The sequence below is a fragment of the Medicago truncatula genome, chromosome 6 (genome assembly GCF_003473485.1).
Source record: "Medicago truncatula cultivar Jemalong A17 chromosome 6, MtrunA17r5.0-ANR, whole genome shotgun sequence".
NCBI lineage: Eukaryota > Viridiplantae > Streptophyta > Magnoliopsida > Fabales > Fabaceae > Medicago > Medicago truncatula.
The window spans coordinates 7,035,106-7,107,194 of NC_053047.1; the positions used below are offsets into that span (position 1 = coordinate 7,035,106).

The 72,089-nt window shown below is 32.9% G+C and overlaps 5 protein-coding genes across 6 annotated transcripts in view; 3 read left to right on the top strand and 2 right to left on the bottom strand.

The window, feature by feature from the left end:
* Nucleotides 1-6,117: 6,117 nt before the first annotated feature.
* Nucleotides 6,118-9,499, bottom strand: LOC25479743 (60S ribosomal protein L30). Its single transcript, XM_013587834.3, has 5 exons — nt 9,357-9,499; nt 9,154-9,259; nt 7,336-7,437; nt 6,432-6,500; nt 6,118-6,341 (listed from the first exon to the last, which is right to left on the bottom strand). Exons 1-5 carry the CDS (start codon nt 9,375-9,377, stop codon nt 6,301-6,303), a joined length of 339 nt encoding a protein of 112 aa, XP_013443288.1. The 5' UTR covers nt 9,378-9,499; the 3' UTR covers nt 6,118-6,300.
* A 14,763-nt stretch (nt 9,500-24,262) lies between these two features.
* On the top strand, nt 24,263-29,232 carry LOC25479742 (O-acyltransferase WSD1). The gene is made up of 5 exons (XM_039835024.1): nt 24,263-24,561; nt 25,934-26,515; nt 27,029-27,385; nt 28,258-28,395; nt 28,927-29,232. Exons 1-5 carry the CDS (start codon nt 24,376-24,378, stop codon nt 29,074-29,076), a joined length of 1,413 nt encoding a protein of 470 aa, XP_039690958.1. The 5' UTR covers nt 24,263-24,375; the 3' UTR covers nt 29,077-29,232.
* A 2,886-nt stretch (nt 29,233-32,118) lies between these two features.
* LOC25479740 (O-acyltransferase WSD1) lies at nt 32,119-37,241 on the top strand. 2 transcript variants are annotated; one of them, XM_013587831.3, is made up of 5 exons: nt 32,119-32,345; nt 33,007-33,582; nt 33,970-34,332; nt 35,775-35,912; nt 36,992-37,241. In XM_013587831.3, the coding sequence occupies exons 1-5, from the start codon at nt 32,154-32,156 to the stop codon at nt 37,169-37,171; spliced, it is 1,449 nt and encodes a 482-aa protein (XP_013443285.1). In that variant the 5' UTR covers nt 32,119-32,153; the 3' UTR covers nt 37,172-37,241. The 2 variants fall into 2 exon arrangements, with proteins under 2 accessions (XP_013443285.1, XP_024630514.1); XM_024774746.2 differs by having other exon boundaries at nt 32,211-32,345; nt 32,853-33,582; nt 36,992-37,238.
* Nucleotides 37,242-47,688: 10,447 nt separating this feature from the next.
* On the bottom strand, nt 47,689-50,238 carry LOC120575874 (cytochrome c biogenesis CcmF C-terminal-like mitochondrial protein). Its single transcript, XM_039826663.1, has 2 exons — nt 49,329-50,238; nt 47,689-48,373 (listed from the first exon to the last, which is right to left on the bottom strand). Exons 1-2 carry the CDS (start codon nt 50,104-50,106, stop codon nt 47,748-47,750), a joined length of 1,404 nt encoding a protein of 467 aa, XP_039682597.1. The 5' UTR covers nt 50,107-50,238; the 3' UTR covers nt 47,689-47,747.
* Nucleotides 50,239-70,481: 20,243 nt separating this feature from the next.
* LOC25479731 (UPF0481 protein At3g47200) overlaps nt 70,482-72,089 on the top strand; it is a 1,748-nt gene continuing 140 nt past the window's right edge. The window contains exon 1 of the mRNA XM_013587822.3: nt 70,482-72,089. This exon is cut by the window's right edge and continues 140 nt beyond it. Within this exon, the coding sequence (XP_013443276.1) occupies nt 70,555-71,793 (1,239 nt within the window). The 5' untranslated portion in view covers nt 70,482-70,554 and the 3' untranslated portion in view covers nt 71,794-72,089.

Genomic DNA, 72,089 nt, shown 5'->3' on the forward strand with positions numbered 1-72,089 from the left:
GTTGACTCATGGTTGACCTTTCTTCAGATCTTCTACCATAGTCGTTTGAGCTTCTCTTGTGTTTCTGATCCTTTAATACATGTTCAATAATTTGACAAATATATTCTATAATCTTACACACTTAAACTAATATTAGTATATTCAATCGTTCTTCAAAACTTTGTTATCATCAAAACCTTCATAGAAATTGTACAAGATCCTTCTTGTTCCAATAGTCCTCTCCACTAGCGTGGCGACGCTATATAAGCTTTACTCTTTAAAATAGTAGGCTTAAATTCATATATTATTTCCAATCCACAATGTTCTTTGAATTCAATTTGAACATAGTTGATCCAAGCTCTGTTGTTCAATGACATATAAGAGACTCGTTACTTTTGTAGTGTAGACGAATTGACAATTGTCATTAAAAACTCACACATATAACTGGTGGATACGCAGTTTCAACCCTTGTCACTATGTCCGGCATAACAATTTTGACATTTTTAAGAGTTGAGCTAGAATATGCCAACCATTGGCTTCTTGGAAAACAGTATATGATGTCAGGAATTTAATGAACTTTTATTTACTAGTTAAATTATACTTTTATTGTCCCCGTGAGCTTAGTTCGGTTGATATGGACAATGCATAAAATAGACAAGGTCTGGGATTCAAACCCCAGCCACCACCCAAAAAAATTTATACTTTTATTATTAAATCATAAAAAAATAAATTATATTTTAATCTATTTTTGTTTGACAAATGTTATTAATGTTTGAATGCATTTTGACGTTTTATGTTCTTGTTTATAAATTTTAGTAAAATCTTTAATATTATCTATCTTATCGATCTTATTAAATAAGGAGTTTAACTCAGTTGGTATAGAGAATACATAATATATGCAAAGTTCGGGTTTCGAACTCCGGAAACCATCCAAAAAAAATAAAATAAGTCATTGATTAAAATAACTTAAAAAATTATTTAACACAAAAATTTGTGTATTTCTATGCTAAAAATCATGTATTTTAATACTATAATTTCCTAAGAATTCGATTATTTTTTAATATATTATTTATTTATTAGAATTATGTAAAGTTAAAGTTTTTATAGGAATATATGATTAAACACCTTTTAACCTAAAAAAATGCATATAGAAAAACAAAAAATTTAAAGGACAGTCTAAAGCTAAAAAAAAGTTTGGTCAAACACACCTGTATTTTGATATTATAATTTTCCTAAGAATTTGATTCATTTTTTAATATATCATTTATTTATTAGGATTATGTAAAGTTAAAGTTTTTTATAGAAATATATTATTGAGCACCTTTTAACCTAAAAAAATGCAAAGAGAAAACGAAAAAGTTTAGAGGACAGTCTAAAGCTATAAAAAAGTTTGGTCAAATATACCTTACGCCTATTTGACTAGGCCAAAAAGTTAACTTGGCGATCATGTTAAATACAACTCTTACTCATCCCTCACTTGCATAATCGTTTTTGCTTCCATATCTCCTTTTTTTTTTTCATTTTTATCCACGAGCTTCATGGCTGAGAAAATCATGTTTTTAACCTTTTTACTTCTCCTTATTGTTATGCAACAAAACATTGATTCAATGGAAGCATCAAGGTTGGTTAATAACATTCATCCTCAACCACCTTCACTTGATCATACGTATTCCATAAATGATTCCAATAAGTCTGGTGATGATGTTTTCCGCCCAACAAGTTCAAGACCTAGCAATGGTGGGATAGGACACAAACCCCATGCAAGAGCTATTCCTATAGTCTTATTGGAAAGTCCACAACCTCCTTCCCTTAATCATAAGTATTCCATGAATGATGATAATAAGGATGGTGATGATTTTTTCCGTCCAACAAGTTCAGGACCTAGCAATGGTGGGATAGGACACAAACCCCATGCAAGAGCTATTCCTATAGTCTTATTGCAAAGTCCACAAACTCCTTCACTTAATCATAAGTATTCCATAAATGATGATAATAAGGACGGTGATGATTTTTTCCGCCCAACAAGTTCAGGACCTAGCAATGGTGGGATAGGACACAAACCCCATGCAAGAGCTATTCCTATAGTCTTATTGCAAAGTCCACAAACTCCTTCACTTAATCATAAGTATTCCATAAATGATGATAATAAGGACGGTGATGATTTTTTCCGCCCAACAAGTTCAGGACCTAGCAATGGTGGGATAGGACACAAACCCCATGCAAGAGCTATTCCTATAGTCTTATTGCAAAGTCCACAAACTCCTTCACTTAATCATAAGTATTCCATAAATGATGATAATAAGGACGGTGATGATTTTTTCCACCCAACAAGTTCAGGACCTAGCAATGGTGGGATAGGACACAAACCCCATGCAAGAGATATTCCTATAGTCTTATTGCAAAGTTCACAACCTCCTTCACTTAATCATAAGTATTCCATAATTGATGATAATAAGGATGGTGATGATGTTTTCCGCCCAACAAGTTCAGGACCTAGCAATGGTGGGATAGGGCACAAACCCTCGGCAAGAGCGATTCCTAGCGATGGGAATAGCCAAAAACATCACCATTAAGTGTTGTTTAAATGAACAAAGGCTTGAAATTTAGTTCGCCAAGAAATGGTTATAATCCATGTACTAATAATATGTTTAATAAAACTATTTTCCAAGTTAAAGAAAATCTTAGCGTGTTGTTATTTGGGTTTAAGTTCTAATTTCGGCAATTATCATATTATACGTAGATTTTCTTGTAATCTTCGTTGAGGTTGATGGTTTTCATTTACCTCATACGACTGTGTCTCGCCATATATTTATATTTATTATATCAAAACCAATAATGATAATCTTCCCCATAAAAAACGGATAATTTTAAGAGAAAATATAAATAACATTTTTTTTTTTGAAATGAAATGGGGTACAGATGAATCTGCAACACCCTATGTAGATACGATTAAAAAGGTTAGAAAAGTTGGGGGACGTAAAGCCTAGCCCAATCAACAGACCCTTGCAGACCCAATCAAAACTAATTGCAAAAAAGGAGATGCATAATATAAACTAATAGCCCAATCAACAGACTCTTTCAAATAATTGAGAATACAGATATGTATGCAATATTTGTAGCCCAATCAACAGACCCTTTCAAATTCTATTGAGAATACATATAGATATTATCGAGGGATGAGTCCAACATGTTAGGAACCAACAGACCCTTGCAGGTATAATAGAATCACAGACCCTTTCCGATTTTTTGCCTGCACCAAAAGGCGGTTTGGCTAGTCGCCGCATTGAGAGGCCAAAATGGCAACAAGAACAAGATGAGGTTGCTGCTTCCCCCTAGTTTTGTATCAACAAAAATCACCAACAAGAATCGAACACCGTGGCACGTCGACGGTGGTTGACCGAGAACAAAAAAACCAATTCGTCACCGCAACCACCTCAAATGATTCTCTCCACAACAATTTTTAAATTCCAACAAACTATATCCACAATGATTCAAATCAAAGAGGAGCAGATAACATATATTAGCCTGAAACCAAAACAAGATAAATGCTAAATTATTTTGACATATCTTAAATTATATGTTTTTACCAATTTTAGATAGATAATTAGTATGTGTATCACTACTCGAAAAAATAAAATCATTTAAAAAAATTAAGATAGAAAACAATGAAATCCCACTCTAGTAAGGTAATATAATTTACACACGAGACAAAACTTTTGAGATCTTTTTTTATGTCGAGTTTTGGTCACTAATATTGGTTTTTCTGTTCCTCTAAAAAAAACATCGGCTTCTCTATTAGTGTGATTTGTGTGCTATCCACATTAAAGTTCCTAATTATCCGTCTAACTACTTTTATCAATAAAATATAATAGAAGTTCCAAAAAAAGTTATGATAATTTTTTTAAGAGGCTAAAAAAGAATATATCGATCATACAACCATGTTTTTCAAGCACAAAACGTGCTAGAAAAGCTAAAGAGAAAAAGTATCATTCACAACAACATAGCAAAAGGGCAAAAATTTCGAAAAATGAAAATTACAACCCATTTTCATTAAATTGTGATAATTAAAAAATATTAGTCATTTTATTGATTAATAAAAGATCAAATTAGAAATAAATACTTAAAATCATAGTAGTAAAACCCGGATAGCGGTGTGTAGCGGCAGACCCCAAAAATGGGATAGCGGGATAGCGTATATCGGTATGACAATTAGCGGTCACCGATCTGGCCTTCTTTCCTCAGTCTCACCATGTCCAACATTGTCTTGAGCCTGGGCTAACACTTGAGTCAACGCAGTCAAAGCCTCTGTGATTGCAGCATCATTCCTACCAGCTCCACCGGCCATCTCATTTCTATACAAAACCAAAACCAGCAGATAAGAACAACAGAACAAATATCAAAGGTAACTCAATACCATTCACATACAACAGGAAAAATCACCCAGTGTTGGTCCGGACAAGACCAACATAGCTCTGATACCTTATTGTAACACCCTAAACCCTTAAGCGATAAATCACACAAATGATACTAAATCATACAAGGATTTAGATGCTACTTCTTCTATAAGTCCAAAACATGCATAAATAATTTTCTCAAAACATCACAGCGGAATATAATATCATCTCATCAACATCTAAATAAAATATCTCTAAAGTAGTCATGTCACATAATCATACTACATCACCAAATATAAATTCATCTTTTTCACCAATGCACATACACACCAAATTCACATATCCAAAAGTATGACTCGACTTACCAATTAATAAATGCATGCAATGTTCTAGACTCATCTAGATGCATGTGGTACCATTAGGATTCAGGAGATAATTTTATCATTAATGAATCCACCAACATAATAAACATCACCAATTATGTTCTGCAGAAGCCATGTAATAAATATCTCCAATTACATTCTTCAAATCACCTTAAAATGACTATGAATGCATGAACTTCAATTAAGGACTTGACAATGCATACCACACCAACATGTATATATCAACATAATAATCATTACCAATTATGTTTTTCACCAACATTTGCATTATCAAATACTTACATTCATACAATCAATAAGTCACAATTCAACAAGTCATCATCAATTCATCAAGTTATAATCACCAAAAGAATCATCATCAAAATCACCATCAACAACAATCACCTCAAAGGAACAACAAGGTTCAAAGTCGCATTTCACATAAAAGACGGACATCTATTCACATCATGATATTCATCATGTTAAACACCCAACCATCATTGATTCATTCTTATTCTATCATATCATCTTAAGCATGAAGCTAATTACAAGTTATCCAATCATGAAACCACTTTTTAACAAAGTTCGTCTATTTTCATCACTTTCTACAGTTCCTAAGTAATTCGACAAAACAAGGTAAATAAGTTCAAACACCTCAACCAAGCATATACACTACTCACACATGATCACATTTGTAACGCCCTCTTTGAATTATTTAATTATTTAATTGAGTCTAGAATTTATTAAGATGAGTTTATATTATATTTATATGATATATGTGTGATTTAAGAGGTTTATATGATTGAGGTGATTTATGTGATTTTATGAGGAATTGTGACTTATTTTATTGTTTAATAAAATAAGATTTGAAAAGAAAATAATTATTGAGTTTAGGGGTTGTTTTAAGATTTTAGAGAGTTTTAGGGAGAAAGAGAAATAAGATAAGATAGATGGAAGACATATAAATAGGAAAAACCTAGTTTAAAAGAGATAAAATTGAATTATTATGATGTCGGACCCAATAATTTTTAATAACCAATATCATGTACACCCTCCGGTCATAAATATAAGCATTAATTCATGTTTTAAATTCATTCAATAAATGATGTATGTGATATTTATTGTAGACAACAACCATAATTTATTGAATAAATCTAAAATATTAATTTTTACTTATATTTGTGCCCGGAAGGTGCATTTAATACAGCTTAATTATTAAAAAGAAAACATGGACACAATAATGTAATTTTTCATTGTGTTTTTATTTTTTTTAACTTATTTCTTCTCCTTAAAAGGAAAAGCTACTATTCTATCATTGGCTCTTGGTATAACATATTGCTAACACAATGGCATTGATTCTTGTAAAATAAAATAACATAAACTTGCAAAATTATGTAGATCATTAAACTATTTTGAAGAAAAAATCGCAGTCGACTTATCATAATACTCGAATATCCAAATACTTCCAGAAGTACACATAAATTTTGATAAGCAAAGAAAAACAAACAGAAAACAGCCAGTTTTGTTTCAAAAAGGACCAAAATCGAGGATTCGATACAACAACTCTATTGGTCTCCAGGTATGGTCTTGATGATATCAGAATCACCTGAAAACAGCAAATAAATTAATTCAAAACATGAAAAACATTAAATTAGTTTCTTACGCTAGAATAATTGTAGAGTAATTAATATGTTACCAGGATCAACAATGCTGAGACAGCACACTCTGTAGTATTTTCCGCAAGCAGTACCAAGATCCACATTGTCTAGAAGCAAGAAAACATTGTTAGCATTTGAATAGAACAGAATTTGAGTATAAAATAACAAAGGCGACAAAGGAATCGATGAAAAGCAATTCCATAAAAAAAATATCATCTATATATCAAATTCCCGATGCAATAGCTCAACTGCTCAAAAACATAATGCACTTCATATGGGTCTGTTTAGTTTGTGAAAACATTTTTTTTGTTTTCATTTTCTAGAATATGTGTTCATTTTACTTTCTTAATAAGAAGATGAGACTTTTGAAGTGTGTCATTGTGATGAAGTGAAGATAAAATGCTAGCTGGAGATGATTCATTATTGGACAGAATGATGTTCGAATGTAAGACACTAGCACAGACACCGGACACGAGAAACCCATCAACAACATTAATAAATTGGGAAAGGAAGATATTTAAATGTAACTAATGTATCCGTGTTGGGTCGGTATTGAAAACTACAAGCCTTCAACTTAAAGGGTTGACGCTACATAGATGTGTTAAAACAACAATGCAGAGGATACATATACAGCTAATTAACGAATCATGCCAAAGCAATTTAATAGTGCATTATATCAAGTGAGGTTAAGTTACTTAAGACTGGCCAACAAAATGTATACAACAAATTTTCCAAAGACTGTCCTACAACATGACTGAACACGACACTTGAATCAAACGCTAGAGAATGTGGCTTGCAAGTTCAAGGTCACTAAATTCCAGAAGAACAAATCAGCAGAGTACGCTAAACTATTGATCAAACATATTTGGGACAATTTCTATTAATTGTTTAGTGTTTATAAGTTGGATTTTAAAAATGACACTAATTAGATAGAGAACTTACTCCCGTTGTAGTGATGAACTCCAACCTTCGCCAACATAGCATAGTACTCAATCTCGGACTTCCTCAATGGTGGGCAATTGTTAGCAATGATAATCAATTTCCCTGCATAAAATTGAAAAATGTTTAGAACAAGCATAATCAATGAGTTCAGTAAAGAACTCATTAGACAATACAATACACAAGCAAAATCCACATTCACATTAGTTAAAAAAAAAAAAAGTGTTATAATATTGGGAAATCTAATCACTGCACTAAGATTTCAATCTATAAAATACTCATACATTTCTCCATTATTGAAATCAACAATTTCAAGTTTAATTCTGTATAAACCATATTTACAAAACCAAACTAATGATTCTTAAAAAAAGTCATCTTCCTACAATAACACTTGCAAAAGAACAAATTCACAACCACATTTCACAAACCAAAAATCATTCATTCTTCCCCAATCAAAAGAAAATCATAAAGTTTCAATCTCCAATTCATTTCAGACTTAAAATACTCATTTCTCTCCAATCTCCATCGAGAAAACCAACAATTTCAGACTTACTACTGAAAAAACCATAAATCCCAATTCCAAAACTTTCATTCTGAAAAATAAAACCCAACAAAAGCATACAAAAGCCATTTTCCTACAACATTCAATAATAAATCAAAATGACAACATTTTCCTCCCTAAATACATTATTTCTCCCCAAATCTAAACAAAACCATTTTCCTCAAATCCAAACAAAACGATAGAAAGTCCATTTTCCTAAAAACATTGAACATTATTTTAGCAATTTTTTATGCAACTAACAAAGTACTTAATACACAAGCCAAAACCACAGTAGTCACAGACAATATTGTGAAATCTAATCAATCCAATTCCGTTTCAATCTCTAACACATGGAACAAAATACTCATGGTCACCACATTTCTCAATCAAAGAGACCAACAATTTCAAATCTAATTGGGTAAAAACCATATTTCCAATACCAACAACATTCATTCATAATAAATCGTAACAAAAACATAAAAAATCCAATCAATGTTGGGAAACCTATTCACTGCAATTACGTTTCAATGACCAACATATGGAACAGAATACACGTGGTCAACCCATTTCTCTATCAATTACACAAACAATGCCAACTTTAATTTAGAAAAAACTATATTTCCCATTCAAAAAACATTTATTCTTAAAACATCTCAACAAAGCCATACAAAAGCCATTTTCCTACGACATTAAGGGACTGTTGGGATTTGCTTATTTTTTAGCTTGTGTAAAATAGCTTATGCAAATAAATAAGCTATTATGTAGTATTCATAAGCTAGTCAAGGTAGTTTATGAAAAAACAGCTTATGATACAATTTTCGTTAGTGAGAACTTATGAATTAACATTAAAAAAGCCTTTTTATTTGCATTAGCTGTTTTGCAAAAGCTCAAAAATAAGTCAATCCAAACGAGCCCTAAACAAAACTCAAATTCACAAACAGATTTCATTACCCCATTTCTAAAAGCCATACATTCATTCTCCCCAAATCCAGACAAAACTATAAAAACCTCATTTCCTCCAATCTATTCATAAAATAAAAATCTAGTTTTTTCACAATTAAAAAAAAATATTCAATAAACAACCCATCAACTAAATCGAGCTAAAAAAAACAAAACAAATAGTAAAAACAAGATCAGAAGCAAAAAAATCGAATTTTCTTAGTAAACTAAAAATTAGAAATTTAAATTACAAAACGACCCATTAATTCAATTGAGCTAGAATCTAGAAACAAATGCTAAAAATCAGATCAGAACAATAAAATTATTAAACAAAAATTTACCTTTGTTGTTCCTGAGAGATTTGAGAACAGTTTTGTACCCCAAAGTATACTTCCCACTCTTCATCACAAGAGCGAGTCTGTTGTTAATAGACTCATGGGTCTTCTTCTGCAAATCCAAAACCAAAATCAAATCAAATTCAGAACTCAAAAATAACAGAAAAATTGAGATAGTGATGTGTGTGTGAGGGAGAGAGAGAGATTACGGTTTTCTTTGCAGCAACCATGGTTGAAGTTAGGGTATGCGAAGATTTGTGAAATTGAACAAGAAGCCCTAATTTTGTTGGAGACGACAAGGTATATAAACGACAGTGATAAATGTGTCTAACTAGGGTTTTGTGTTTTTTTTTTTGAGGTTGTTTTTGTTTATTGGGCTTGGTCTCTTTTGGGCTCTATTTCAAAAAAAAAGCCCATATATATTTCAGCAAAGAAAATTGCTTTTTTGACATCAATTATATTTCCTAAAAACACATTGAAATGCTCTCGGTGGTAGTTAACTATCGTTACGACTTTTCCTTTTAACCCAGTACAGCCCACACCCTACCTGCATGTGTTAAATTACAGGTCGCAGCGGTAGTTAACTGTTGTCGGTTTTGCCGGCAGTAGTTAACAACTGTTAGAGGTAAAACAGTCATTTTCATATGTTTTTAGGAAATAATTGATGTGAGAAAAGCAATTTTCTTCAGCAAATTCAGAATTTGTTTCAAACTTACTTTTATAGAAATCAATTTTCTTGAAAAAATGAAAGTATTATTAGAAATAAAAGTGATTTTTCGTAAATAAAAAGATATATATATCAGTCTCTGAGCATAACTCAGTTGGTTGGAACATTATCATATATAAAGATTGAGGTTCAAACTCTGAATATTAATCGAGATTAAAATAACTTATACTTTGCGACTATGATCAAAATTAATTAATTACTCTCATATGCAATTTAGTTTTTGTAAGGGAACTCTTGTATAGGTCTTTTGTATGGCTTTTAAAATATATTTCAATTTTGAGTGATGTCTTTATTAGATTAGCTTGTCCGTGTGCACCTTCTCTTTTTAAGATCATGCTATATTATGATTTTTCCCGAAAATGATTGTTGAAAAATATCTTATTTTAAACTTAAGAATCAAAATCATAGAATCGTTAAACTTAATGTGTCAAAGGTGCAATTAAGTCAATATTAAAATATTTTTAATATAAATGGGGTTGGGTAACTCAATTGATTTTCACTAAGGGTCCGTTTGGTTCGAGAGTTTTGGAGGGGAGGGAAGGGGAGGGGAGATTTTTAATTTGAAGTGTTTGGTTCAATTTTTAGAAGGGAAGGGAAGGGGAGCAAATCTCTTTAAAATTTTATTGCATTGCCATAATTATCCTTAAATTAATTTCAAATCTCAATATTAACCTTGTAACAACTTTTATTATTATTAGATTATATTATTTTTGTAACAATCTTATTATTATTATTAGGTTATCTTATTCTTGTAACAATTATTATTATTATTTTGTTATATTTTCCTTGTAACAATTTTTATTATTATATAATCTACCACTCTTATTTGTTAGATGTACAAACCGCTCTTACTACTACTTTGTTGTTGTCAACGACTGCTTGAGGCTTCCTCCAAAGTGAATTGTGAGTAATTTCATCATCTCATTGTCTATATCGTAGTATTATTAATTACATCGTTATTGATTCGCTACTTTATTATCCTTGTTTAATCGTTATCGTTGTTGGAACTTTATTGTTTAAATTGTTGTTTTATCCTTACGGTGGCTTGTTTGTTTCATAGTGTGTTTTTTCTTATGGTATTGATCCATTCATTTGAGAGTATTGTTTTTTTTTTCACTTTTAAAATCGTTGAAGTCTTTTTTTTTTTTTGATGAAATCGTTGAAGTTTTATTATTATTATTATTATTTTATTTTAATTCAGCTTATTATACTTGTTGTTGCTTGTTTTTTTTTCACAGTTAATTCACCTATCCATGTCTTGTTGTGTAAAATCTTGACCAGAATTTTTTTTCACTACACAACCTTACTATTATTGGATTAGCTGAATATAACTCGTAATCATTGAATCAAATTGAAAATGAAATTCACTAAAAACGCACATAGTTTTAAAAAAATAAAATAATTTACCATGAGAACAGAAATATACAAATAAAATTTTGCATAAAATAGCTACAGCCTACAGGCAAACGAACAGTAAAAACTCAAGACATGTTTACATTTCACATGTTCCCACTTAAAACCTCTCTCAAGCATGCTGATGCTGGCTATTGAACTTGTTCCTGTTGGCACACTACATTATCCATCCTCAAAGCTGTGCATTATTTTTATTGATACTTATTGTTGTTGGAGTATCAGATACAGCTTATATAAAATGCAAATCTTCACTTCTAGCTAAAATAGGATAATCACAACCTAGTAGTGTTTTTTTTCACTGTCAATTCACCGATCCTACATGTCTTGTTGTGTAAAATCTTGGCTTTATTTTTCTGTACATTAATCTATATGCTTTGTTTCATTTTTTTTATCTTCCATATATCTATACATTAATCATGATTTTTTTTTCTTTTTTACGTTCTGCTTTTCTTTCTATATGCTTTGTTTCATTTTTTTTTCTTCCATATATTGATCATGGCCTCGTTTATATATAAATATGTTTGTTGTAGTTTATTACATGTCTATATGTAATTGTAGTATAAGAGTTATATAATCTAGAAATTAATTTTATGCGATTAGATGGATCATCAAGATCAGGAAATTGCTATCAATAGATGGTTTGATTTGCGCCGAAGAGCTATAGCTCAGCTTATGTGTGCTGTTGTCTTTTGCTATCAAGATATTGATGACCGTGTTGCTCGGAATGAGGTAATTTTGGAGAGCTTTGATGCTCCTGATTATGACTTTACTTTACCTGAAACACAATCATATGATCCTTCAACCATGGCAAGTGGTGGAAAAAGGAAGAGATTGAAAGTGGCTAAGAATAAAGAGACATACAATGATATTATTGAACTTAAAGAGTCAATGAAAGTGGTTGCAGAGGCACTCAGAGAAGGAAATGCTGCAATACGGGAAGGAAATGAAATAACGAGAGAACGTCATAAACACGAGTTGCCTCCAATTTCAGGAGAAGAGACTTGGAATTTATTAGAGGAGTGTGGATGTGACCCAAATTCATTGCCTAAGATATATCGTGTTGTCATGAAAGATGTAGACATACTTAGAATGATTCTTCAGTGTCCACCCAAAGCACGCAAAGCAGTCATAATGGAAACTGTCTTTGGTTCTTCTGATTAATCATACTATGATGGTGTTATGATGTTTATGAGTTTTTTTAGGGAGACTGTTTTGTTATGATGTTTATCATTATTTTTTTAAGGAGAAATAGTTAACAGTAGTCATAGTCACTTTCATGTGTCTTATTTGTTCATATGCAACAAATTTCATTTATCTTACAATTGTTAATTAATAAGCACTATCCATGATTTTGAAAATTCTTATGTCATATATTTAAGAGCTATGCTATTTTTTACGAAAGTAATTGAAAAAAAATGCAAGGATTACAAAGAATTGCTCTTATAAAAAAAATATTACAAAGAATTGCTCCGATTAAAAAAGCCAAAAAAAAAAAAACAATATGATGCTTGGAGCAAAATACATGAGCCAGTTTAAGATAAAATAGCGGCTTAAATGTGTGCTTGTCTTTGTCAGTTTCTGAAATCGTAAAAACAAACAGTTTCTTTTATTTAATTAAGTTTAAGGGTAAAACGGTAAAATACTGTTAAAATCCCTCCCCTCCACTCCCCTCCGTAAAAATCCCTCCCCTCCCCTCCTAATTCTCGAACCAAACGGACCAAGAGTTATGAGTTGGAGGTTCGGAGTTCAAATTCTAATATATCAATTAACATATTAACATTGTCATTAAAAACATATTTTTAAAGATTAACTACGCTTTTGGCCCCTTAAATTTAAAATCAGCATTTTTAACCCTCAATGGCACAAGTTAATGTATCAAATATAGTAATTTTTTGTTGGAATGTGTACATTAAATTTAATTTTTAAATTTATAATAAATTTATTACACAAAACTTAAAAGAACACGAATTAGTCCAACCCTTATTATATCGGTGGGTTTTCAATTGACCTAAGCATTCTCCGGTAAACTCTTGTCACTAAAACAAGTTAATCACAATTCCTCAAACAAGCAAGAAAAGTCGCAAAATTAAGCAGAGAAAATACACAATTCCAAATAGAGAAGTTCATATATGCCATGCAACTAATTAATCACATTATGAACAAAACTTAAAGAGACCTATTTCAGTTGCTATAAATGAAAAAAATAAATATGCATGGATGATTAACTAGTAAGTGCAAAATGAGCAAATTTGAGGGGTCAAAATCACTCATTTTAAACTTGGGAGAAACCAAAATCATATAATTGTAAAATTTGAGGGGTTAAAAGTGTAATTAAATCTATTTTTAATATATTTTAAAAGAGAAGTACAAACAACACTCACTCTTATTAAGTGAAACACATGTGTGTCTCACTACTTTATGTGAAATTCATTCTCAAAATAGCAGTGATATATGTACAACTCTTTGATACAATTTTTATGACAATTTTTGTTTTCTCTCTTTTGATTGGTCAAAAATATTAGAGAGAGAAAAAGAAAGAGAAAGAATAAGAAGATAATATGAGTAAGAGAGAGAAAATTGTCAAAAAGTTGTTAGAAAGTGGTTGTACAAATATTATTTCTCTTCTCAAAATATAGATCATGGGGTTTCACCCAATGATGATAAAATAAAAAGGAGTGCACTTAAGACAATTGTTTTTTATTTTTTTAAAAGACTTAGGTACCGTTTGGCCCGATTTTTTTCCAGCTTCTCTACGTTTTTAAGGAGAAGTTAGGCCAAACACAATATCAATAAATTACCTTAGAAAAAAAGTACTTTTTTTAGAATGCATAAAATTGAATAAATGAGCTTTAACCAAAAGTTGTTGAATGCTACTTCAAAAAACTACTTTTCCCCAATTTATTTCACAAGCATCTCTCTACAACTCACGCCGGCAAGCTTTTCTTTTATTTTTTCAATATGCTTTTTTCTTCCATTTTATTTTTTGAACCGATCCATTTAATTTTTTTTAATGACGGTCCATTTAAGTTTATCATCTATTTTTTAAGAAATTTTATTATCTTTTTATCACTTATATATTAATTTCAATATCTTTTTTTTAATGAACTGAAATATTTTTATTCACGCTGTCAATGAATGACACCGAATATTTTTATTTCCTTTTTTCAACCTCAGAAATATATACACACACATTAGCATTTAGAGTAATACTTTATGTTCGTCTGTCTGTTTTTTTTTGTTACGCTAATGCGTATAATTTTTTTTTTACTTATATATATTTTACACATTTTTATTGTAACAAACTATGCATATCTTTTTCTTATTAAAAAAACTAAACATATATTTTCAAATGACACCAGCAATGTAACAAATATAACATTATATAATATAAATTCTTATCTTTTTAACTGACACTAAAAATATGGTATTATTATAACAAAATTTGTTATAGAGTATAGTTGGAAAAGAAAAAACCAATTATTGTCATTATATATACACACACATATACATATTATAGATGTTATCTTTGAATATACGATTAAGCGTGACGAAGAAAGCAATATAAATGAAGAAATCAGTTCATATAATCCAGGAAGAGTACAAGATGGAGGCTACATGAATAAAGTTAGAAATTAAATATGAGTTGCATTGATGGAGAGCAGAGACGTTTGAGTTTCTGATGATTTATGTTTTTTTTTTAAATATGATTATTGTTTTTAATTTTCCAAACTACTTTGATATTATTTATGTTATTATTTGAGCCTCCTTAAATTATTTCTCCTATTCAAATATTTAACAAGTCCTTTATATGATGATACAAATTTGTATTCATATTATACAAAATAAACGTCGTTGAGTAAATATAGTATTTGTAAAAATATATCTTTTATATTTTAAACATTTTTTCCCTTCAAAAAATATTTTTGACATTTTTTTATTTATTATGTTAATTCATAATGAATTCAAAGTTTTTTTTTATTTTTAGACAATGCATAAATATATGCAAGGTTTCGGGTTTGAACCCCATACACCACCAAAAAAATAATAAATTCAAAGTTTTGTACAATATTTTGCCAAACAGCTTTTAACTTAAAAATAACTTTAGAATTAAAAAAATAAATAAAGAAACCAAACAGCTTTAGCCTTTTTTTTAAAGGATTTTATTTTAACTTTGTTTTAAAGTAGCTTTTAGACCGAAAAAAAGTTTGACCATACGATACCTTAAGACAATTGGATAAAGTGAAACTTTTATCTTAAAATTTGTGTATTTAATATATATAAATTTTAAAAAAGCAAATTTTTCTACCGAAAATTTATCAATTATTTTCATTTTTAAATCCCTATCAAGTGCCTTTAACTCTAATAAAATGAGTGTTAGACTGAGTTGTGTTAACACTTATTTTAAATGTTTGATTCATTCAACACAATACTGCTCACGTAATGATTCACTGCCAAACAAACAACACAGTAACTCATTGAACAAAATGAAAAACAATGACTTTCTGTGCTGTTGACAAATGCAAGCAATGAGAGGGATCAAAGTGTCACCTAATAACCAATCTAATTATTAAGAGCAATAAACGGTGTCATACACCACCAAAATCTGTAGTATACTGTAAACTCCACGACCATCATGAACACTGATCTATTTTCATTGGCCTTGTATGTGAAGTGCATGTGATTCTCAAATTTAGAAAAAAGACTAAAATAAAGTTTGTAAAAGGTGGCAGTCCATAAAATTCATGTTGCCAACTAACCATCCAATAGGCATTTTCTTTATCCATTGTTGTTTGAATTCTCATTATTGTTCATATAGAGTTTTTAAGAAACCAAAAAATATTAAATTAAGATAAATAGCTAGGTACAGGTACATAACTTTGAATAAATGAAAGAATAATGTGTTAAGAGTCCCCGATCGGATAAGATATGATCTGATAATATGTTTATAAGTGGGGACAATATTCACCTTACAAGTCGGTTTTGTGAGGTTGTGTTAGGTCCAACCACAATTTTTAAGATAATGTTCAACACCAAACATAAACAGAGGGAATCAAAACTACAAGAATAATGATACTTGTACAACTATTTTGTGATAATTTTTATGACAAACTTTTTTTTCTCTCTCTTATTATTAGTAAAAAATACTACATTCGTTCTTTTTTAATTGTCACATTTTGACATTTTACACAAATCAAGACAATCAACAATTGTACTACACTTGTCCTCAAAAATGACACTTAAAAATGAACGGAGGGAGTAATAGAGAGACACAAGAAGAGAGAGGATAAGAACAAAATAAGAGTATGAGAGAGATGATTGTGTAAAAGTTGTCCTAAAATAAATGTACAAGTATCATTACTCAAACTACAAATGATGATTGAAGAGTGATAGGAACATTCTTTTTTAACACTCTCCAACACTCACTCTTGAGTGAAATCAATGCGGATTCTACATTTTGAAAACTAGTCCTATCTAAAGTAGTGGAAATCATATAAATTTTAGCTGGTAAAAGAGTGATCGTTAGAGAGTCTTAAAAATAAAGTGTTCTTTGTTGGAATATTTTAATATAGATGACCAAAATCATTGATACAAGGTTATGTCATATTATAAGAATACAATTAATTAGGGACCTTGTATGATCGATAAATCATATGGGCGATGAGTAAATCATGAGAGAAGCGTTAGGGTTGAGAGCTTAAATTTTCTATGTTGCTTTTACGCTGACCTAATGGAATACTCAGTATGTATAAACATCAACAGAGAGATGAACCTTTCAACGAGCTCACCAAACAAATAACCCAACTCACCGCAGATCATAACAATTAAATATTTATTCATATTTTAGATAGGCAAAATTACACTTTTAATTCCTTGACTTAATTTCAGATAACGATTTAGTCCTTTAGATACATTTGCATGGATTTTCAAGCTTCAAATTCATGAGTTTCTTTTTCCTACCGCTTCTCAATCTTCAAATATATAGGCTTTCATCTATGTTTTCATATGAATCATATATTTGATGCTTGAAAATTCATATGTAAATAGATAAAAAGGACAAAACTGCAATGAGAAAAAGATAATTAAAGGACTAAATTATTGCCTGTAATTAAACTAAGAGACTAAATAAATAATTTTGTCTTTTAAATAAATGCACTAAGATATAAATTCTTGATATTATATTTTATATTTTAAGTAATTAAGGAGATACATATAATTCGACATTCTTAGCACCTCTCATGGTGATTTATCGATGACCCATAAGCAAATTTTGGAAGGATGTACCTAGCTGAAAAATCGATGATAAGCTGAAAAAATTGTAAGCCTCACTGCCACTGATAAGGACTAATTAATACTGACTGAAAAAATTGCAAATGCATAGAGAAAGCCTAAGAAAACCCTTGCTCTAAAACCCACTGAACAATATTATAATAAAAAATATTTGATTTGATGCTCAACCAGGAGAGGATCCAATTTGTGGTGGCTAAAGCCACATGTCCATTCTCCAAAGTATTTTTTTTTTATTTTTTTTTTTTTTATATAAAACACACAACTTTATCAAAACATTTCTCTTTTGCACAAATCAAAGAAGTAGAACACATTTGATATGGTCTATAATCTACAAATGTCTCACCCTCGGATCATGCATAAATTTGCTCACCACACTGACTGCATATACCAAATTTTTTTTTTTTTTTGAACAAGCAAAACTGAATTATATTAACACTGTTGTTAAAACAATCTTCTCAGGATAAGGTGTACCAAAAAGACTTTTAAAAAAATCAGCAGTTCACACGAAATACAACAAATAGTCTAGTCAATGCCTAAACACGACAATGGACTCGACCACCACAATTGTTCACTAAAAACAAAGACAACCTTATTGGCTTTCAACCACCACAAAGAATAATATTTTACTTTGTCCAGTAGTTGAACTATTAAGCATTCCTTTTGATTAAATAATCTATTATTTCTTTCATTCCATGGACCCAAACAGTAAGAAGCCAAACAAGCTGATGAAAAAACTTGTGCGTTTTCAAACCACCTGTGCAATAAGTAAACTAAGTAAAGTGATCTGAAATAATATAATGGTCCATACCATCAAAACCAATCCATGATCGCAATAAAGGCCATATCGACCCGAACCAATTGCACGCTATAAACAAATGGCGAGCGTCCTCCACAAGACCGCAACCAGACACACACATACAAGCCTCCAAATCAAGCACACCACGGGCCTCCAAATTAGATTTAGTAGGAAGGCGATCACAAAGCAGCCATCAAGCAAAAATAGACACCTTAAGCGGAACCTGTTTGTGCCAAATCAAGTTAACATCGTGCCTATCATGCTGGGTATCATGTGCCGTGAGCATGGCATACACTCCACGAACCGAGTAACCTCCAGCAGGATCCGGTAACCACTGCCAAACATCATAAGAAAGAGGCTGCAAAGAAACATCAGCAAGTAATACCCTACAGTCCTCTAGTATAACTCTTCCTCCCACTCCCACAACCGCCTACGCCAACTCCAAGCCTCACCCCTTCCCCCCAACCGAGTGAAAACATGTCCTTAACAGTTATTGATTTATTCAAGGCTAAATCAAATAACCTGCTAAAGCGAACTCGGAAAGAAGCGTCACCACACCACCTATCGTGCCAAAATAGTGAATCCTCCCCATCACCCACATACCTCACTACGCTACCCTCAAACCAACCGTCGCCACCACTACCTATCCCATCCCTAATTTTCACAACCTCCTTCCACCAATTACAACCACTCTGACCCCCATCCTCCAACCTCCCACACTCCTCACCATATCTAGCAACCAACACTCGATACCACATACTCTCTCTCTCAACAAGCAATCTCCATCATCACTTTCCTAACAATGCCTCGTTAAACTCTCTTAATTGCCTAACCTCCTTCCACCATACTCTCTGACCCCCATCCTCCAACCTCCCACACTCCTCACCATATCTAGCAACCAACACTCGATACCACATACTCTCTCTCTCAACAAGCAATCTCCATCATCACTTTCCTAACAATGCCTCGTTAAACTCTCTTAATTGCCTAACCTCCAGACCACCATACTCCTTTCGCATACAAACAAACCTCCAACCGACCCATGAAATTTTCCTACGATCCTAACTTCCCCCCAAAAATTTTTACTCAAAAGATATTATATAGAAGAGATTATACCTGATGGAGCCTTGAAGAAGGAAAGTGCATAGATAGCCAGAGCGGCTAGGACAGATGGTCCGGACATCAAAAGAAAAAAACGAATTAAGTAATTTTCTAAATTCTTGTTATCACAGTCAACAACACCAAGATGATGTAAACGATAAATGATGATGTACTAAATTTGTGACTAAAGGGTTGGAACACCGGAGACATTTTAGAAGGAGGTCTAATTTATACTCCCTCCGTCTCACAATTATCGTCTCTTTAGCATTTTTTTTCCTCAAAATAATTGTCACTTTACAATACCATTGCAACATTGAATATTTTTTCCACTATTATACCCTTATTTATTGAATTTCATCCAATTTAAACACTCCACTAACTACAATCAATAAAGGTGTTTTAGTAAATGCTATTAATTTTACCATTGAAATCAACACAATTAATTACTCCCTCCGGTCCTTAATATAAGTAAATTTTCAAAAAAAACAATTGGTCCTAATTATAAGAAAAAGTCACAACATTTAAGGTGTAGTTATTGTTTAAAAGACTTTTTTATCCCTCATTTAATGATTGTCGTTTTAATATTAGTGGATCCATTTAATGTTTCACAACATTCTATAAGGGTATATTTGTAAAAATCTTTAAAAAGTTACAACAATTAATGATGGTATTGGTATTGATGTTTTTTGATTTTTCTTTTTATAATAAGTGATAGACTTTTAGCAAGTGTACTAAAAATGCATCGAAATAATAAAATAAGTTTGTATTCAAAGAACTGTGTTAATCTCAATTTAGCAATAAAGTAAATATTTAGGATGAATAAATTATTTTGTTTAGATTTGATTTGATTGCATAAAATGAAATAACATAAAATAAAGATTCGGTTAGAAAATATAGATTTGGTTAGAAAATATGAAGAGAGATGAGATCAGGTCTTTCGAATCATATATGTTCCCCTAATTGGTATACTACACTGTTCTTATGAATGATTTTCTAGTTCCACGATAGTTAACAAAATAGTCCTAATCAGTCCCTTGACTTAGGACCCTATTCTCAAACTACAACCCCTAATTTCTTAGGTGGTCAAATAATCTTTGAAAGTTTAAGCATGTTAACCTAATATCACTAACAAACGATTATCCATTCCTAGACTAACCCTGTTTATTAGAACAATTCAATTCTGTCTAAGTAGAAAGCTATGGTCAGTAGTCATTCATTCTCACTAAATCATGTTTATATTTGATCAGGATATAAAAAGCATTAAGAACAATTGAATTGAATAAAAACTAGATTGTCATTCACCATAAATAGAGTTTCACAACAACATGGTTCAATTAGGGTTACAAAGAATCATCTCAGACCTAATCTCTAAGAGATTTAGCTACTCATAATTGAGTTTACAAATAGCATAATCAATAGTGGAATCAAAACATACATGAACTGATAGAAGGTTGAAGAAATCGCCCTTCTAGCCGTCTTTAGATCTCAAAATCGCACTTTGCTCTCTCCAAATCGTCACCCTTGTTTATTGCACTGACTTCTGTTTAAATATAAAATATTTTCTAAGTGAAAAATCGCGCCACGCCTGCATCCAAGCGCGTCACGATTTATAAAAACCCTAGAAGTCTTCCAAATTCTTCTTCTCAATCGTGTCACGTTCCCAACAAACGCGTCACGATTTTAGCAATCCAAAAACATGCCTCTCTGCCACGAAAATCGTGTCACGATGTAGCAATCGCGTCGCGTTTTGATGCTCAAAGCTTTTTAGTGTTTTTCTTGCTTTTTAACACCTCTGGACCATTCATATTGCCTTGAACTCTATCAAATTTGTGAAATAAATCCTAAAAATTACGTAATGACAGCATGTCATCAATAAGGACCGGAGGAAATATTTGCTTAATAATCGTGCACAAACCTTAAACGACTAATATTGTGAGACGGATAGAGGAATTTTCTAAATTCATGCTATTATAGTCAACCACCCGTACTAACAATACATTAATATGTAGTCTAGAATATGTAGCCTAAAATCTAGTGATTAAAGGGTTGGAACACTGAAGACATTTAAGAAGGAGGTCTAAGATACAATCCATGTTACTAATATTTATCATTCTCCTCTGATAGTATACTAATAATACATGATGATGAAAGAAAAAATTAGATAGTGCAGCACCGCTAAAGTTGTTATGAAAATTGAGATTTATAAAACGGTGGAAGGTGACTAAAGGGTAACATTTACAAAGGCACTTTAAGAATGAGAGTGAAACACTAGCAATGGTTCATAAAAGATCCATATATTGACATGTTTGCCATCATGTTCAATGGCAAAAGGACAATCCGGTGCGCAAGTGCTCCCGTATATGTAGGGTCTGGGAAGGGGTCCCGTTTGTTTTAGTTTTATAGGAGAGAATTGTTTCCAAGACTTGAACCCGTGACCTTTCAGTCACATGACAACAACTTTACTAGTTGCGCCAAGGTTACCCCTCATGTTCAATGGCAAAATGGTTGAAAATATTATATATGTCATATTCATGTTTTCTATTATTCACAATTCTTTTTTTTTTTTATCAAGTAACCTAGTGACTAGAGCGCGTACAATTTAATTATGGAAAAGTGGAGTATCCGGGGTTCGAACCTCAGCTCCTGCATATAATATGCAATATCCCAAATAACTGAGCTAAACTCACGGAGATTATTCACAATTCTTTTAATAAGCCAAAATTAAATTGTATACCATCAAAAATATTCTCTCAAACACAAGGAGTGCAAGGGAAAACTCAAAGTATAATAAGAACATCAACACGAAAACAACAAAGAAAGAACACAACTATGTGATTAATCCTACAAACATTAAATGTTAACCCATCAATGATATGAAAGTCAGAAGCTGATATTTGACTATTGGTTTTCAACCCCAAAAGGATAATAGTTTAATTTATCAATCAAATGAGCAATTGACTCCTCCCTTTGCCTAAAACAATGGTAGTTTTTTCCTTCCTCGTTAGCTAGACACAAGCAAACCATACAATATGCGCCGAATACCTTATTTTCTTGGAAAATCCTCCAAACGCACTAGTAACTAAAAGATGATTCATTGAAGAAATACCCATCCGTTGTCGACCTAGTAACTAAAAGGTCTAAAAAACTTCACATCCCAAAAACAAGTTATCTAATTTCTAATATTTGTAAATTAATATAAGATCCATTTCCATTAAAAAATATAAAATTCATTTAATACTCGTCGAAAAAATATATATCCGTTCAGAATAAATCATTCGCAAATACAATTTAGGTGATAAAATCTTTGGTTTAGTACAACAACAACCAAGCCTTATTCCATTAAGTGGGGTCGGCTACATGGATCAAATGACGTCATAGTGTTCTATCATAAATCATATTTGGATCCAACTCATTGACCTCTAAATCCTTTCTAATGGTTTCTCTATAGTTTTCCTAGGTCTTCCTCTACCTCTCTTAACCACTCTCCTCCATTTGATATACCCTTCTTACGACTGCATCTATGGATCTTCTCTCTATATGTCCAAATCATCTAAGCCCATTTTCTACCAACTTTTCTACTATAGGTGCTACCCCCACTCTCTCTCTAATGGTGTCATTCTTAATCCTATCATGTCTAGTCTTACTACTCATCCAGTGCAACATCCTCATCTCCGCTGCACTTACTTGATTCTCATGTTGGCTCTTAACCGCCCAACACTCCGTACCATACAAGATCGTCGGTCTGACTGTTGTCCGATAGAACTTTCCTTTCAACTTAAGGAGTACTTTCTTATCGCACAAAACACATGAGGCTCTTTCCCATTGCAACCACCCAGCTTGAATACGATGATTTACATCTGCTTCTATTTCTCCGTCATTTTTTACTATGGACCCAAGATATTTAAACCGTGTAACTTGTGGTATGATATAATCTCCAACTTTCGCCTCCAAGGCAGACCTACTTCTCTTTTGTTTAGTAAAAAAAATATAGGCTAGTTAAACTTCAGTTGCTCACCATCAGAAGGGCAGATCTTAAGGCTCGATAAACATGAGTTAAACTGATAACCCAAATGAATCAACTATTTACCAACTAAACAAATTTTCATTGATTGGATAATAAAAACGTGTTTTATATTGCGAGAAATATTGACTAATAGATAAAACTAAGAAAGGTTGATCTAGTTAATAAGTAATTGACTCATAGTATTTCATAATTAAAGACACGAGTTCAACTCCTACCATAAATGTGAAGACCTTGTTAGTTGGTAAGTAACATGCAAGTATATTTATCAACGTTTTCTTCTGGGCCTTAGATCTAGTCTAATCTTACGAATCCCACACAAAAAATCTTTTCAAAATTTTAAAATTATTGTAATTGTAATCAACTCAAGTAGTTAATGAGTTCCATCGAAAAACGAATCATTTTGGAGAATTCGAGTTCGATTTCTAAGTTGACACATTCTTGACCAAACTTCATTTACTCTCAATCGAACTTCATATTACTATGACCCATTTCCTTACTAATCAAAGGGTTAACACAAAACTATCAAAATTAAACACACATTAGGTATATATTGAATGCTTTGTACAAAAGAAATGTATATTTATTCAAAGCTGGATCTACCAGAAAATCTGATCATTTCCCTGCACCAGTGCAAGTACATTAAGAAACCGCCAAGGGTAGGGGATGCAAGCTGTGTGACCATTAAATAAGGGCAAACAACCCTTAGTATTTAATTAATGCCAAGAATACTTTCCCTTCTCTCTCTTACTTCCCATGTATATATCTACCCCAACACACCAACTCAAATTTCAACAGCAAAAAACTCATTCTACCATTCATCTAGCTTAGTAATATTTTTTTATATATTTTATTTATATAGTTAAATAGTGAAAGAAAAATATGGAAGGGTTTGAAGAAGAAATTTCAGAGCCAGTGAGTCCCACAGGACAATATTTGAACAGCTCTTCCCTTTGCATATACATTTTAGGTGTTTTAGAATTTTCAATTCCATTAACACACATTTCTACCTTTGAATTGCTTCAAGATATCTTCCTTCCTATTAACACACGTTTCTCCTCCATCATGGTAATATATTTCTTTCATTTTAAAATATATTTTTATGTTTATTAATCATGTTTATTATTATGTAGTATTAACTTCAGTCACATCCTTTATTTATTTTTTGGCACATTTTAATATCTCTTTCTACATCTTATTATTATGTTTTAGGTACAAATATCTCAATATTGTTTATGTGTGTGCTTTGTTTAAAAATAATTGTTTATACTTTATAGAGAAATTATGAACTTTGGAGTGGTACTTTGCTTTGAAGATCTGTACTTCATGTTTGCAATGTTGGCTAAATCTGAATTTATAATGAAAATAATAGTTTCAAAAACGACTCATCATTTGGAATGTAAGTTTTTTTGTTTTTGGCGTTTATAATATCACATTAAATTTTAATTTTTTTAATATATATTATTTTAAATTGATATTCTTTAAATCTTTAAGTCTTTTTTGGTGTGTAACGGATATAGAATGTGCGTAACTATAGAGACTAAATAAGTTTAAAACTTAAAATATACCTCAAAAATGACTTCACATACAAATCCCTTTTTCTTAGAAAAAGATACTTCCCATAAAATATCTTTTTTTAAAGAAATGAAAAAAGTAAAATGCAACATGAGACTTGTTAGATCATTCATCCTAAACTATTACACATAATATTATTGTAATATTTTTAATTTATAATTTTCTTTTATGGGGGCATGACTTCACATCTCTATGACTTCTCAACTATAAGATGCTACACTTAAAAAAAATTATAAGTACCTAGCTAGTTTGACTAAAATAAAAACTACAAGATCTAGCAAGGACCAATAGATTTTTTTTTTTTTAAGGAGCAAGGACCAATTAATAGTTGGAATTGGAAATTTTATGGCATGGTTCATGCTCTTGTTCATGTATGCTATTATATTGGGGTCAAGAGAGAGAAAAGAATAATTAAAATTGATAGGTACGTTTTCTTAAGGAGTCATTATCATATTATATGTGTTTTCTTCCAATATATTATTAAATGTGATTAATGCAAATCATGTGACCTTTTTGGCCCACACTAGAAGAGCATTCATTTCTGTTTCGAATTTTTGCCTACGAATATTAATTAGTGTATATTTTTTTCCTAGCTGAAGTGTTAAGCGCTACAAGGTTTTAGGTTTGACTCGAGTGAATATGTCAAACTTAACAATTTTGACATTATCAATTTTGTAATGTTATGATTAGCCAAATGATATAATTTTGATGTAATTGAACAAACTATATTATTTTTCCACAAATGTATGTGCATGTTTTTAACAAAAATGTTTATGTTTGAATGTGTCTCATTATTTAGACCAATTAATTTTTTCTATTATTAGCAAAAATTGAAAAACTAATCATGAACTACTTGATTGAATAGATCATGGACCAATTCGATGGAGAGAAAAAATGGAAGAAAGTTGAAGTTAACTTGGAAGAACATATTAAAGTTCCTGAATTTCCAAGTGACAAATCATCCAACTCATTCTATGATGAACATCTTGATGATTATATGTCCAAAATAGCAATGGAACATTTACCACAAGATAGACCACTTTGGGAGATACATATTATTAAATATCCAACAAAAAATGCAGCTGGTACCTTAGTATTCAAACTTCATCATGCACTTGGAGATGGTTACTCTCTAATGGGTGCACTTCTTTCATGTTTAGAAAGAGCTGATAACCCTTCTCTTCCATTCACATTACCATCAAGTAAAATTAGACCTAAGTCTATTTTTAATACCAAAGCAATTATCAAGAGATTTCCCTCTATTTTCTCATCAACAATTTGGTCTATGTTGGATTTTGGATGGAGTATTTTGAAAAGTAGCATGATTGAAGATGACCTAACACCAATTAGGTCACGTGCTGATGATGTCAAGCTTCGACAAATTACTATCTCAAATGTTTCATTCACTATGGAGCATATCAAAGAAGTGAAAACAAGACTTGGAGTGGTAGGTGAAATATCTCATAGTTGGACTTTTATTTTATTTTTTGCTTAGTTATTATATTTTTAAACCATTTAGTTTTGGTCCCTCAAATTTTATTTGAGGCAGTCATTAGGGATTATGAGTATAATTATTCCTTTTTATTAGAAATTAAATCCCACATAAAAAATGAATTTCAATTATTAGTATAAAACTATGTATATAAAATAGTACATGCCTATTTTTTACACCCATAATAATAGTTGTTCATTTTGGGAGTAGAATCAATGCTCTTTTTTTGGTCACACTCTTTGTTTTGTTTTACATCTACCTTGCATCCACTAATTTATGACACTATCATATCATAGATGAATTTATAGGTGAAGTTGTTGGAGTAAAAAAAAGAAAAAAAGGTTTAAGGAAAATATTAAATATTCTTCAATTTAATAGCACTAAATTAACTAGTAACATTGTTTATTCTTAGAAATTAATTTTACATTCTCAATTAATTAATGATTTTTTATCTCATTATTTCCACAGAGCATAAATGATGTGATTGCTGGATTAATTTTCTTTGGCATTCGGTTATACATGCTAGAAGTTAATAAGGAATCAAGAAAAGCTAACTCTACAGCACTTGTCTTGCTAAATACAAGAAATATCAAGGGTTATAAATCTGTTAAGGAAATGGTTAGCAAGAACAATAATGGTGCTGCTTGGGGGAATCAATTTGCATTTTTGCATGTACCAATTCCAGAGCTTAATGATCCTAAATTTGAAAATCCACTTGAATTTATTTGGGAAGCTCATAAAGAAATCAGCAGGAAGAAAAATTCTTTGGTTACACCTCTTACTGGCATGCTCTTAAATATGGTGAAAACACTCAGAGGCCCTGAGGTTGGTAATTAGACTTAATTTAATGTCATTAATTTTCTATGTCTATGTCTAAAAAATATAATTGAGAAGGGTTTCCAATTTTTTTATATAAATGTCATTTTTTTTTTTGTAAAAAATGAAAAGAAAAAAATCAAATTTAAATAAAACATATAATTTGTATACACTTGACAATAACTTTTTTTATGGACAAACCCTAGTTTTTTCTAGCAAACCCTAGTTGTTAGTATATATTATTTAGTGGCCATATAGTTTAAATCATGTAGCTCCTTCTCAAATTCCTTATGGTATCCGAGCTCAACCACTTGAACTACACCTTGGAGACTTTATAGTCTAATAGTATAAATTAGTTGTACATATATAGATATAAAAAAGTTTTATTTAGGGATTTTAGGAAATAGTTCTATTATTATGCATTTAAATCATGTGATCTTTTTGAATGTCATCTTAAGTGTAAAATGTTTTTTACACCATCAAATATATAAGATGTAATGTTGTTTTACCCAAATATCAAATTTTGTATGTATTAGTTTAGAGAGCTTCTTTTCTCAACCCCGTTTATAGAAACAAACACATGTGTTTGAAAGTATACTCTTCAAGAGTATATATACTTTCGAATACTTTGAGGGAAAGCGAAAACAAGCTGTTAGGGTTTGATCCTTAGAGGTGAAACAAATCGTAAAGAAATAGAGAAGAGTGATATAGATTGTACCGAATGTAAGGAATTACAATCAACATAGTAAGTTGAATCAATTTACCTAGGGGATCATAATACTACAAGTGTGAAAATTTAATTTTTTTATTTGGTATACTTCAAAACTAATCCATAGGTTTATTTAATTGAAAATTTGCATCTTAATAAATTGGCTTTTCAGGCTGCAGCTAGATATGTACACAGTACTTTAAGAAACTCAAGTACAACAATCTCAAACATCATTGGGCCAGTGGAGCAAATGGCTTTGGCTAATCATCCAGTTAAAGGTCTATACTTCATGGTTGTTGGTCCACCAGAGGCATGTGAATTCTTGCACTTAAATGTGGTTTTACACTTTTGAAATGTTAAAATCAATTTTTATCTTTAGAGTTTAGTTATTTAGACACACGAAAAACGACATCATATCTCAACAACGTATAAAATACAACCTAAATATGTGTATTGACATCGGAGCTAAGAAGAACCGAAGAAAGGAAAAACAACAAAAAAATCAGTATATAAGTTGTTGATGTCGAAAATGTGTTCACAAAACATTTATGTGAATTCGATCTTATAATTAACAAAATTTGAAAACAGTCAATAAATTGAAAACCTTCAATCACATTAGCATTAACTTTATTTAGATCGGTCAATTTTGGCCATCGCTACCGATGTTTCCTAACGAGATTAACTTGATCGAGGACTTTCACCTTCAAGATCATGTTGCATTTTTTGTATCAATTTGTTCGATTGCTAGAGAAGTTTAGGGACAAAATTGACGATTAATTTGCATTTTTTTCTTTCGAAGGGTTATTTTTTATATTTTGGTTATTTTTTTGTGGAATTGCAGAGTCTCACAGTAACGATCATGAGCTATATGGGAAAGTTAAGAATTGCATTTGGTTCAGAGAAAGATTTCATTGACAAGCAAAAAATCAAGTGCTGTATGGAGAAATCTCTTGAGATGATAATTAAAGCATCAAGAAAGACTTCAACATAAAAAAAGTTCAACTATATCAAGAAATCTCCTGAGATGATAATTTTTTTCTTTATATTCAATGGTATGTAATGATTTTGTAATAGTTGGTAATCTTTTTTCATATGATATGCAACTTTGCATTTTTGTTGAACATGGAATATTAAATGATTCAAAAAATGTCCTCATTATCTAAACAAATTACAATTTGTTAGAGAGCATATAATCTGGCTGCTTATATTAGGGCCAAGTTTGCATCACATTCAATATTTGTTGCTTGGTAAAAATACTAATAACACCTCCATTTTACTACTATATCAAATTTTAAGGAGGTTGTTTTACACAGCAAAAATTGTCTGCTTGAAGATGGTAAAAGTGTACCAAAAACACACCTTAGAAAATGCATCATATGATGCGTAAGTAACTTTGAAAAAAGAGATAATGAATTTCTCTGAATGTTATCCCATATCATTGGCTTAACCATAATTTAAATCACTAAATCCAGTCCAAAAATTGTACTAAAATAACATTTATATGTTTATATTCAATTGTTTTATATGTTTTATTTATTTTTCTTTGTACACAATGTGTATACATTGCTTTAAAATGTGATGTTTAAATCCTTCATTTGTTTTATGATTAAATTTCAAATTACTTTAGCACCAATTAGATTAAAAACAATAGAAATTTGAATATTTTTATATTGATGAGGTCCTCCTGGCAAAGACTATGGAGATCCGTGGGGGTTGGGAAAAGATCTCCCCAAGGCAAGGAATAGGGACGTCGGGGACGTGAAACACTTGGGGTGGCAGCGACGAGGAGCAGTACTCCCCCACTCGCCCCGTTTGCAACCCTAATTAGACTTGAGATGAGAACATTAACACTAAAAGAAGAGCATAAACTATACATCGAAAGCTAACAAATGTTTTTTTCCCTTTTATATAGACGAAGTGACATCACTTAAAATTTAGGCTAAAATATGGTTTTGGTCCCTGCAAATATGCCTCGTTTTGGTTTTAGTCCCTGCAAATTTTTTTTGTTGTTTTTGGTCCCTGCAAATATGTCTCTTTTTGGTTTTGGTCCCTGGCTCCACTTTTGTGATAATTTGCACACGTGTCACATGATGACTGAACCATTTATTAGAGAAATAGTCCCTGCAAAATCTTTTGATTTTGAAAAAGGTCCCTGCAAAATATTTTGTTTTTGGAAATAGTCCCTGCAGGGACTATTTCCAAAAACAAAATATGGAAATAGTCTCTGCAGGGACTATTTCCAAAAACAAAATATTTTGCAGGGACCAAAAACAACAATTTTTTTTTACAGGGACTAAAACCAAAACGAGACATATTTGCAGGGAGCAAAACCATATTTTAGCCTAAAATTTATATAAGTGCAAGATTCTAGGTACAAATTTAGATGAAGATGTTCAATCTAATAATATCAACATTATCAATTAAGTTAGGTCTACGAGAAATTTTAACTTTTACCATGTTCTGAAACATTAAAAAGTTAAACCTTGCTTTCCAATCTATTGTCTAATTTGAAATTCAAAATTACGGGCATTCACTTATTTGTTCTTAAGAAATGGCTTTTTAATGTTTCAGAACATAGTAAAAGTTGATATTATGGGTTTAAATTTAGATGAAGATGTTTAATCTAATAATATCAACATTATCAATTAAGTTAGGTCTACGAGAAACTTTAACCCTTTAACTTTAACCATTTAACGAGGTGAAGTATATTAAAGATGAAAAGGGTAGAGTTTTGGTTTTGGAAAGATATATAAAGGATATATGAAAGAAGTGTTTCCATAACTTATTTAATAAAGGATATGAGATCTTACCGGACTCTAACAGGCTAGAGGTCGGAGAGGAGGACCGAAACTAAAACTACTATCGTCAGATTCAAGAGCACAAGGTAAAAGAAGTGTTGAAAAGGATGAGTAATGGCAAGACAGTTGGGTCAGACAACATACCTAGTCCAGATCTCTTATCTTTCTTTCTCGTCCCTTAGAAAGCTTATATTAAGATTTCTCTCCCTCTTTGGTACACAAAGATTGGTACCCAAAGATTGGTATAATCCTTCAAAAGCTTGAGTTCTCGCTTCACTCACCACCTTCTTAGCCTCTTTCCTATATATCTTATATTTACCCCAAGTTTCGACATTTTGACACCTAGGTCAGTCTTTGAAATAATCTCTTTTGATTCGAGCTTTACTTTGAACATTGTCATTCCACCACCAAAATTCTTCACCTCTAGGTCCAAAATCTCTTGAATCTTCCAACGTTGCTTTGCTACTTCTTTAATCTCATGTGCCATCTTCTCCCACATATCTTTAGCGCTTCCTTGTGGTTGCATGAAACATCCCTTTAAGATCTTGTGTTGGAAAATTCTTTGTTTTTCACCCTTTAAATGCCACCAATTGATTAGCAAAGCCCCGCTATGACTTCTTCTCTTTGCACTTCTCTTAACCCTTACATCCATAACCAATATTCTATTGCTTATACTAAGGGTTGTTTGTTAATATGGGTCAGATCCATAATTGGGATATTGCTTCGGCCAATTTAGCATGATCATGAGGGATCTTTTCCCTTCCGTTTTAGCCCAAAAATGAAAAATAGATGGTCTTGATCGATTTTTTTTGTGTGATAATAAGAAAAAAATTGTTGTTTCCATAGATAACATCATTCCTCAAAACAAAGACAAGGTTAAAACAAAATAAAGAAACACATCATTTCTAACTAACATTGTTTTTCTCCATCACCATAGATCATACATTTCAAAATTTCAACATCTTCTAATTAGTAAGTTGAAATTAACACATATTGCATAAAAAAAATTCAAAAATATTTCACATTTTGTGAAGAAAAAATATGTGTATTTCCAACTACACTATACACTAGTGAAGTAAGTTAAGTAACCGACAAAGCTGGCAGTGTGACCATTAAAAACAAAACCAAACAAACCAATATATTTATTTAATGCTAACAAGCTCTATACCTACCATTCATCTTGAAAAAAAGTTCTATACCTACCTCTTCTTTCCCATACTATATATATGTACCTTAACTCTTTAAAAAATCATGAACATACTCAAAGATAATGGAAGGATTTGAGGAAGAAATTGAAGAGCCAGTGAGTCCAACAGGGCAATATTTGAATAGCTCTTCCTTAAGTGTGTGCATTTTAGGTGTTTTAGAATCTGAGATTTCAATATCTATAGATGATAACCAAACCTTGTCACTTCTTAACAATGTATTCCTTCCTATCAGCACTCGTTTTTCATCCATCATGGTAAGTAATCAATCATGTTCACTTTACTCATGCATATATATACACTCTATTTTAAGGGTTTAAATATATTTTTAGTCATTGTAAAATTATTAAATTTAGTTCTTAGTTACAAAAAATTTCATTTATGTTTAGTGCTCCATTTCATGACTTTAGGGCAAATGTATGAAAATATTTTCCCTATTTTAAATATCATTTTTAATCTTCAATTTCATGAACAACAAATGTGCATGTATCTTTCAAAAAAAATCCCCTAAAAAATGCAATTTATCTCATAAAGAGTTTCAAGCATTGACAATACAAAAAGTTCTGCATTGATATCCAATCATATTTATTAGGCTTAATACATCATTTAGTCCCTTAACTTATTTTTGGTTTTCACTTTGGTCCCCTAACAATAAAGTGTCACAAATTGGTCTCTTATGTCTTCTGTCGTTACCTCTTTTGGTCCTCTCCGTTAGTTTTTTTAATTATAATATTTTTAATATGATTATAACCGTTTGATTGCAGGTCTATAGTATATTACAGTGAACCACTCATGATATTATGAAATAAACGCCAAAGTTGAAATATAATTGGACATCTATGTAATTTTTCTATACTATCAATGCATAGTTCTTAAACTTCCTAAAATGAAAGAAACTAACCATCTATACTTGAATAGATTAAGGACCACAATGGAGAGAAAAAATGGAAGAAAGTTGATGTCAAAGTAGAGGATCATGTATACATTCCTATGTTTCCCACTAGCAAATCATCACTCTATGATGAATATCTTGATGATTATATGTCAAAAATAGCAATGGAACATTTACCACAAGATAGACCACTATGGGAAATTCATATTATTAAATATCCAACAAAAAATGCAGCTGGTACCTTAGTATTCAAACTTCATCATGCACTTGGAGATGGTTACTCTCTAATGGGAGCTCTTCTATCATGTTTAGAAAGAGCTGATAACCCTTTTCTTCCATTCACATTACCATCAAGTAAAATTAGACCTAAATCAATTTTTAATACCAAAGCATTTTTCAAGAGATCATTTCCCTCAATTTTCTCCAAAGTATTTGATACTATATCTGATTTTGGATGGAGTATGTTAAAAAGTAGTTTGGTTGAAGATGATGTAACACCAATTAGGTCTTGTGAGGATGATATCAAGCTAAGGAAAATTAATATCTCAAGTGTCTCATTCTCTATGGATCGCATCAAAGAAGTGAAATCAAGACTTGGAGTGGTATGGGAAACATCTCTAACTAAACTAAGTATTATTATAAGAGTTTCATTTATATTATTTGGTATGCACTATCAATATAAGTATAATCGATATTTGTGAAAATATTTTAGAAACTGATATAACACAGTATCTTTTTTTTTTAAAACTCGGTATCTGATCCAATGAAACAAAGTCTCATATTAATGAGATATGATGACATTGTATATAAATTAAATCCACATCACAATTGCAATTGTAGTGATTTCAATTATGTGTAAAATTTCCTATATTAACAAAGATAGTGACATAAATTGCAACTATGAATACAATTTAAACCTTGTATTAGTCTTAATTACTTTTTTATTACTAGCTTACATAATGATTTATTTATCATCAAATTCATTGCAGAGCACAAATGATGTGATTGCTGGTCTAATTTTCTTTGGAATTCGACTATACATGCACCAAATGAATCAAGATTCAAGCAAAAATCAATCCACAGCATTGGTTTTATTGAATACAAGAAACATTGGAGGTTATAAGTCAGTTAAGGAGATGGTTGACATTAAGAACAATAATGATGGTTCAGCTTGGGGAAATCAATTTGCATTTTTGCATGTTTCAATTCCAAAGCTAAGTGACAAAAAATATGAAAATCCAATTGAATTTATATGGGAAGCTCATAAAGAAATCAACAGGAAGAAAAATTCCTTGGCCACACCTCTTACTGGTATGATCTTAAATATGGTGAAGAAATTGAGAGGCCCCGAGGTAGGTAGCTATGCTTAGTTATAAGTCATTACTTCATGTCTACTATAGTACAAATTAATCATGTTGGTATCATAAAATATTTGATCAATACTTAGTTCCTTTTTTGTCCTTTTAAAACAACTTTTTTTTTTTGACAAATTTTTTTTGTACAATCAAACAAACAATCCAATATTCCATTCACACACAAAAAAAATAAATAATCTAAGTTTCATTGAGTGACACGTTTTCAAAAACAAAATCTCAAAATGAATATTACTTATAATTTTTAATGTAATAGTATTAATTATTTTTTCTCTCAATAGTACTCTATTAATATATTATTAATATATTATCTGCATCACTCTCAAGTTAATGTTTTTTACTTTACATTTATAATAGTGGTGGATACATCAATATCTCTCTGAACCATCTTAATCTAGTTTGGATTATCCTCTTCCTTTCGGATGACTCGTTGTCTCATATGGTTTTATAATAAAATGGATGCATCAATATTTGATAAAATTAATTTGGTAAAAAGAATTATCGAGAAAACCATAAATTGGTCCCTGTCTTTGTACTAAATTCTCAAATTGGTCTCTGACTCTATTAATAGCTCAAAATGGTCCATGTCTTTGTCAAACGTTTCTCAGATTGGTCTCTGACTCTATTAGTTGTTTTGTATTTTGAGTGTTAATGACTCAATGTCTTTTGGTATAATACATTTTGGATCTTATTTGGTACATTAATGGCTTACAAAACAACAAATATAGCCGGGGGCCAATCTGAGAAACGTTTGACAAAGACAGAAATCATTTTAAGTTATTAATAAAGTGAGGGACCAATTTGAGAATTGAGTACAAAGGAAATCAATTTGGTGATTTACTCAAAAACTATCCTTTTCCTTTTATTTATAGTTTCTCTTCATTTTGAGTGAAATAATGACATGTAACACTAGTAATGAGACAAAGTGAAAGATGAGAAATACTTGTTCACAAACACAAATAAAAAGTGGTTAGACACGCACATAAATTGATAAAATTAAAAGAGAAAATAATTGAATAATGCGACTAAATTTTTTTCTCATTTATTTTTTTCCATTCATGTGAGTGTGCCTAAGCATTTTTCATTTGTATTTGTGTCTATGTAAGACTTTCTCAGTGAAAGATAGTAGCAACTTTTTTTAGTAGAGGCTTTCATCATCTGTTAAAGAAATAAAAACATACTTCATGACATAATTTTGTGCATGCAAAAGGTCTAATTTTGTCCCTTCTTTAAGAATTGTATACTTTTATACACTTAAAACTTTAATAACTAATTTAAACATTTCTTCTAATTGATGGAGACAATCCCTACTTAACTTTTATATAAAAGAATTTGAATCTTAAATTTCTTCTCTTATATATTTTTTTTTTTTATAGAACTTTACTTTATTTTAATTGAATATATTTAATACTGATTTTTAGGCTTCAGCCAAATTTGTATACAACACTTTGAGAAATTCAAGCACAACAATTTCCAACATAATTGGACCAATGGAGCAAATGGCTTTGGCTAATCATCCAATTAAAGGACTATATTTTATGGTTGTTGGTCCACCAGAGGTAAGTATGTAATTGATTAAATCTTAATTGAATTTATATACTTCATGGAAATAGGTAGGTATCCATCATTTTCACCATGCTGGAGAAAGATGCTTCTGATGCATTACATAGATTATTTCACATATGCTTTCCATTAATGTTAAGGAGAATATGTCCTAAGTACAGATTCAAGAAAGAAAAAGAACAACAAAACTCAGTTTTTTAAATTTATTTATAATATATCATATTAATAATATTTTGTCTATTAAAGACTTTTTCTGAATGATACATTTTGCTAATATTAGCAACAAGAAAAATTATATATTGTTTGGTTTTTTCCCCAATGGTGGTGGCATTTTAGATGCCACTTGAGCCCACCAAATTTAATTCAAAGTGTGACCACATTTTTCTTAATAATAGTAGTAAATATAGTGGTAAATTTATTAGGAAAGGAGAACCTTATCAAACCGCCACCAGGACATTATCAAATTTAATTCCATTATAGAATATGGTATGTGTTTTCAAGACTCTACATGCCTATTCTTATTAGGCAAATTAGATTATTTTGCATCTTCAACCACCATTTTGGAAGCTGGATCATTAGGCTTACGGTGGCCATCTCAAATGGCATGCGAGATGTTATGTTCGAAACTGATTCCAAAGTTTTATCTGATGCGCTCGATACCTTGTCTACTCTTACTAACGAGTTTGGTGAACTAGTTTCTCATTGTAGAAGTCTTTTACTTTCTAGAAACGGCTTTGTTGTGTCGTGTGTTAGGAGACAAGCAAATAAAGTTGCTCATAGTATCGCTAGAGCGTCTTTATTCCACCATAGCCTCCATATTTTTTATGATGTACCGATTACTTTTTACCCTTTAATTATGCATGAAATGCTTTTTCCAAAAAAAAAAAAAAAGAATCGAACCTTCAACCTCTTTCGTAACAATAGTATAAAGACATAGTAATTTTTTTTATAAAATGATTAAAGAAGAACAAATAAATTAACTATTTATACCATATTTTTTTATTCCAATGAATAATAGCATGGAACTTTTATTATCATGATTTTTGTTTGATATTATTTTTTGTTGGACCTGCAGAGTCTAACCATAACCATTATGAGCTACATGGGAAAGTTAAGAATTGCATTTGGATTGGAGAAAGACTTTATTGACAAGCAAAAATTCATTTCATGCATGGAGAGTTCTCTTGAGATGATAATTACAGCAGCAAGAAAGATTTCCATCAAAGAAAACATATTTCCACTACATTATTGTTAATGATTAATTTTTTATCCAAATATATACGATATAAGGTTTATTTGATTGTAATTTGTTTATGTGTAATATATGTATATTTTATTGAAGTAGAAAAATAAAGATTGCATCTAATAAGAAAGCTTTGGTCATACCATTTTCTCAGACTCAAATATAATAGAAAAAGTAAGTCATATTCATTTGAATGTACAATAAGAATGAGTGAATAACCAGTACACATTAGAGATATTCAAACCACATTTTCAGGTCAATATTAATAACATATGAAGCACAAATACAAAAACAGACACCAAACACAACATGAATACTGACACATTAGCACCGTTAATAATTTGAGAAAATCATATAATTTAGTATAATTATAGGTGTCAGTGTCGTATCGGTGTCGAACACAACATATGTTCGACACTGAAATACACCTAATCCAAAGAATGTCCGTACTTCATAACAATTTTATTGTGTTTGCTTTTATATGATGGAGAGAGTACCATTTAGGTGCCTCAACCGTAAGTATTAGCTGTGCTTGCAAAAAAAAATATCATAATTTCCTTGACTCATTAATATATATCAATGTAAAGCACCTTCTTTGATGAAGCTTCTATGTATAGAAGAAGGACAATGTGTGAATTATATATATTGACATTTGTCGAATTTTTTTCACCATGGCCTACATTCAATTTAATGCAAAATGGTAACATAGGACATTGGATATATGGACCACCACATAGAGCATGTGCTCCTTATGTATTTATTTTTTAGAAAAATGATAAATAGTTGTAATTAGTTGTTAAAATGTTACTAGAGAGAGTGTTGAACCCACATAGATCATGTGCTCTTCCTTTGTGTGGAAAGAAAGTTGAAAAGAAAATAAAAGATTATACTATATTTTTTCTCCTTGAATGTGAAATGAGAAAGAAAGAGGGCAAGATATAACTTATATCCATTTATTTATCTACCTACCATTTACAAAAATTTAAAAACATGTTTTATGAATGCATTTCTTTCTTTTCATTTTTCCATTAACTAAAGAAGACAATTTTTCTCTCCTTTTTTTCTTCTATTCAAACATGGTATGAAGTTGTTTAATTTTCTCTCTATTTACTTTCTATCCCAGCCAATTTCTATCCTCCTATTTTCTCTCCACATTCAAACAAATTATTCCAACCTTACATACACCTCTCACAAACACAAAACTTTCTTTCTATCTCTACTTCTTTCATTTTGTAGAAAAAGAATATCTATTAAATTTCTTCCATGACCAACAATAGGTTCTAGTGGGGCACCAATGCTAGTTCAAAATCTGAGGGTTTGCCAAAAAAATCACTGTCGAGTAGTTCACATAGTTGAGGCTTTCTACATGCATGAATTTTCATATCGTTTCTCTTGTGAACCTCTGTCATATCTTTATTATGAAAAACAACATTCGAGAGTTATCTTTTGAATCCTTTAAAAATAAAAAATGAATACCGTTCGAGAGTTATTTCCCGAACGGTTTATGCAATTGTAGGGGGCGAAAAGAGTAACGATCGAATTTTCAACAGATGCAAATCTAGCAATCACAACTAGATCGTAAGTGTATATATCTACGGTGACTTTCACGCCATCTAGAGATATGACTTAAATAGTGTTTATAAAACTTCAATAACCTTCACATTACAAGTCCATTTTTTTGACGATAAGTTAGACCTTCAACCCAAATGATAAGTTAGACCTTCAACCCAAATTTTAAGATAGTATCCAAGTTTGTCTTACATGTGTTTTTAGGTCACCCGTATTACCCATGCACTAGATTCAATAGCCTAAGAAAGGGTGTTTTCGGAAAAAAAATCAAAGTCTCCCATTGGCTACGAAATGGCATACGATATTCTCAACAGCCTTATAAGTATTGTGTAGGTCATATCCCAAGTCGATACGAGACTCTCAACACACTCTCACTGGAAAATTGAAGCAAGTAAGCCAGACATTGATTTTTACATTCATTTGCAAGATTATAGAGTGAAAGAACCACAATTGTCAAATTTTGAGCTAAAGATTTTGCACCAAAGTATATGAATCAGTACTAATAAACAACAAATTATATGATTCCATATTATCTGCCAAACATATAATGTCTCTTGTACTTTAAATAATTATGCAAAAGGACACCAAACACTGAATAGTAAATTGATGAATAATATATCATGAGTTGTGTTTGGAAGAACTTATTTTGAGTTTATTTAAGCTTATAAATCTTGTTTACATAAATTACTCCTTATACTAGCTCATAGAAGTAGCTTGTCAGAGCTTGTGTAAAATTTAGCTTCAAAAGCTCTTCAATCCTAGAAACAACTTATACATGAGCTCTTATGCGATGAATGTCTATTCAATAAACGCTTATTTAAGTTGTTTCATATCACACATGGACCGAGTTCCAAATCAGCCATTAACCTAATCTACTTACCAGTTTCCATTTTAATCATGAATAGATTCGTCTTTAGATTCATCATCTTTCCATTCTACTATTGCCAAAGTATGGCGGCCACCACAATCGACGAGTTTGGCTATCCAATTTCCCTCAGCTTCACCGTCAGCATCACCGAGATTCTGTGGAGGAGGGATGTCTATATAGGTACCTCCATTGGTTGACCAGTAGTGACTTTCCTCCCATATCCAAGACGCCCATGATCACCTCTCCCAAACTGCAAATAATTCCATCCAAATTAGAATAAATATTTCAAAAAAATAAATGCATCTCATAAGGACTAATATAACATTGGCCGAAAATTTCACAGAATGAAAATTGCTACTAATCTATAATATCAATAATTCAATATATAAAGGGGATATCAAGATTTGGTGTGACTTTTATTTAAGATTAAACAAAACCAATAATGCAACAGAATGAAAATTGAGATGGTAAACTACTTACAGAAAATATTTGTGAAGGCGAAACCATTTCCACTATCAAAGTGACTATTGTTTCATAACCATGATACCTATGCTACATACATTGGTTCAAAAAACTGATCATGAGAGGGATAGTTACAGATATAGTACCTGAACAATATCTTCACCGGCTAAAAGTTGAACCCTCTGAGGTAACATTTTACTGCTCTTATCACTATCACCAAATCCAAGCCTACCATGTTCACCCCTTCCCCACCCATATACCTAAAACAAAAACAACAGCAAAGACAGCATTATAGTCTACTCTCGTTGGAAAAACGCAACTGTGGAAAAAAAAATCTATGGTTATCACATAGTGAAATTGGGAGACCTATTTCTCGAAGCATAAATTGAATCTCATTATAAATCGTACGATGAAAAATGTCATTTTTAAGTGAAAACCAGTGACGTTACAAAACTATAAGCTGGTATGTTGTATTTGAACCTCAAAATGGCTTAAGATTCAATTTTATAAATCAAATGACAAAAGAAAGGATGTTGGTTATACAAAAGTAACAAGAAAAGGTGGTTGATAACACTAGGTTTAGGTAGTGGTTCATTAGTTTGGATCGGGATTCATATGAAAAATAGATACACACTAGAGATTTGTATCGTTCGAGTCCAATTTAATATCGAATTGAGATACAACTCGTGTGATTTGTATCTTTAACCATGAAAAAATCCACTAAAAAATTTAGCACTATAATTTAACTAACATCCTATGTTTGACAAAGATTCAATTTAGATTATGGGGGATTGCCTCTTGTTTATAATACTAACAAGAACATGAAGCTTTGAGTAGGGAACATTGTGAAATGTTGAATCATACATGATCTGATAAGATGATCAGAATAAATTGATCTAGCTATTTTAGCCATGTGGCACTGCCTATGCATGAAATTGTGTTGAGCCAAATAAATTGACTGGATGTACTATAAAATGTATTGACTTAATTAGCTTTTAGAATATAATAAAATATCTTTTATGTCTTTATATTATAGGCAAAATTACTCTAGTGGTCCTTCAAGGGTAACCCTTTTTTAGGATTGGTCCTTTAAAGTTTTATATTTCCAGAATTGGTCCTTAATTTATATTAAATTTCATTTGCATCGTTGTCCAAGTTATGGTCATGTTGCATTGTTGTCCTTTATTTTATATTTTGTGCCTGTGTGAACCACAACTTATGTCCTTCCACAAAAGATATGAATAATATTCTGGTGTTAATTCATCACCCTGCTCATGAATGAAGACATTGCTCCAAAGAATTAGGCAGTCTAGTTGTAAGCGTTTTAAATTAAGAAATTTAGATTTACGTACAGAAGTGAAGAGGGAAAGGAAATAGACGAATCTGACATGTCTAATTCAGTTTTCTCGATATTAAAATGTCACACATGTTTGTTATTTTGTTTATGATTTATGAGATTTACCTCTCAGTATGTTGAGATTGAGATTTTATATTTTGATGATGTATTATGATTAGATGTGACATGACTACTTTGGAGATTAAGTTTGTTGATGTTGAGATACATACAATGATATTGTTCCGCTGCGATGTTTTGAAAAATTAAGTATGCTTATTTTGAACTTATAGAAGAAGTAGCATATAAATTATTTATATGATTGTATCATTTGTGCTTTAAAGGATTTAGCGTGTTACAATCACTCCTTAACTCCCCGTTAGTAGTGGAGTTGAGATTATTTCATATTTATCAGAATCAGTTCAGTTTATAATATTAAAACATGTTTAAGTCGTGGTTTTCGCTATCCCGCCGGTTGGATACGAAAGGTTCCCGCCAGTTAGAATGGGCACTATCCGTAAGGATGACCACACGATGATAAGAGGACTCTGGTATTCCTGTTAGTTGGATTCCCTCTAGTTGGAATTTTTACCGATTAGCAGTGGAATAAATTACGGGGTTACTCCACCTGGGTTTATTCCGTAAAATCGATCCAGATAGTATTGTCTGTTCAACGCTAACATTTCTAACATAATATGACATACATTATGAATATGATTATGATTTTGACATTAGAATCAGAATCATATTAGTACTTCAGACAACGATCCTAGTTATCCCTCGATCGCTCAGTTATGCATAATGAAACTGTATATACCCGAAATGGGTTGAGTTTAGTAACAGACGACGATCGTAGGTTCCCCGAGATAGCATACAACTTAGGATAGGTGGAACTCACTGAGACATCCTGTCACACCCCAATCTCTTTTATTTTATTTCAGATACATAATTAGGTGGTGCGCAAGCAAGATAGTTCGTGAGGAGACAACAGAAGAGGTTGAACGATTATATTTACTCGTCCTGTATCAGTTTATGTTTATCACTTGTATGTAAATTGAACATGTGAGTGGTATAATATATGTGGTAAGTTTAATACGAGTGTTAAAATAACACTGCTAAGTTAGTTAATGTGTGTACTTTTAATATGAAACTGTTTATACTCTCAATCAATCATAATCACCATACTATTAAAATTGTTGGGCTTTAACTATACATAAAGTCATACATATTCCCTAAAAAAAAATGTCATACATATAAGTTCTTTGTGATTTTTTTTGGAGGAAACCGTTAAATTAATCTATAACTTTGTAAGGTCATATCAAATAGGTCCTTGAAACTATAAATATTTCAAAAAGAACCAACTATATTAAATTATCAAGTTTTTTTGAAGAAAAATATTAAATTATCAAGTTAGTTCTTATTTTTAACCAATTGTTATCTATTAGATCTTCACCAAAAAAAATTGTTATCTATTAGATCCCTATACTCTAACCTTTTACCATCAATTAAACTTAAAAGCTAGAGACGATTTTTAAAATTTCAAAATCATGAGGTTCTATTTGAGAGCACCTTATAAAGTCATTCACGAATTTAGTAATTTATTCTCTTTTTTACGAGAATCAGTGATTGTGATTTGTTGTTAATGGTGTGCTTGAAAATTAAACTCTTTAATTTAGTTTGTTTCTTTCATTTTCATGATACATATTTTATCTTTTTTTTAAAGTGAAATTGCTTTGCAAAACATCAAACAACATATTTTTATCCAAACTATCTTTTTTCTAAGGATTTATCCAACACGGTAATTAGCGAAATCACGCGCACGAACTGATCAACTGATTAATTAGTCATTTCTAGCCCACATCAAGCGAACATACAAACACAGCCGAGGCACACTGAGGATGGCATATGAACTCGACGTCCGCCAACACGGTGACGAATATCGCACACCCACAATTTACTGTGACAAACCACACAAATTCATGGCCATTTCTAGCCCCACAATCCAAAATCGATCACGAGATCGAATCTTTTTTTTTTTTTTTTAAACAGCAACAACCCAAAGCCGTCAAATCCTTTGATGCAATAGGTGCAAAACTGAATCGTGAAAACCTGTAGAGAAGATAGCAATCGAACCTGCAGAGAGACAAACCCAGATCTGCAGCAACCGTCGAAACTGAAACCACCATCGTCACCCAACACCACCCTTGCAAAATCAAAGAAAATGTTGGATGTATGACATAACCTCAAACCCATTCACGGCGGCGCGATTCGAGTGAACCCAAATCGTCGGTGCTACCGACAGACCAAAATAAACCGCGCCTAAAACTTGCACCACCGACGAACCACCGTCGAGAGAACATGGAAGAGCTACGATGCGGATGGCATACCGACTACCATCGTCGCATCGCCAACCACCACCATCTACATTTGAACGGAGCAAGAAGGGAGGGCGGCGTGATTGGGCTTAAGAGAGATGAGTTGGATACGGCGGCGTGATTTTGCTTACGACGGCGTGATTTATTTTATTAGAATGCTAAAGTATTTCTTTTATCTAAAATTGTAAAAGTTGAACTTTTGTATATTTTATTGAACCAAAAGTATAGGTACATTTTTTTTAAGAGAGTATAGGTACATTTATACCTCATATTGGTAATTTGTTTTGTTTGAGTTAGAGTTCACTATAATTGAAGGGAAAAGAGGGATACAACAATTGAAGAAATGGAAATTTTTGGTTTATATTCCTCTACTCAATTAATTGGTTTAGCTGTTTATTTAATTTTATATCACTATTTTTGTAGCGCATTTTGTGTTTTAGTGAGATCAAAATATTCTTCTTAGTAGAAGTTCATTTGAGAAGATTGGTAGCATCAAATAGTAGCAAGTAGGATCGACCAAATTTTGATCTATATGCAAATGTAACCTTCATTCACTTTAATTTAAAAAGAATAATTGTGATATAACTCTCAAACTCACTTGGTCTAGTTTTCAACCTGCTCACAAATTCGAATAACACCATCCACCCTTCGGGGGCCGGTTGCTCAAAAATTATTCCTAGGAACATATCCGGGAATAAAAATATAAAGATGGAAGTTTGACTATAGTGTGTTTTTTATGGACGTAATTCCTTTTAAAAAATAAAAGTATAAAAAATTTCAAAAGAAAAATTTCATGGGAAAATTGAAATTTCATGAAATCATTCCCATCCTTCAACTAGGGAATAATTTCATGGAAAAATTGAAGTTATTGATAAATTATTTAAATCTAAGGAACTTTTATACTCGAATAATGATTTCTCAATCTTGCAACAAACATGGGTATACTCATTCTATATCCATGTATTTCCAGAAATGTAGATCTTAAACTTGAAACAAACAACCTCCCGAAAAAAAATATGGTACTAATAGGGCACTGTTTTAAGATCAAGCAACAAACATCATACAAAATTCACATAAAAGAAAAAAAGTTGAAGTTCATAATGAAGTTCCATTGCATCACAATGATGAAGAGCTGATGACCTCATTTCAAACATCTTAAGTTGAACGTCAGATGAATCAGTGTATATTCATAAAACTGTTCCTGACATACATCGTGTCGTTGAAATCAAATAGTCTAGATTCTAACAGTGCCTTCTCAACCTTGTTTTAGATTGTATTCTTTCTTCATTTCCTCCAACCATTGGCGCTGTAATACAACCAAATTTACCATCAGGCTGACAAGCTTGTTATAAGTCTATTTTTTGTTTCCATGATTTTAAATTGAGTAGTGATATATGTATAATATTTTGATGACAACTTTCATTTTCTCTCTTTTCATTGGTCCAAAACAATATAGAGAAAGAGAAAAAGGAAGAAGAAGAATATAATGTGAATATGAAAGAAAAAGTTGTCAAAAAGTTGTAATAAAATGGTTGTACAAATATCATTTCTCTTGAAACATACCTCAATGCATCTTCCGTTGTTCTCAAATAGTGGCTATAGCAGTGCTATATCACTGTTGTGTAGCGGAACTTTAACAAACTGCTCTCTTCCGCCACCGACAACACTATTGAAATTAAGGGTGGGCAAAAAACCAAAAACTGAACTTAACTTAACCAAAAAAAAACGGAACCATTACTAATAGTTCTGAAACTGAAACAATTCAGTTCAGTTCGATTCGAAACAGTTCAGTTCAGTTCGGAACAGTTCAGTTCTGTAACTAAAATTCAATTTAATTTGTTTTTTTTCATATTTTTTTCAAAGGTATCAATAATAACAGTTCAGTTCAGTTTGAAACAGTTCAGTTCAGTTATTTTAGTTATTTTAAATTTAACAAACAGTTCAGTTCGATTCAGTTTTCATCCCGAACTGAACCATGTCCACCCCTAATTGAAATATCAAAAGCATAACTGCCTCATTTGGTTAGCCTTATTTCTTTCGTGCATTCCAAACTGTTGAATTGACAGAATACATACTCTCTTTTTTATCTGTTTTATCTTTTTTTTTTTTTTTTGGTCAAGTAGTCTAGTGGCTAGAGCTCACACAATTTAATTGTGGAGAAGTGGAGTGTCCGGGGTTCGAACCCCGGCTCCTGCATATAATATGCAATATCCCTACCAACTGAGCTAAGCTCACGGGGATATCTGTTTTATCTTTAGTAGAAAATGAATGTTGTTATTAAAGTTGTCACAAATTATTGTACATATATCATTACTCTTTTCTAATTGTTTGCTCAAAATAAAATGAAGCAATCAATGAATAAGTAAACAAACATTTTGGTCTCTAAATGTGTGAGGCATGTTATTATAGCCCCGGATTTGAGGACCAAACTCACTATCGAAAGATGCATTTAGGTATGTTTTTCTAATTTGTAACTCAATAAAACAAAACAAGCAAAGAATAATTATAGTATTTCATAAGACAGCTTAGCTTACAATTGACGAAGACATTTTTTAAAGTCTTTAGCTTCTTTCGAACAACTCCACCAACCAACAGAAAGTGTTCTCCCAATCATACATTCAGCATATTTATTTGTGTGAACTTCACACTCTTTAAGTGCCTTCGCCTTCATATTGCTCCGTAAATCTGCAAAATTGATCATAGCCCACCATTCCAATTTCACCATTAAACAATGTTTTGATCATAAATTTGAACGGCATTTGAATCAAACCCATCTCTTCTTCCAAAAACACAATGAAAAATGTAAACTTCAGAATGAACATTTTGTCTATAAAGCATCGACACAAACACCAAACACAATTTTGACATACGACACGCGTAATAATTTTAAAAAATGACATAACTGAATGTAATCATATGTGTCAAAGTCGGACACCATCACGCCTTCTATCAAAAGTGTCGATGCTAAGGAGCATATATTCAAATGGATAAGGGTATGTTTGGATTGACTTACATGAGCTTATCTATTGTTGATAAACTGTTTTTGCTTATTTTCATAATTTCTCCAAGACGCTTATGAAAACAGCTTATACGAAAACAATTTAACTTTATTTTAACTTTTCCTATAAAAATAGCTTACACATAAGTGCTGATCATGATAAGTGCTATAAGCTAAAAAAAAGACGTTGGTCCAAACAGGGCCTAAAACCCAGTTTAAGAAAAATGATGATAACCCACCCATCAATTCAGTGGTCGAGCCACTCATAGGTAGAGGTGTCAAATGGGCTGGCCCAGCCTGTTTATGATTGGACCGTGAATTCTAGAGCCCGGCCCGACCCGGGTGGGCCATGGGCCAGCCTGGCCTGGCTCGTTTATATTTTATTTTTAAAATTTATTCACTTTTTTTTATGTATTTTCTTATGTATTAATTACTCACCATTATTTTTTTGCTAAAATATGATTGGATGGACATAAAAATATAAATAATTTTTACATTAACATTGAATAATAATTAAACTCTAGATTATTCTTTCAATTAAATCAAATTAATAATTTATAAAATTTAAAATTTTAAAACTGTAAGCTAAATTCATCCATATATTAAATATTTTTTTGTTAATAAATTTTAAATTAGTTGATAATTTTTAAAAAAAAATATGTTGTTTTTTAACAAAAAAAAAAAAGAAGAAATATGGGCTAATGGGCCGGCCCAAAGCCCGGTGGGCCAGCCCGACCCGGCCCAACTTTTGTATGGCCCAAATGGGCTTGGGCCGAAAAAGCCCGAGTGCATTTTTTTGTTAGTTTTCTAGGCCCGGCCCATTTTTGACAGCTCTACTCATAGGCTAAGGTGGGCCACGGCCCACCCCAACCCTAAAAAAAGTCATTTTTAATAAGTATATATACAAAAATTATTGTATGATGTTATCTCACACTCCCTCCGTTTTCGCTTCCGTACTCAACCGTCTCTCTCCTTAGTCCGATCTAGCCTCTATTGATTGAGAGGGTTGAAGACTCCTTTGATTTTTTTAATGCAATTAAGAATTCCACGGAACTTTCTCGATTCCAACGCAACTTATCCTTTTGGAGCTGACGTAACAAACTACGCGAGCCTCCCGACGAAGCCAACATAAATCCTATCCGAATAAAAAAAATAAAAGGCAGTTTAATTATGGTGGTATACCAGCCGCCTGTTCTGGAACTTCCAGTTCCAATCGAAGCATATCTATCCGTAAATGGATTTGTATGTATAGCCACTTCAGTCGTGCTCGTTGTTTCTCTAAAGTATCTTTTTTCTGGGAACATGGTCAACCATAAATTATTATTTTCGCTATTCTTCATCCACCGATGCAGAAAATTATCCAGTTTTCCATTCTCATATGAGGCCGGAAAGTTTATTGGCAACAGGTCGGCACGAAGTGATTCATCATGCTCAAACATGAGGCGATCGTTCGTTAGGGACGGTTTATAGATCATCAAATTCCCACAAATGGAATGAGAAGTGGGTCCATGTAAATGATCGAGACCTCGGAAACAACAACGCTCCTTCCCCATATGGAGTTCGGAACCCAAAGGCAATCGTTGAGTGAACTGTATCTTCTTTGTGTTAGTTGACCTAAGCCGCACCATTACTGCTGGGGTGGGGCTCGGCCTCCGAACCGTACGTGGGGCGAGTTTCTGCCTCATACAGCTCGGGCCGAAGACCGGGGGAAGTTTAGGAGAGATGGGGAGACCCAGCAGCTGCCGGTCGGGGCGGGGATAAGCTTGTGAAGAAGCAAATCCCCCCCAAAATCCATTTATATACTATAGCGCTAGCGCTTCGCGTTCTTTCTATTTCATCCCATTTTTTTTCGGGATAGGCGGCGAATACTAATCTAATAAGTGAAGTAGTCGTCGTCTGACCAATTGGCTCGGACACCAGACCGCTCGTGCCCGCCCATTCTGTCTCGCCCTAAATGGAATGGCTCTCTTAGTTACGCTGCGCCCCGGTCTGAGTCCCCACGTCCGCTCTTCTCCGCCCGCAACCCAAGAAGTTGGCTTTGCCAACACAACATTAGGGCCATCCCCTTCATTCTATGCCGACCCCGGCCCGGGGCTGGCTTTTTGGGAAGCCCGTTCCCACCGCGCTCACGGCCCGGCTGGCCTTCCAGCGGTAGTGGGAATTATCCCGTTCCCTGGTCAAAGACTTGGTTGGATGCGGGATCTACTCCGCGAGGAGCGGTACGGACGTAGATGATATCATCACGACCTCTCTTTTCGTACCGCTAGGGATGCTTAACGCCACTTCGCCAACTGGCATTACCTGCGCTTTCGTCTCTCTCAGTGTGGTCAGCACTGGGTGTTTCCGAGCAGCGAGGCTTACACCCATTCGCATTAGTTCATCCAAAGTTCCTTACCCTTATGCACGAATTATTGAATAAGCCATCTTCCTATCAAGGTTAAGGAGTCAACTGAGCATCTCAGCGGCGGGATTGAATACCCGGATCGAGTCAGAGTTCACGCCGCCCGCCCCGAACAAATAGGAGGCGTGGGCCACAGGTCGCACATAAGCCGCCGGGTCGCACGACAGAAGAACACCCAACATACAGATGCACACTCCAAAATGTGAAATATTCATCTTCATTGGAGCTTTTTGGTGGTAGTCGTGACCAACAGCCATCAGCTGTCGGCTCGTTGGTAAGGCGAGAGCTTCAAGCCCGATTTCAGGTTCAGGTGGCACACCCCCCACACAAGCACCACCCGACGAAGGGGGGACGGGGAAAGCTACAGGCCCAAAACCTTCGACCCTTCTTTCTAAATGGGGGTGCCCGGAGCACCCCATCTTGTCATTTCGTTGTTGCTCATTCCCGTTAGGGTTAGGCCTAAGTCTTTGGTGTATCCTTCTCCGCGCCCGCTCACGCTTTGCTGACCTATCGCGTGGTAAAGAGAAGAGAGTACGAAAGAATAGTAAACAGAGCACACCGCAGAAAGATTCTAAATATGAGAAGTCCCCCTTGGATTCGATAAGAAGGAAATGAAGAACGGGAACGAAACGAAATGAGGCGTTTCCAGCTCTAGTTTCGGATGAGCTTCTCCCAATTATGTCTGGTAATAGAATAGGGCGGCTTGCTCTGACCAAGACTCCACTTTTTGCTCCGTCCATGGAGCGTATGAATTTCCTGGAATGTAGATAGACCAAAAGAGGGAATGAAGGGATAAGAATAGGAATTATAGTCCCATTGGAAAAAGGGGCACCTGTGGGAACATCTCTACTGACGAACCATTTCAATAGTAAGGGTGCTGCCGTGCCACGAGGCACGACCATAGAAGTAATGAAAAAGAAAAAGTTATGTAGTTGGACCATCTGCTCTATCCGTTCGAGTTTCGCTTCTCTAGATAAGATGAGACGCTAAAAATGAAAGTGTTCGCAACGCATACTAAAAGGATACCAATGAAGCCGACCATTAATGACTAGTTCGAACACCAGGAGCGGTTTGATCCCTGTTTGATCAAACAAACTGCTCTTAGAAAGATGAAAGAAAAGCAAACTCTCCAAATTGTTGACCAACCTTTCCTTCAATGATAGAGGCAAGAAGACTTTCCGGCCAGGCCTTACTATAACCAACCTCACAGATCCCACTCCATCTTTTACACCGATGTATCGTACTCTCTCGACCAGGTCATCATAAGAAAATACTGCGAAATCTTTCCGAAGTGAGAGAAGGAGGGAAGGCGCGCTACAACTAACATAACAGCCAGCTGAAGCTAGCTAGCTAGGCTAGCGCGCAATGGCTTTCTCTGATAGGGGCTCGCTTCTTCAAGCTCCGCCCAACCTATACAAGGTGCTGCTCGCTTTCTCTCAGCCACCAGTGGCTTATGTAGTGGTCGGCATTCCTACGTGCTCCTCTTTGCCCCCTACTTAAGAATCCAAAGGTCACCTTTGGCTGTTGTCTTGACGCTTTGGTTACGAAAGTAGCCGGGGTCTAGGTTTATGGATGGATTTTGTCAGCGAAAGTCCCTCAAACTCAATCACAACAACATGTCGTGACCGGTTAGGCTTGGTGGATTTTGTCAGAAAAGAAAGTAGGTTTCGGGGGTGGGTTCATTGATTAGTACACCTCCGGTGCTGATAAGGTCGGGACCGTGGTCGTCCGTCTCAGGTTTGCCGGCCGATAAGATCTCTGAGATTGACCAGCCAGCTGGGTTGGTTTGGCTATTCCTTTCTATTGAAAAGAAGGAGTCAGCTGTCTGCGCGAGTCACCTTCTTCTAGGCTCCGCTGGACGACACGGCATTCTCGTTTAAATATAGGCCGGCCGCACTTGTGATGGTTCCCCAAGATCCAATATATATGACCACTTAGGTCTACGTTGCCACGATATTTTTCTATGGAAGCGGGCGGGCTGTTAGAAGTTCGGCCCGGTTTTTTTGGTGTCGTAGGGGAGGGATTGACCTTTTTAACGCATATTCACTCGTACCGGCATGGCCCCACTGATTTGTTTTCGATCGGAGCATCAAGCAGCGCAACCCGGTTCTACTTGACTAAGCCCCGTGCTCGTCCAAGGAGGGAGTTTGCTTTACCCAACTCCCTTTTTGATAACAAGGCAGAAACCCCCGACCCGACATTCATTAGTTTCGAATGAAGAATGAAGAGTGCCCCAGCAAGCACCTACTCCTATCAAAATTAAAAGCGTGACTTTACTAAACAAGCAATAAAAGCTCTTTACTAATAAAATAGAAAGGGCTTTTATCGCTTGTAGCTTTCTTCGCATGCTTGAGCGCATTAATAGAATACATATAAAATAAAAAATGAACTTGAGTTTTCAATAAGGCTCGTGTAGCTTTCTTCGCATGCCCGCTCACGTTTTTTTGGCTTACCTAAAATCTTAGATTTTTAAGTTGGTAAAGACCCACCCCTTGTTTCAGTCAGAATGAGTCCCCGGGACCCCGGGACATTGGCTTCCGCCAACAGTGGACTATTAAGGATCGCATCCCGCGCATATTCTACATTATAGCCTGCAACTGATTCAGCTTCCGCTTCTGGGAGATCAAACGGAGCTCGATTAGTTTCTGCTAGACGAGAAATGAAGAACATAACCAATACAGGGAACAAGGGAATACCGGACCATATCTGCTTTTGCGCCATGACAATCTCACTCGAATTACGGGGACCTACACATATTAGTACAGTATACCGGGGTCCCCGGCCAGAACCACACGTGCAAGTTTCCCTGCATGTGGCTCGTCCGCGCTTTCCGAGGCGCTGCCTGTGACTCAGCATGGGATAAGAGGGCGTCACACTTTCGTGTTTAGAGCATTGTCCGAGTGAATAGGCAGCGCCTACCAAGCAAAGCTTTCTTGAAGAGGCTGGTTCCGCATTTTTTTAAGATGTAGGGGCAAGGCAAGCCCCAGGAAAGTCTAGGTTGGCTTCCAGCTCAATCTCGGCCGGCATCCAGCTCTCGAGGGGGTGGGGTCCTGGAGCGAACTACTCATTGCAGTCTTGCCCCAACCCAAGGCCGTTAAGGTTGGTGAGGAGCATTGTTTTGAGGGAGGGAAAGCGTGGTTGACAAGCCACTTCGAGGAAGCGACTGGAGTGCTTTCATCAAATGATGCATATGGGCTGAGCCATTCCCATCCCAAGTGGTGGCCCGATTCGGCCTGTCGGGAAGAGATTCACATAGAGACTTTTGCTATCCGGGAATCTCTTTCTATGTTAGCTAGCGGGGGCGGGCTTTCCTATGATAGTCCCGCTGCGGCCTCTGACCGTCCGTTACGTCTCATCTTGATTTGGCTATACTTGTATGTAGCCAGCCATGTTAGCTTCACATGAGAGAGCCCTTTTTTTTAAGGCTAAAAACTCATCAGTCAGCTCGGCCCCTTTCCTATTCAGCTTTGCCGCCTATTAAGAGAATAGGTCCCGTTCAAGCGGCCCGCCTTTATTCATCTATACCAGCTGCCACGCACGACCCAATAGGAACGATTTGCCCCTATCTAGATAAGAAGCAGAACGCGCCATCACCTACAGCCCTTTCCTCTGCCGGGGACTTCCACGAAATGAAAACGGGCGGCATCGTCGTATGCTCGACATTGGTTGCCCTGGTTTATATCCCGGAGTACTCCTATGGCCGATCTGTCACCCAACCTACTAAAAAATCTAAAGGCTTGACCCCGTCCCGTTTGGAGAATGACCCTTATGGCATGGCTTAGTCAGTTATTCTCGCAGTTCAGATAAGATTCGGACCGCCACTTCTCTGAAAGCATGGTTCTTGCCTTCCTCTTTCCTCCCTCCTTGGAGCTCGTCCATTCGTTAGGTGATCCCTTGCTCTCACGTTCGAGTGTTTGCTCGTCGTTTAGGCCGGTGAGTGAGATTTCTGCTCATTGCAGTCACCTCCGGGGTTCTTCGCACCTGGATAGTACCAGGACCCTTGTGCCCCGGCCCTTGATCAGATAAATCCGCCCGCCCTTAAACCAAAAACTAAAAATGAGCCTTGCGACGAGACGCGGACATCCCCCATGCTGCGGTTCCCTCCGGTCCGTTCCCGGGTTGGGTTAGGGGAACATCCGAGCGATTGCCTTCGCGGATCCAAACGCGCTCACAAGGCGCACAATAAGAATAAGACCAATAGAGACTTCATAAGAGACCATTTGAGCTGCAGATCGTAATGCTCCTAGAAAGGCATATTTCGAATATAGAGGAGTGAAAGTTCCCAACAACGAGTTGATCATACCCTTCTTTGAACCGTACGAGCACGTCCTCTGTAACCCCCCACCGCGCTTACGGCTCTATACCCCAACCCAACTAGCTCTGGCCCCCGGTCCTCCCTTTCTATTCCTCGGTAAGCGGACCGTGGGAGCATGAGGGGGGGCGGTATCCGCTTTTGACTGATAGAAAGCATCTCTCTTTTGTCCCTCCTGACCGAACCCGAAAAGAATAACTTTATGCCACTTTGTACACTTTAGTGTAGGCACCTTCTTTAAACGTGCCAAGCTGTGGAAGAGAGGTGCCAGGGGAATCAATGCTCTCAGCTGAAACAGGGCTTGAAGCCTTCGAAAAACCTTTATGCTCTTTTTTTTCTTCCGGCGTCAACCGGACTGAAAAATAGAATAGCTGATCGAGCTCTTTGGTACGCGGCTAACCTTTTAAATAAATTTAATTTAAATTAAATGGAGCTGTTCTTGCTACTCCCATAAACTAAATAAATTGGGTGGGTAGGATAAGGACTCTTATCATACAGCTCTTTTTCTTGCTCTTCTGGTGTCCTTTTATTATCTCTTGGCCCGTTGCGCCTGTTTGACCAATGAGAGTCCAGACTGGAGCTCATCAGATTCATTCTTCCATTCGTCAGTATCGTCAAAAAAAAAAGCAGCTGAACTCAATCCCGATGGCTACCAGTGTCGATTGGCATTCCGCTTCTATAAACTAGATATATACTACAGATGTGACCATGATTCTATCTTGGTGAGAGTGGCGTGACTTGAAGCTGCACGGAGACCATTTCCTTTTCTTGCTCTCGTGCTGGATGTTCATCTCGGCATATCGGTCGGTTTAAGATGAATCCGGCATATCTAGCCCTGAATTTGCCGGGACTATTCCAGTGAGTCCTCCTATGGTGAACAAAAAGATGAACCCTACAGCAAATAACATGAGTGTTTTGTATTGTATCGAACCCCCCCCCCCCCCACATGGTAACGATCCAACTAAATATTTTAATTCATGTGGGGACAACTATGATCATGGTAGCAGCGGTGAAGTAGGCACGGGTATCAACGTCTAGGCCCACAGTAAACATATGATGAGCCCAAACAAGAAATCTAAGAACACCTATACTGATCATGGCATAAACCATGCCTAGATACCTGAAGACCGGTTTTCCCGAAAAAGTCGAAACGATATGACTTATGATACCGGATCCAGGAAGAATTGGAATATACACCTCTGGATGACTGAAGAACCGAAAGAGATGCTGGTATAATATGGGGTCCCCCCTCCTGCGGGATCAGAAAAGGTTGTATTAAAGTTTCGATCGGTTAATAACATTGTAATTGCCCCTACCAGTACCGGAAGTGATAATAAAAGTGGGAATGATGTTATAAAATTGATAGAACCTAAAATGGATGAAACACCAGATAGATGAAGACTAGAAATTGCTGAATCAACTGCTCCTCCAGAATGGCTGGTAATACCACTTAAGGGCGGATAGACCGTCCACCCAGTGCCGCTACCCACCTCTACTAAGGCTGAGCTTAATAGGAGCAAGAGACTTGGTGGCAACAACCAGAATGAAATATTATTTAATCGTGGAAATGCCATGTCAGGTGCACCTATAAGAATCGGAACAGACCAATTACCAGATCCACCTATCATCGCCGGCATAACCATAAAAAAGATCATTAAAAAAGCGTGAGCCGTTATTAAAACATTATAAAGTTGATGATTCCCACCAAGAATTTGATCGCCGGGTCGTGCTAATTCCATACGAATCAATACTGAGAAGCATGTGCCCATCACTCCAGCAATGGCACCGAAGATCAAAGGAGTATGTAAGGTGCTTACATATAGGGACGGAGGTAGTATATATTATATCTTGCGCTAATTAAATCAGTTTCTTGCATGCTTTATGTTCCTAGTTCAACTCCTGCAAGCCACTTTTTTTCTCTTAATTTCTTATGATTTTTTTTTGAAAAAAAATTAATCAAAAAGACCGTAAAGGAGTTGAACTGGCGCATGCTGGTACACGTAAAAAATTCTTTACCTACAAGATAACAACTTTTTAATAAACAATTTTGCTCTTAAAAATATATATCTAAAGCCATAGCTTTCAACTATTATCAGTCTGAATAAAGCACAACTCTTTTAAAATTAAAAGTACATGTGTAAAATAATAAAAAAAAACATATATAATACTTATGTTAAAATATCTTTAAAACATCTGTATAAATCATGTTAATAGTCGCTCGAATTAACTAATTAAAAATATAAATTTACAAATATTACAAAATTTGGTCCATCCAAAAGATTATTTCTAGCTCTGCTACTGCATCAATTTCACTATGAAATCATTTGATCATAATTTCAAACCCATTTGTGGATTAATGTATATAAAAAACATCCATTTGAAATAAACACATTTTTGTTCATAAAAATTGAACCTTTTTGATGAAGAAAAAATGGGTTATGGTTTAGGGTTTAGTATTACTATTGTACCTTCTTCGTCTTTCTTCTTCACGTGATTCTCACTTGCTACTTGACTTTTTCCAACCATTTCAAGCTTTGGGGATTCACAGCAACAACAACCTCAGTCGCAGGAGCTGAAAAGAAAAACAAACAAAAACCGAAGAATGAAAAACTTCTTTTTTGTTTGTTTGAGGTAAAATGAAAAGCTTTTTGTTTTTTCGTTTTTTTTTTTTCTACAAAAAAGTTGTAATACAAAAGGACCTAAATTAGCTGGTGTATGACAACTGGAAATTGTACTGTAAGCATTAAAGATTACTCCCTCCGTCACGCAATAGGTGACTTGACTTATTTGACCATTTTTTTTTGTTAATACACAAAGATAAATAATACTACATCCGTTCCTTTTTAATTGTCACATTTTGACATTTTACGCAAACCAAGACAATCAACAATTGATACTACTTTTGATGCAATAAACTATACTTTTATTATAATGACCTTATTCATTTAATTTTCATTTCATATATTTCTCTCTCCACAATAAATAACTAAGGATAATATTGGTAAAACAACATTTAATGTTGCATTGAACTTTGAAAGTGACAGTTAAATAGGAACAAAAAATTTCTCCAAAAGTGACACTTAAAAAGGAACTGATGGAGTATCATATAAGATGTTATTGGATTTGTCTCAATAAATATTTTTTATATATTAAATTTTTATAATTTTTTTAATAAAAAATTGAAAATATTAAAGATAAAATATATGAATTGATATATATAACAGAGTTGATTGTATCACTTGATATAGAACGGAATTAATACGGAATTAATGCATATAAAAAATAAGGAAGCTAGAGGTAGGAAGGTCTGAATTAAATAGATGTCCGGAAGGTGGGTGTAACCAACCAATCAATTAATTGAAGTAAAATGTAGTAATTCACATATTATAAAGAGTAATGATATTTGAACAATTCTTTTGATACAATTTTTGGGACAACCTTGTTGTGTTCTCTTCTTATTGGTCAAAAACAATAGAGAGAGAAAAAGAAAGAGAGAGAATAAGAAGATAATGTGAGTATGAGAGAGAAGGTTGTACAAAAATTGTACAAAAATGATTGTACAAATATCATTTTCTATTATAAACCAACAATCCACTATATCTTGACATTTTTTTAACATTTACTACTTGGTATTTATTGAATAAAATTTAGGGGGTCTCACTGTTTTATATGAGACTAATTTTTAAAGTATATAATTCATGAGTTTTATCGAATAAGAAAACGTGTGTTAAAAAAAATGTTAAAAATAACTTAGGTCTCTATAAAATTGTAACCTTTTAAGTTTAGTCCTTAATTTTCCTCAAACAAAATTTAGTCCTTACTTAATTTTAGTAGTGTTTTTGGTCCCTATAAAAAAATTATGTATTCAGTTTTACTCTCTGCCAAGGCCGGTCCCAAGTCCGGGTAAAAGGAGAGGGTTTCGTTAGGCCTCGACAGCCAACATATAACTTTATCGAATCTCTATGACATGGATCAAATACGAAATAGTGTGAATGCTAGGTCGTTGCTCGGAAGCAATGCGGGATTCAAATATGGTGTATGATAGAATATTATGGCGTAATTTGATCCATGTAGCCGACTCCACTTAGTAGGATTAGGCTTAGTTGTTGTATGCTTAAACTTAAGATTTTGAAAAAAAAAATGCTAAGTGTGAACATTACTAAAAGTTCGCCTACAGAAAAATATCTCAAAATTTTATTTCTACGTCCGGATATTTGTTACTTTTATCTTGAACTTTTGTCGTTTAAAAAATTTATATTTAATTCATTTCATGTTAAAAAATTCTAAATTTTAGAAAACGAACCTCTTGTAATGTTCTAAACTTGTCTCAAGAAAATTGTTCAAAAATTTAAGAGTTTAAGGATAATTAGAAAAAGTTTGTTTTCGTAGGGACTAAAACTACATGTAAATTATTTTTATAGGGACTAAAAAAGCTATTAAAATTAAGTAAGGACTAAACTTATAAGTTTCAAAATTTATAGGGATCAAAAACATATTTAACCCTTAAAAAAATATAATCCATAACACTCTTCAACGAATAATATTTGAATTTTCACATAGACATAGGAAGGAAGGTGGGTGAAAGTAAATGTAATAAATGTAATTTCTCTCAATTTTAAACTTTTATCTCTCTAAATTTGATGTTAACTGGTATGAAAACTCGTGCCAAGTACAAAACTATAATTTCGTCATATTTGAGAGAAAATATTGTGATGTATCAAAATGTCAATTAAAGTGTAATATTGGATAAAAGAGTTGAAGTGGAACAATAAATAAGTGAAAAACTCATACTTAAACACTAAAATTTTGGATGAGGTTGATGTATTATTCTCAGTTGTGTGGTCGCTCCCTCACTAATTTGTCGATCTACACGTGTGTTAGCTCTCACAGAAGGACCAAGGGTGATATCATATCCTAGTTCACTATTGTGGGTGGGCGGGAGTGGTTATTTGTGGTGGATCACTTACACAGAGAGTCTAACATTTGATAGAGAAATGTTGTTGTATCAAGTGTGAGTTAAAGTTTCACGTTGTATGGAATAGTAGATGTTGAACAACATATAAGTGAGATGACACACATACCTCATGTCTTAAGACTTTGGGTGAAGATGTGGTGTCAATCGCGCATGTGTGGTTGCTCTTAGGCTAATGTGATGACTAGTCTAAATGTAAGCTCCTAGAAAATTCCAACAATATGATGATTTGTTTTGTTAATTTTAAGGTGTCATTTGTTTAATTTTTTTATCTTAAATTTTAGCTTATGGGTGTCAACCTCTATTATTTCAAATTCCTTCTTTTTTGGTATTTAGTGGGATGTGACGACAGTGAAAAAATATAGATGTAATATACTGAGTTTATAAAACACATGTTTACTAGACATTTTAAATTGATGTGACATTTTTTTCTTTCAAAAAAAAATTTATGTGACATTTCTTAATAAATTTAATATTTTGGTAGCATAATTACCCAATCTTCAACTCCTTCAACAAATCATAAATTATCACCAACTCACTCTATTTCCTATACTCTCACGAGTAAAACATACATTCCTTAGTTTTTTCCCTTATCATTTCTATCATGTTCAAATTCTTTTTCGATCTTCTTTCTTTTTCTAATTTGCTTTCGTTCTTCTCATGAAAGAAAGGAACAACAACATTACTTTATGGAACCGCTACCGACCCATATTTTTTTATCATGTTGTGCCTCTGATCATATTTGTCTATCTCACCAAATCACAAACACATAAAGTCTCACACTTAGCAAATAGATGTTAATGTGTAATGCGTGAGTTAAACTTCTACATTGGAAGCAAGAATATATATATATATATATATATATATATATATATATATATATATATATATATATATATATATTGAGTAGCATACAAGTAAGATGACCAGTATATCTAATGTATTAAGGTTTTAGATGATGAGGTGGTGTCAATATCACTTATGGCATTTCTCTTAGTCAAATGTGATTATCCAACTCATCGTAGGCTCCCTCAGAACTTTGAACATTATGATGAACTATTTTTTTAGTTTTTGGATGTTATTTTTAAATTTTTTAATATTAAATATAAGTTTTTAGATGTCATTCTCTTTTATGCATATTTTATCCAACCTCAATTAATTCAAATACATTCACTTTTGGTATTTCGTGAGATCTAACGATGAAAAAAATACATATGTTTTATGCTAAGTCGATAATATACATGCTTATTAGATATTTTAAAATCATGTGATATATTTTTTTAAGGAAAATGTTAACCTGTGCCCTTGGGGCATAAGTTAAGGAACCAAAAGTAGAAGTTTTTTCTTGGAAATTGAACATTCAATGTCTTGAAATTTTCAAAAGTTATCTTTTGAACATAAAATTTATTACTTAATTCTATTTTAAGTTCCTTAACTTCTGTTCTAAGGGCACAAGTTAACATGACTTTTTTTTTAATTGAGTCAGTTTTTTTTTTTATAAAACAATTACTCATAAATCTTCAACTTTTTTTTTCTTTACCATTTAAAAGAGTCAAGATCTTTTGCATTTGGAATCTTCATCATTTTTTCATTTTGAGAGATAGAAACAGTAAAATTTGAAAATAATTAATGATGGTAGAACCCACTTATTAGTAGGACTCACAATCTATATTTCATTTGTGTCTCTTTTTAAATGGCAATCTGAATTTATTTTTATAAACGAAAAGGATCCTAACTTAGCTACAAAAGCTCTCGCAAAATAATAGTCATTCTATATTTTTTAGGTTTCTGAAAAAGAAAATTCTATATTTTCTAAATACTTTTCAGGTTTCTTAAAAAACAAAATCTATATTTCCTAGGTGTAATTAATTCTTTTCTTTTTTTCAAACCTTGCCCCGAATGTTTTTTAAAAGATGCTGCATATTTTTTCCTCTTAGTTTTTGAAAAAAACCATATTGAGCCATGTGTGAAGTAATGATGAAATTATGTCATTAAAACATGGCGCAAAAAACACTTTCTCGTGAGTCTTTTTTTTTTTCTTTCCATATAGAACTCCCTATAACTACATCATGTAGAGAGATTAAAAGGACTCACCATGCAAATGAGTTGTTAGAAGCTGGAGTTAGGTTTCAAGTGACCACTAAAGCTTTGTTTACGAGTTGGGAGAGGAATTAGAGAAGACTTGAGAAAAAAATGAGCAAGTAGAAGAAATAGAGGAAAATGGGAGGGGATGACTTTGGGGTTTAACTTTCTTCATAATACAAAACTCTCCTCATTTGGCCTGAGGAACTCATAATCTATGTTATTATAATGTTTTTAAATTAAAAATATAGTAATCATATGCATTAAATTATCATTCTCTAAAAAATTACTCTTTTAAAAAATTTAAAAGATTTTTTCATTTTCCCTAATATTTTCCACCCGTCAAAATCTTCCCTTCTCCTTCCCTTTAAACAAAGCCTAAAAGTGAGTGTTTACTTGATTTGAGGTTTTCAGAAAGAGTTCTTGAAATTCCTCAATTAAGAGCTGATGATCAACCTGAAATTTTGTTTTGAAATATGGTTGCTATGGAGTAGTATCATTACCCTAATGAATCATATATTATTAATTATGTTGCTATTTTGGATTACCTTATAAATACTGGTAAGGATGCAGATATACATGTTCGGAGCAAAATACTGGAAAATTTGCTTGGAGACAGTCATTATGTGGCTAATTTGTTTAATGATCTTTCCCAAATTTTGTTTCGGAATATGGTTGTTGTGCTTGTTTTTCTGCTCTTTTTATTGCGCTAACGTTTAAAAATTATGAATTATATTTTTTTAAGAAAATTTTATTTTGATTAAAACTAAAGAAATAAATGTTTGTTGCTTTAAAATTATAACAAATCAAACTAATCATGATTATCTATTTCAATGACACCAATAATATAACAAAAGAATATAATCTAAATTCTTGTTTTTTTAATGACACCAACAACAATCTTTATTACAGAAAAAATTGTTTACGGGTATAATTGTGATAATAAAAAAGTATAAATAAATATATTAATCTAGTTTGTTACACATTTTAAAGAATAAAGGAAAAAAAATGGACATATATATATTTATATGGTGTTTGTTACACTTTTATTTTAGGGTAAACTGCATTAATGTTCACCCCCTAAGTTTCAAAATGTTGTAATTTTGGCCCCCTATTAAAAAAATGGCAAAAGTGCCCCCATGTTTAGGAAAATATGCTTTTTTGACCCCTAACGAAAGGGAAATATGATCTTTTGACCTTTTATCTTCTCAAAAAGTTGCGACTATGGTCCCTGTTTTGGGACACGTGGCGTCTTCTCAGCAATTTTGTGACGAAAGGGGCCAATATTGCCATTTTTTAATAGGGGGTCAAAATCGCAACATTTTGAAACTTAGGGGGCGAAAAGTGCAGTTTAACCTTTATTTTAATATTTGAATTTATTTTTATCTATTTGTTATATTTGTAATATGTATTGAAAGTTGAGGGTAATTTTCAGAAAAAATCAGAGTCCAAAAAAGCTGAAACATGCTATTTTCTTTTTATATATTATAAATTATTATCACCAATGTACGTTGTTTGTTTCAATGGTTTCATTATTTTGTGTGTTGTGTAATTAGATTGAAATTGTAATTTCATATAAATATAGGTCTTCTGCCAAACAAAAAAGCAACTTGGTCAGATTTTATTGTTGAACAAAATGTGTATGTTAGTGTGATTGGCAAAATATAGGGGTGCATGTAGAAACTCTTAACTAATGTCGTGTCTCGCATGTGTATGGTTCCACGGTGATAAAAAACTATTGTTGAATTAATTGATTTTATATAATTGATTTAGGTGAAAAAATGACTTTAATATAATATGATTTATGTTTGAATATCTTGATTGAAAAATGATTTTTCATAATTCAAGTTGTTTGGATAATTTTGATCGAAATGACTTTTAAGTGTGAATTTATCAAAACTAGTTTGAATGATTGAAAAAGAAGAGGAACATCAATAAAATAAGAGACTGCAACACTTGAGTAAATGGTGAATTGATCAACAGGTCACATCAATAAAATGTTGAAGGCTGAAGCGCTTTTCTTTGGACGCATAAGCTACCCATATTAGCTCCAACCTTAAATTGATTTTGGAACAACAATCACATAAAATTATTAAGAGCCCCAAACAAGTTGATTTATTTAGTACATAACTCTCGTTTGACCATGTGAACTCACAACCAAACAAGCATGACATTGATTTTTTTTTTTTACCATATACAACTACATTTATACTCTTCTCCATTTTACTTAAACTATCCATTTTACCCATTGTGTTGAACTATCTCGGTTTTTATTTGTTTAATAATTATTTTTGGAAATCTTGTTGAATGTTTTCCTGTATTATCATTGATTTTGAAAAGGTTTAAAAACGGTTTCCGTATACACTCTTTGTCTCAAATTATATAACGTTTTGAACATTTCAAACGTATTAAGAAATGTAATTAATTTTATATGTAAAAGAGATATTATGAGTTGTTTTACAAAATTGTTCTTAATAAATAATATAAGAAATATAAATTAAAGGAAGGTCGATGGAAGTAAACGTAGTAACCAACCAATTAATGAAAGTAAAACGTCGTAATTCATCTTCAAAAAATAATTAATAATGTGCCAAAAAATAATATGTAAGGAAGGTCTGTGGAAGTAAACGTAATAACCAACCAACCAATTAATGGAAGTAAAACGTAGTAACTCGTATAAACAAACTATCCATTATATTTTTCCCTAAAAAAAAAAAATCTATCCATTATATTTTGAACATTTTTTTAACATTTACTTTTTGTTAAATAAAATTTATGTAGTCTCGCTGTCTAGGGTCCATTTGTTGTAGCTTTTTTTAAAATAGGTTTTGGTAGTGTAATGTGATTTTGTTATAATTTTTTTAACAAAGAAATTTTTAAGGAAATCTTAAAATGAAATCTGTTTGAATAGTTTATCTTAAAATGTCATTCTAAGTATTTCATCATTTGGTTATAAATTTTTTTGATACTCAAATTTTGAAAAATTCTCTAAAAAAAAAAAAAAAACTATTATATAGCTTTTCATAAAAATCATTTTTGAAAGATGTTATGTTGAAAAAAATATGTGATCTTTACTATGTAAAATCTCGAACAATGAATATTTAAGTGAGTGAATGTGAAAATCTCTTTTTTAACTTATATCAAATGAGTTTGAAATAATCTTTACTATTTTTGAGTAAATTTAAAAAAATCTATTTTTAAAAATACAAAGGAAAATCTATTTTTTTAGAATTTAACAAACGGCCCTTATATGGACCAATTTTTAAAGTATAAGATTCATATAAGTTTTATCGAATAAGAAAACATGTGTTAGGTCTCGTGAGCATAGCTCAGTTGGTAGGACAATGGATTGTTATATGCAGGGGTCGGGATTCGAACCCCGCCACATAGCCCATGTATTCACCTTATAAGATAAATTCTAACCATTAAACTACCTGACAAAAAAAAAAAATAAGTGTTAGAGATTATTAAAATAATAGTGTTCGTAACACTCATCAACTAATAATATTTAAATTTTCACATAGACAGGAGAAAGAAGGCGGGTGGAAGTAAATGTAATTCCTCTCAATTTCAAACTTTTCTCTCTCTAAATTTTATGTTAGCTAGTATGAAAACTCGTGCAAAGTACGAGTTATAATTTCGTCATATTTGAGAGAAAAATGTTGTATCAAGTGTGAGTTAAAATTTCACGTTGTATGGAAGAGTTGATGTTGAACAATATATAAGTGAGAGGATACATGTACCTGATGACAGCTCATCTTAGTTATTCTTAGCATGTTTTTCAGTTATTTTTAGTAGGTTTTACCAGCAAAACAGAGGAGTATTAGATCAATTGCCTATGATTTCAGAACATTTGTAATGTTTTCTATATTTAAGTCTGTAATTCTATTATTCCAGAAACATTACAATTTTAGGGTGTTCTTGATGTAATTCACGAAGAAATCATGCAAATCATGCAAAGTAAGACATCTGAAGATTTATGTGGACCTTGGGAAGATGAAGAATGGAGATTCAAGAGGCCTCATAAGACTTTACAAAAGGAGGAATTTTGTTCTAAAGTTTCAAGACATCTTACATTGAAGAAAACACCTCAACAGACGAAGAAAACAGGCATTTCAGCATAAAAAATGCACTGAGGTGCGCAGAACAAGACACCCACGCGCCCAAAAGGTGAAGAAAAGTGCTCAGGCGCATTCATAGGGGGTACCCGGCACTCAGACATGCAAGGCACATGCGCTTGGCGCTTAGTTGAGGCGCCTAGTGACTTGCGAAAAAGTTACTTTTTATGACTTGCGAAAAAGTCACTTTTTGTGACTTTTTCACCCATGAAAGCCCGTGATCTTAGCCCAAGTTAGAAGGAAACTTTCTCTATATATAATGCCTACATCATTCACAATTTCTCGTTCAGAACTGGAGTTGTTCAAGAGCAATGCGGTTCTAGGAGTTAAGAAGGAGTTCTATCTTCTCCCTATCTTTCCTAGGGTATGTTTTTATCTTTTTATATTTTGTCTTAGTTATCATGTGTAACTAGATATTTATAGGTTAGGGTTCTAAGATAAACCTCTATTTTTTTTGTTGGATAATTATTTAATTTAATGTCGTTTATTTTAGTATATTATATGTTCACTGTTAAGTTTCATTAGGGTTAGTTTATTCTGGCGAAGTGCAACCCTAGATTAAGTACTTAGGTTGTGACCGGGCTTAATATTTTGCTTATATCTTGATATTTATATCTTGTATACTAATATCTACCTATATAGGAAGTAAGTGATTAGTAACTAGATGAAAGATACCGAAAGTGAGTTGACCCTAGTAGTAAGTATTAAGGAGATGACATTACCAATACTGAGTAAAATCTGATGAAACTAGTTATTAATTAGGAAAACAAGCACCAAGGGGAGTGAACCTAGTGTGACCATTGTGCTCGACCTCTTGGTAAGGTAGACGCTGATAGGGTTGCCCATTTGTAGAACTAGTAAGGGGGAAGGAGAATGTGGTAAGGGGGGAAGGAGAATGTGCTATGAGTGTCCTAAGATTCATAGATGGGAAGACCTTCAGGAACATTGATCTTCATTGCCTTCGGAAACCTAGGAACGCCAATTTAAGTTTATGTGTCAATTACATTTCAATTTGCAAGACCCCGCACATAAGGATCATCGTGCGATCAGCAGGTACAGTTAGCCATCGAAGGGATATACCTAGATAACCCGGGATAGTTGGACCCCGTACGTAAGGATCACCGTGCGCTCAGCAGGTGCAGCTTGACAACCGACTAGGTTAGAACGTCCCAACGACCACATCACTTGTATAGTCTACTTAAGATAACTAAACGTAAGATGAATGTAATTTAACTCCAACAAAATAAATAGGGGGGATTCAAAGAGTCATAACCGCTGCTTACTTTTCTGCAACCAAAACAGGTAACTTGCTCTGTTGCAAACAGATAAAAATTGCAATCTCTAATTCTTATCTCTTTTATTTTATATCGTCAACTTAAAATAAGTAAAGTGAGTTTTTTTGGACAAAACAACAATCAATGTGGATACGATGCTCTACTTATCACTTTATTACTTGGTAAATAATTTTGTACACTTGCCTAATCCGGCCATCAAGTTTTTGGTGTCGATGCTGGGGATTGTTGATATTTCCAACTAAGCAATTCAAATTACTTATTTCTATCTTTTATTTTTCTGTCATTTATTTTTCAGTCCTTTATTTTTTCGCATTTTATTTTTCTGTTCTCAAAAATTCAAAATACCAAAAAAAAAATCCAAAAATATTTATTCCGGTTGACTCTGTCGTACTAAGAACTTTGTGTACTTTGTTTTATGCGTAATACCAAAACAGGTATTCTGCAATTTGATCCAGACATAGACAAAACTGAATGAGCACTTCAAAAAGCAGCCCGAATCGCAAGAGCAAGGTGTTCACCAATGTTTTTGGCGAACAAGAAGGTCTAGTTTTGGTTATTACAAGCAGGATCAAACTAGAAATCTTAGGACATGTTGTGCATATTGTTTTCATAAAAGTGAGTAAACACTCATCAAATTTATAGGTTGTTTTATGAATAAGACGAGTTCTTTTTCAAGAAAAAAGTAACCGTCTCTCGACAGGGAAAGTAAAAAAGACTTGAAAAAGTAAAGGAAATACAAGTCAAAGACTTTAAATGTTTAAAACGCATAAACTTAAAGAAAAGATAAATTGCATTAATGTAAAGGTGGTTCGACAAATCAGATTACATACATTTTATATGACTCTTTTCTCTAGACACAGGTATTTCGAGTGCTATAATTTCTATAAGTGATTTGTGACCTATTTTCCATATGGAAAACTACTATTTATACATAGCAAAATAACTGAAAAAAGGCCAACTCCCACGATTAACACTTCTTTGTATCGGACAACCTCTTGTCACCCACGTCTTCCACTAAAGGAAACCATTTCTTTTTGGATTCAAGTTCCTTCCTCTTCAACGATAACTGCTTGGTTTCGACCAACTTGCATCTTGGCTCATGTCTTGTCAAACCTTGAAGTTTTTAGATTCTTGCACGCGCTAAGTCCTGACTCTGTTGAGATCCTCATGCTAAAGAAAAATGCTTTGATTCCTGAAAAGTCAAAAGTCAACAAATGTTGACTGCAGTAATTGAGCCTGTCGAAACTGCAGGCTAACAAATCCCCTCAAATGCCATTTTCGATTGAATTTTTTTGAAGAAGATTGACATTTTTGAAAAACTTTAAGCATCTAATGTCATGCAAATTATGACTTTTAAGAGTGGTCTTTTCACTGCATGACTTCAGGATTTAGTGGGCCAATGCTCTTGACTGACTGGCGGCATATAAACGGATTAGAACCCAAGAGTTCATTTCGATCCCATCAGAAGACGCTGATTTAACTTTTTCCAAGTTTTGTCATCATTATGGCGCCTTCTAGGGAGTTCATGGGTTTTGATTTCTTCGAGAAAATTTATTAACTTCCCACTAACTCAAAGAAAACTACCACTCCCCTTAACCCACGTAGCGGTTATCGAAAAGGAAAAAATGAAGGGTTTCGTTCCATCCACTATCTCCAATGCTTATAAAGACCCAACTTCTCATTCATTTCTCGTCCCAACTTCCATCCCTTAAAAGGAAATTCGCATCCTTACCAGTATTTATAAGGTGATATAAAACAACAACCTAATCAATAATATATGACTCATTAGGAAAAATTACACTGAAAAGTTAAGGGTTAAATATGTTTTTGGTCCCTATAAATATACCAATTTTTCGTTTTAGTCCCTCTAAAATTTTCCTTCAACTTTTAGTCACTATAAAATTTTCAATCACTACTTTTAGTCCCTATTTTTAAGTTAATTTTAGTATTTTATAATGAAATTTAGCAGAAATGTGTAGAATATTATAAAAATCTTTCATAAAAAAAAATTAGAATTTTTTAACAAAACATAAATTTAATATGAATTTTTAACCATCAAAAATATAAAAATTCATATTAAATTCATGTTTTGTTAAAAAATTCTAATTTTTTTTGGGAGAGATTTTTATAATATTATGGATTTTTCTGCAAAATTTTACTAAAAAGTATGAATTCTACATATGAGTTTACTTTAAAGAATGGACCAAAAGTGAAGATGGAAAATTTTTTAGGAACTAAAAGTTGAAGGAAAATTTTAGAAGGACTAAAACGAAAAGTTGGTATATTTATAGGGACCAAAAACATATTTAACCGAAAAGTTAAATTTCGAATTTTTACAATTTCCATCAAATTAGTCCTTGTACACGTGGTTGCCTTGTTGACACGTGTAAAGGACAACACAACATACAAGAAGACATATCATCACCATTAACGGAGTATTTATAAGGTGATATAAAACAACAACCTAATCAATAATATATGACTCATTAGGAAAAATTACACTGAAAAGTTAAGGGTTAAATATGTTTTTGGTCCCTATAAATATACCAATTTTTCGTTTTAGTCCCTCTAAAATTTTCCTTCAACTTTTAGTCACTATAAAATTTTCAATCACTACTTTTAGTCCCTATTTTTAAGTTAATTTTAGTATTTTATAATGAAATTTAGCAGAAATGTGTAGAATATTATAAAAATCTTTCATAAAAAAAAATTAGAATTTTTTAACAAAACATAAATTTAATATGAATTTTTAACCATCAAAAATATAAAAATTCATATTAAATTCATGTTTTGTTAAAAAATTCTAATTTTTTTTGGGAGAGATTTTTATAATATTATGGATTTTTCTGCAAAATTTTACTAAAAAGTATGAATTCTACATATGAGTTTACTTTAAAGAATGGACCAAAAGTGAAGATGGAAAATTTTTTAGGAACTAAAAGTTGAAGGAAAATTTTAGAAGGACTAAAACGAAAAGTTGGTATATTTATAGGGACCAAAAACATATTTAACCGAAAAGTTAAATTTCGAATTTTTACAATTTCCATCAAATTAGTCCTTGTACACGTGGTTGCCTTGTTGACACGTGTAAAGGACAACACAACATACAAGAAGACATATCATCACCATTAACGGAGTTTTTGGATGGAGAAACCATTTTGATAGACGTCTGTAAAATTCATGGACGAATTTGGCTGATTGGTAGAAATTCAAAGACGAATTTGAGGTACTACCCTAAAAATATTACAACCAATTAATGCATATAGACCAACCAACCAAAATTATCCGATACGGTTGTGCTAATATATAAGGTAGCATGAGATAAATTTAATAGATGCAAAAAAGGTGGGTGGATTTAAGATAGCTAGAGCCTACAAGTAAATTAAATAGATGTACGGAAGGTTGTTGTAACTTGTAACCAACCAACCAACCAATCAATTAATGAAAGTAAACGTAGTAATTCATATTCCCTCCGTCTTATATTAGTTTTTTTTTTACAAAATAAAAGATATTCATTCATTCAAATTGATAGAGTACATTGATATAATGTAAATTTGTTAAAAACAAAAAGGATGAATATGTGAACAGGCTCACAACATCCATGTTAATAGCATAAAATGGCAAAGTACAATTGCCTACACATATGACTATATTTAAATCTCCAGAATAACCCTGTATCCGGATCTGCAACGTGGATGACGCCAAAGTCATTGATTGGATCTGCACTGGATCGAAGCTGATCTGACAATCTGAACTGATCAAATACCTGAGAGAAACAAAAAAAAAACGTCGCACAAAGACGACGAACAAACCAACGTCGCACGAAGACGACGAAATCACAAAATAAAAAATAAAATAGATGTGAAAATCACTTATTTCAATAAAAGGGAAAAGGAAAAACGAGTTAGAAGGGTGATTTTAGGTCAATGTGCACTTTTGACCTGACATATTTTAACTATATTTTTTAATTAATATACAAAGATAAATATTATCATATAAGATGTTGTATTCATCTCGATTGATATTTTCAAACTATTAAATTTTCATAATTTTTTCAACTAGATAATTAAAGATAGGGTTTGTTAACCAGTGCCCTACGGGCGATGGTTAAAGATGTCAAAAATAGAAAAAAAAAATCATTAAAAATAACTTTTTGACTTTCATAAAGTTAAACATTCCATTTTTCACCGATTTCCAATGCATAATTTCTATAATAGTCTTCTTAACTAGTGCCCTAAGGACACTAGTTAGCATTTTCCTTAAAAATATTAATGATTAAAGATGTGTATCGGCATGTATGGAGTGGTTGACTGCGACATGATAAATAAGACTGTGTCTATCATATGATTACCTTTTTGAAATAGTACTCCCTCCGGTCCTATTTACAAGAGAAAATTGACTTTTTAGATGCATTCAATAATGCATGTATCTAGTTAAGAACCTAAACAAAATACATAAATTATTTAATGTATCTAAAAAGTAAATTGTCTCTTGTAAATAGGACCGGAGGGAGTATTAAATAGAGACAAATATTAAATAAGAAATATGAAAATCTTCATAAGGATACGAGGGAGTGTCAAAAGACTTGAAACTTTTCATTTTCTTTCAAGATGTCATTGTCCAGCTTGGTTGATGATATGAATGTGATGCTCCACACAGCAGATGCACCTTCAACCGATAATCGTTGCATCTACAAGGTCCCCTCTGTTATTCGCAAACACAATGAAGACGCATACACCCCTAATTTCGTTTCCATTGGCCCCTTTCACCACGGTCACCCCCAGCTCAAAAACATGGAACGTCACAAACTCATTTACTTCAAAGATTTTCTCCAACGAACCAATGCATCTTTAAGCATCTTGATCAGCGACATATATTCTATCTTATCTGATTTCAAATGTTGTTATTCGGAAACCCTATCATTTCCTCAGGATGAAGAACTTGTTAAGTTAATCTTAATCGATTCCGGTTTTATAATTCAACTTTTTTGGAAATATTTTAAGAAAGATTTCCTAGAACCTTGGTTAGATGCTGGTATAAGATCAGATTTATTGTTACTTGAAAATCAGCTTCCCTTTTTCGTTATTGAAAAAATTTACGGTCTTTCGTGGAGTTCTACAAATGGTTCTTTTCTTGAACTCACTATTAATTATTTTCAATATTTCAATCAATCAAAATTGGTTTTTGATAATAATAGTCAGTGCATAAGGCACTTCACTGATCTGATTAGGATATTTCATTTGCAACATCCTATTGAAAGTCAGCCAAGTAGAGACAAGATCGACGAACAGATAATACATCTACCGAGTGCAACTCAGTTGTTAGAAGCTGGAGTTAGGTTTCAAGTGAAGCCTAAAAGTGAGTGTTTACTTGACTTGGGGTTTTCGGAAGGAGTGCTTGAAATTCCTCGATTAGAAGTTGAGGATGGGACCGAAATTTTGTTTCGGAATATGGTTGCTTTGGAGCAGTGTCATTACCCTTATGAGTCATATATTACTGATTATGTTGTTGTTTTGGATTTCCTTATAAATACTGGTAAGGATGCGGATATACTTGTTCGGAAAGAAATACTGACTAATTTGCTTGGAGACAGTGATTCTGTGGCTAACTTGTTTAATCGTCTTTGCAAAAATGTTATACATCATAATATCAGTTCTCATTTCTCTATTCTTTGCAAAAACTTAAATGCATTTTGTAGTAATCCTTGGAATAGGTTGAAGGCTTCTCTCAGGCGTGATTATGGCAAAACTCCTTGGCAAACTGCTGCTTCCGTTGCTGGAATTTTACTACTTGTTCTCACTTTGCTTCAATCAGTTTGTTCTGTCTTGCAAGTAGTACAAGCCTCCTAGTGATTTCTTTCATTGTTGAGTTCATAATTATTGCTATTAGTATTATTATCAATTTACGCTGTTTGTTTCAATGTTTCATTATCTTTTTGGTGTTGCATTAGATTGAGATAGTTGTTTTTCTGACTTCCAAAGTTCCTGATAACATATGGAAATAATTAAAAAAAAAACCAGCAGTAGTTAACTACAGCCGATTTTCTAGTTATAAATCAGTGGTAGTTATCTACCGTTAGGAGTATTTTAGACATTTCTATGTGTTATTAGAAACTTTTGGAAGTCAGAAAATCAATTTTCTTAGA

Coding starts and splice junctions, on each gene's coding strand:
- LOC25479743 (XM_013587834.3), bottom strand. CDS start 9,377: ATGGTTGCTGCAAAGAAAACC. Junction 7,438..9,153: donor ATCTCTCAGGAACAACAAAG/GTAAATTTTTGT, acceptor AATTTTATGCAG/GGAAATTGATTATCATTGCT. Junction 6,342..6,431: donor TCTCAGCATTGTTGATCCTG/GTAACATATTAA, acceptor TGCTGTTTTCAG/GTGATTCTGATATCATCAAG.
- LOC25479742 (XM_039835024.1), top strand. CDS start 24,376: ATGGAAGGGTTTGAAGAAGAAATTTCAGAGCCAGTGAGTCCCACAGGA. Junction 24,562..25,933: donor CACGTTTCTCCTCCATCATG/GTAATATATTTC, acceptor TTGATTGAATAG/ATCATGGACCAATTCGATGG. Junction 27,386..28,257: donor AAACACTCAGAGGCCCTGAG/GTTGGTAATTAG, acceptor TTGGCTTTTCAG/GCTGCAGCTAGATATGTACA.
- LOC25479740 (XM_013587831.3), top strand. CDS start 32,154: ATGGAAGGATTTGAGGAAGAAATTGAAGAGCCAGTGAGTCCAACAGGG. Junction 32,346..33,006: donor CTCGTTTTTCATCCATCATG/GTAAGTAATCAA, acceptor ATACTTGAATAG/ATTAAGGACCACAATGGAGA. Junction 33,583..33,969: donor TGAAATCAAGACTTGGAGTG/GTATGGGAAACA, acceptor AATTCATTGCAG/AGCACAAATGATGTGATTGC.
- LOC120575874 (XM_039826663.1), bottom strand. CDS start 50,106: ATGGTCCAACTACATAACTTTTTCTTTTTCATTACTTCTATGGTCGTG. Junction 48,374..49,328: donor TATGTTGGGTGTTCTTCTGT/CGTGCGACCCGG, acceptor GGCTTAGGTCAA/CTAACACAAAGAAGATACAG.